The sequence below is a fragment of the Vigna unguiculata genome, chromosome 9 (genome assembly GCF_037176805.1).
Source record: "Vigna unguiculata cultivar grain cowpea cultivar isolate G323 ecotype 2 chromosome 9, ASM3717680v1, whole genome shotgun sequence".
NCBI classification, from domain to species: Eukaryota; Viridiplantae; Streptophyta; class Magnoliopsida; order Fabales; family Fabaceae; genus Vigna; species Vigna unguiculata.
Window position 1 is genome coordinate 23,734,892 of NC_140800.1, and position 72,089 is coordinate 23,806,980.

The 72,089-nt window shown below is 33.4% G+C and overlaps 2 protein-coding genes and 1 pseudogene across 2 annotated transcripts; 1 reads left to right on the forward strand and 2 right to left on the reverse strand.

Annotated features, from left to right (window-relative positions):
- Positions 1-20,992: 20,992 nt before the first annotated feature.
- Positions 20,993-22,481, reverse strand: LOC114163550 (uncharacterized). Its single transcript, XM_028047854.2, has 3 exons — positions 22,109-22,481; positions 21,805-21,906; positions 20,993-21,728 (listed from the first exon to the last, which is right to left on the reverse strand). Exons 1-3 carry the CDS (start codon positions 22,364-22,366, stop codon positions 21,147-21,149), a joined length of 942 nt encoding a protein of 313 aa, XP_027903655.1. The 5' UTR covers positions 22,367-22,481; the 3' UTR covers positions 20,993-21,146.
- A 3,094-nt stretch (positions 22,482-25,575) lies between these two features.
- On the reverse strand, positions 25,576-27,306 carry LOC146883693 (uncharacterized; annotated as a pseudogene).
- A 12,661-nt stretch (positions 27,307-39,967) lies between these two features.
- Positions 39,968-41,200, forward strand: LOC114163549 (uncharacterized). The gene has a single exon (XM_028047853.1). The coding sequence runs from the start codon at positions 39,968-39,970 to the stop codon at positions 41,198-41,200; it is 1,233 nt and encodes a 410-aa protein (XP_027903654.1).
- Positions 41,201-72,089: the final 30,889 nt, after the last annotated feature.

The following is a 72,089-nucleotide window of genomic DNA, read 5'->3' on the forward strand; positions in this document are numbered from 1 at the left end:
AATATTACTAAGAACAAAGCTAGGCTTGTGGCAAAGGGATATCGACAAGAAGAAGGTATAGATTATGACGAAACATACGCCCCTGTTGCAAGGTTAGAAGCTATACGCTTACTTCTTGCTTATGCCTCTATTATGAAATTTAAATTATATCAAATGGATGTCAAAAGTGCTTTCCTAAATGGTTTTATCAAAGAAGATGTGTACGTTGAACAACCACCTGGTTTTGAGCATTACAAATTTCCAAATCATATTTATAAATTGAAAAAGGCACTTTACGGATTGAAACAAGCACCTAGATCTTGGTATGAACGCTTAAGCACATTTTTGCTCGAAAATGATTTTGAAAGAGGTAAAATAGACTCAACTTTGTTTATTAAAAGAGTAGATAAACACATTTTATTGGTTCAAGTGTATGTTGACGATATAATTTTTGGATCAACTGATAAATCTCTATGTGAAGGTTTTGCAAGCATAATGCAGGGTGAGTTTGAAATGTCAATGATGGGAGAATTAAACTTCTTCCTTGGTTTACAAATTAAACAAATGGATGAAGGGACATTCATATCTCAATCTAAATATTGTAAGGAATTACTTAAAAAATTTGAAATGGATAGTGCTAAAGCAGCAAGTACTCCTATGGCAACTTCCTGCTATTTGGATAAAGATGAATCAGGTATTGAGGTAAATCAAACCATGTTTAGAGGTATGATAGGATCTCTTTTATATCTTACTGCAAGTAGACCTGATATTATGCAATCTGTATGCGTTTGTGCTAGATATCAAGCTAATCCTAAGGAATCACATCTTATAGCAGTAAAAAGAATCTTAAAATATCTTAAAGGAACTATATCTTTTGGACTTTGGTATCCTTCTGGGGCATCACTTAGTTTAATAGGGTACTCTGATGCTGATTATGGTGGCTGTAAAATAGATAGAAAAAGTACCAGTGGTACTTGTCATCTCTTAGGAAGCTCATTAGTTTCTTGGCACTCCAAAAAACAAGCCTGTGTGGCTTTGTCAACTACAGAGGCTGAATACATTGCTGCTGGCAATTGTTGTGCTCAAATCCTATGGATGAAGCAACAATTAGAGGATTACAGTATCTATCTAAATCATATACCTCTAAAATGCGACAATACTAGTGCCATAAACTTAACTAAGAATCCCATAATGCATTCTAGGACAAAACACATAGAAATTAGACACCACTTCTTAAGGGATCACATAAGTAAAGGAAATTGTGTGATAGACTACGTAGACACCAAGCATCAATTGGCAGACATCTTCACAAAGCCTTTAGCCAAAGACAGATTTTATGAGCTTAGGAGAGATTTAGGGATATTAGAAGTCTCTTGAAAGAGCAATAATCTTCATTTTTTCATAAATCAACACTCAATAATCGATTATTACTCATGATAATCGATTATCTTCTCCCAAAATAAATTCTAAATTCCTGGAATAATCGATTATCAAGCAGAATAATCGATTATCATGACCCTGATCAAAATACTCAAAATCGTTCTGGAATAATCGATTATTACATACAATAATCGATTATCTGCTCATACCAATCACTTTTGGAATTCATATTATGAAACAATAATCAATTATCACTCAGGATAATCGATTATTGCACGACATTATGTCAAAATTTTCGAAAAAATAGCCGTTGTAACGGCTAGATTTGCTTTGATTTTCGCATTTTAGCCGTTGGGAGCCTACTCTTTATAAATTCTGAGTCCAAATTTCAACTATTCACGCAGAAACGAACTCCTCTCATCATTTACCCCCTTTTTCTTCAAACAAAACCCTAAACGTGTCATCCTTTGCTCTTGCAATCAGCACCATGGCAGAATCATCTCGCAGAAAGATCCCAACACGTAGACGAACTGCTCCACGACCAACTCAACCTTCCATCAGATTAGCATCCATTGAAGGTTGGATCTCTGATGAAGATCGAAGAGATGAATTCGTTCAGATTTGGAAAAACAAAGCACTCATCTCTCCAAAGTACATTACTCTTCGAAAATTCACAGCTGCAGGTTTTGAGTTTCCTGCTCTCTTTAATTTTCAAGGCATCAGACCATTTGTGGAAATGCATGGAAACAACTATCCTGATCTTGTACGAGTGTTCTACTATAATCTCAAGATCAGAGATGAAGTTGCTTTATCAAAGGTGAAGGGAGTGGACATCATCATCGACAATGATATTTGGGAAAATGTGGCTAAATTTCCCATCAATGATGCTGCAGAATCAATTCTCCATAGGATTGATGGCTTCAATCGAATCTTGGCCTATCAATCCTTCTTACGCAACCCAGCACAGGATGTTGGGAGACAATTATTGGCTGGAGGACTAAAAATGGATGAAAGACTCATCCATTACTTAATTGTCTGGATTTTGTGTCCTAGAGGAACCAATCATGCTCAGTGCTCAGAGGCTGACCTTCTCATCATGTATGCGATTCTAAATCGCGTTCCGATAAAATGGTCTAGTTTAATCCTAGACACTATGCTTAAAGCAAAGAGGTATCCACAATATCCTCTCCCATATTCCCTCTTAATCTCAAGGATTTGCGAATACAAAGGAGTTGATACCACCGGGGAGCTTTGTCAAAGTACCTTACGTGCCAATGAAATTGCTGAAAGTTCTCTCAAACAGCTAAAACTTGTTCCTCTTGGTGATACTTATGTCCATCGGGATGTGATGAGTGCGTATTTTTGCCCTCATTTAATGTCTAATTATAGGTATTTAATTGAATTTGTGTGCTTAAAGATTGATTTAATTGGGATTTCCTATAATTGGGTTTATTGAGCTTGAGATACAAAAACATGTTAAAAATAGCTTTTTAGTTGCATAAATGTTCGTTGGATATTTTGAGGTGTGTTAGTGCAGCTGCAGCTAAGTTGAGCTCATGGAGGTGTGGAAATATATTGATTAAAGCTTTATGACACCTTAAAGATAAATCCAAGAATAAGGAATTATCAAAAGCACAAAAATTCAAGCCAAGCATTGCATGAAGACGGTAAGAAAAACTTGAAAAAGTGAAGAAGTTTGGCTAAACCAAGAAGAGAGGAACAAAAAAATTGGACCTTGCGGTTTTCTTTATCTTTATGATAGAGATAATTTGGGAAAAAGATATCTTTAGATATTTTATTTGATATTTTTAAATAATTATCTTATTTAATTATATCATAAAATATTAAAAGATATTAACTACCAAATCTTTTTAAATATGACAAGATCTTCTGGAATCTTTTTAGATCCACAACAAACAAATATATCTTGAAGATATTGGATTATTTAGAAGATAATTTGAGGAGATTGCAAAGGGTTGATTTGGAAAATTAATTCAAATATTAATTGGTGATAATTTATCATATATCTTTAAGTAATTAATTAATTTAATTATATTAGATATTGATATTATCAACCAACTATATTTGTCAAATAGTATATATCTCTCTAAATATTTTTAAATATTTATATTTATCTTTATTTTAAAAGATATTTGAGAGATTTTAGCACCAGAAAAGCCCAGTCCAATTCCTATATAAAGAGACCAAGGGAGAAGCAGAAAACAAGCTCGGCACTTCGGAATTTAGGAACCCTTAAGGGGACCTAATTTATTTCTCTCTCTTTTCTTCTCTCTATTCTTCCTTTATTCTTCTTTTGTATTCCATGGATTGCTAAACTTCTTGGGTTGATTCCATTGTAATTTCATTATGGATTCTGAGGTTAGAATGAAATAATTTCTTTGTTCTTTTTATTATTGTTGAGGTTTTAATTCATCTATGTCTTTTATCTTTGAATCACATAACAAGTAATGATTTTAAATCTATATGCATGTTGATCATATGAGTTCAAGGGTTTTTAAATTAAATTGAGACTTTACTTTGATTTTATTTAGAAACTTTCACATGATTAAATGAGTTTTTACCAATAATTGAGACTTTACTTTGGTTAAAGGTATTTACTCTAATGAAAATTAATCGAGACTTTACTTTGATTAATTAAGCTTTTTATTTGGTGAGGAGATAAAAGAATAGACATGATTAGGCATAGTAAAATTTGATTGAGACTGTACTTTGATTGAATTTACTATGGATAATCTAAAAGTTCTCACTTTTAATTGAGACTGTACTTTGGTTAAAAGTGAGAACGCCAACAAATTAATTGAGACTTTACATTGATTAATTTGCAAATCTACAACAATAATTAATTGAGCAATAATCTTTAGATAACCGATGATGAATCTATTTTGAAAAAGCAATGGAATCAATCTATTTTCTTTACTATTGTTTATATCTTATTTTATCTTCTTATCTTTATCCTTCATATTTTTATAATTTTATTTGACTAACTCTTGTATAGTTTTATAAGAACTAACTTGTTAAAAATCAATTCTGTGTTCGTTGGGAGACGACTTTGGGTTACTTTACCCTTACTATTTTGTTGACTACTTTCTTAACAATACTGAAGTTGTTATAGATAAGTAGTATTAATTTGATCGCGTCAACGACAGCGTTATCAAATTTGGCGCTGTTGCCTGGGAACACGGTTAGAATTTTTGTCATTTTAGTTCTTATTTTCATTTTTATTCTTTTGATTTTATTTTTTATTTTTATTTTTATTTTTATTTTGTTTATCACTAACATTTTTTTCTCAATTTTGGTTCTAACATTTTTTTTTATTTTCTTTAGTTATTTTATTTAGTTATTTTTTTCGGCATAATTTTTGTTTGAGGATTTTTGTTGGGAAATTTATGAAACTAGTTGGGAAACACTTTGGCTAAGGAAAGACAAGGTACTTAAGTTGTCCATTGTGACACACCTCTCTTTCCTGGAAGTCTACTCAACAAGCTTTCAATTTATTTCTTTTCAGAAAACCTCTTTCAAAAATGCAAAATAATTTTTCATACGAAAGTAATCAACATTGTAGTTTTCAAATGGATTACAATTGCTATCCACAGCAACCACGTGATTTTCAGCAACAAATTGTCACACCTACTTCTGCACCTGATATAAGTGGGTTAACTTTACGACAATTTAATGATCTATATCCTAGATCATCTTTTTTGGGACATGAGCAACAACCATATTCTGAGTGTCCACCTCAGCAATCATATGTTCCAAATAGTTTTCAGCAACAATATGTACCACCACAGCAATTTGAAGCAACGAATGGACCATCCTATAAAGAAGTTATGATACTAATGGGTGAAGTTATAGAGAAATTAGAGTCCATGGATGAAAGGTTGCGAGTTGATCAAAGATGCAGAAATATTGAGCAAGAGTGGTACGAAAATAAGCAAATATTGTCTGATATGTTGAGGGATGCAAGTAAGAACAACTTCATAGAATTACTTGTAACTGTTAATACGACCCCTCAACCCCATCAAAGATTTCCTAAAAATCCAGATTTTAATGCACTTCGTCATGAAATCCAAGATGTGCTTCTGAAGTTGGCCATCAGAGCTGAACAAATGTCTAAAGATTTGAGTCTGCTAATGAATGATACAGTTAGAAAGGTAACTTTGGAAGATATGATGAATATGATGACTGAAATGATGAAGATGAATCAAACAGATCAGAAAGAGATGATGAATGCCGCCACACAAAGCTTGCAGAATCAGTCTGAAAAATTGATAGCGGAATCACATCACACTGATATATCTACTGATAGATATAATGATGCTCATAGTAATATGTCTACTGATGGACATATCAATTTTGCTAAAGATGTTGTTGATGAAGAAATTAAAGATTCTCACATAAACATATCTACTGATGGATATGTTGATGATGCTCAATGTGAATATAAAGTTGTACCCGTTGATGAGGATATGAGTACAAATGATCATTTTCAAGAGCAAAGTTGTGAGAACAATACAATGGAGGAACCAAGTGCAGTTGAAGAGCCAACAGTATTAGAAGATGCAGCTGAAGCATCTACTATTGCAACTGACTTGGTTAATGATGAAGCAACAGAGTCAACAACACCAGGTGAAAATTTTTGCTCACAAGGTGAGATTATGAGGATTAATGATGATCCTGTTAACAATCTAAATGCACTTGATGATGCTCAAGTTGAGTTGAAGCCACACAATCCACACATCAAGTGTTTTGATGTGAATAATGCAAATAAGTTTTCAGTGGTTATCTTTGTTGACATGGCTGCAGAAAAAGAAGAAAGGTTGCTGCAACAAGAAAACAGGTTAGATTCAAATTCTTTTGAAAGCATTGTTGATAAAAAATTTAAATTGCATGCATATTTGTTTTTTGTTTTTGATTTTAATAAAAAATATAAAAAAATTTCAAAAATATGTTTTTTTGTTTTTAGTTTTCATAAACTTCAAAAAGTAAAAATTAAAAAAATGGTACAAGCTGACTTGTACTTTATAAAATTAAAGAAAATAAATTTTGACATATGGCCAGATTGAGCCAGAAATCAAAAAAATTTTCGTTTCCTCCCCAAAATAAGTCCATCAAGGACATTTTTTTTGAAATAAGTGTGGGGGAGACAAACTGTAGGTAGGATTTTCCTTTTTATGTTTTATGTTTTTTGTTTTTTGTGTTTTTTATTTTTTGTGTTTTTTTTCATTTAAAAAAAATTGTGATTTCTTTTTGAGAAAATTGTGAAAGAATTAACTTTTTACTAAGTGAAACTTTTAAACAATATGTCTCATAAGAAATCCACCAAAAATATTTCCCTGCTTTCAATAAAATATATTGACATTGGATTTTGGGATTTGATTCAATAATTGGGATGATCATAATTCTAGAAAAATAAAAGTCATGTTGGTATGAGTGGACTGTTTCTATGATTTGCTAATTGAGTTGATTTGAGAATTTCTTGATTAAATCTTTTGTGAAAGAATTTGACCTTGTGAGTCTTGAGCCTTAATGTAAAGGATGAATTGCCATATGTCATTCCTATTTTTTTCTTGAGTGACTTGCTCATGTTTGTTTATACTCAAATGTTTAGCTTGATTCTTTTGTTTTGCATCTTAGGTGAATATGCATGATTTGATATGACTGAGGCATTTCTTGTTTTTAGCTACTTGGCCAAATAAGCCCACCTTGATATTAATCCATTGGTAGCCCCTTTGAGCTTTAAACCTCTTTTTCTTGTTTTAAGCCTATTGCATAACCTTGAAAAGAAAAAGACTATATTCTACCTTAGGAAGAAAGAAGGAGCTAATGGATTCTGTTCAGGAATGGTTGAGGAATAAAGTGTGTGGGTGAGTACCTCACCCACAAATTAATAAAAATGGCAAAAGGAAAAATTGTTGATGAAAAAGTGTTGAAATGAAAACAATAATTGCTTTCTAAAAAAAAAAGAGAGAGCAACAAAGAGCAATAAACGAAAAAGAGTTGTTTTTGAAATTATGCTCCATTATTCTTTCTATATTTTAATTTCAAAAACCCAAAAATCCTAAAATTTTTCCTACCTTTGCCTTGGCCCCATTATAACCTATGAAAAGTCCTCATGATCTTTGAATGCATATTTTTCTAAAAGTTTGTGAATATTAGAGTCTTGTTAAGTATTATGAGTGTTTGCTTACATGAGTATTTTGAGTGAAAACACAAGCCAAAACACTTGAGAGAATTTTGGTGATAAAATATACATTTAACTTGAGTGCTTTCTTTCATAATTGATTGTATTGTGAATTCAAAAGATTAACTCATGTGTGAAAAATAGAACCTTTCCGTTTGTATATACATAATAATTTGATTTCTAGAAGATTGATTTGTTTCCAATGATGTTCATTCCTTTGATCCAGTGTTGATGTCAAATAAAAATCAAATAAAAGATAAAAAGAAATAAAAACAATAGTAAAGAAAATAGATTGATTCCATTGCTTTTTCAAAATAGATTCATCATTGGTTATCTAAAGATCATTGCTTTTATCTGCACTTGCATTTAAAGTAACTATTACTTTAAGTTAATTAATTAAATTTTTGAGAAAAATTTTAAAACCTGTCAAGAATTTTAAAAATCCAATTCACCCCCCCTCTTGATTTTTGACCATTGTTTAGTCATTCCGCTGCGCGATACCAACAAAAATTCCCTCCTACTACCTATTGGCCCTTCCATATAAAGTTGCTCATAAAATATGGGCACCAATATCTTGTAATTTTCTATTATAATTGCCATCATATTTTCTTGAAAATAATATGTATATTTTAAATAATATGACGTACTTATTTATAATAGGCTCAACCATGGGGTCTATTTAGGTAGTTTATTTTCTCCAAGCATCTGATCATTAAAATATCTATATTGCCACCATATTTGATTCAAGAACTATAGCTATAAGCCTTGGCTATACAGATTCCAAGTCCTGGTGGCTGTGACTTCTCAACAAGTACAATTTATTACTTTATTAGCCACCTAAAGAATTCAATTCATAATGTTTATCTTCATCTTTTTATATTCATCTTTGAATCCAGGTTTGGAACAATTTTTCAAAATATCTACATGAGATATTTAACATTTTTTTATCAATCTAGATTTTCTAAAATTTCTTGCTTCGTGCGTTAACTTAAAAAGAGAATTTCTTAAAATTCCTAATCCATGAATGGATAATAATATGAGGTCTTAGCCACCAACAAACAACTATCTTTTAATTCTTCATATTTCAGTTTATAATAGTATAATTCTAGAGTGATAATAATTGGTAGTAAGTAATAATTACATAATATGAATTATTGTTACCTTAATTTTACAAAGTGTATTATCAATCATTTATATGTTCATGTTGTTACGATTACCATGTCTCTCAAGTGCTAGGCCTCCTAAGACTTTATCGTGTTCACACCTGTAATTTTATTACTTAAACTTAATTTCCTTGATTGTGTTGCTATAGAACAGTATAATAGGACTTATATTGGTGCTTTTGCATCAACCAGATTATGTGATACCTATTCTCTTGTGGTAATGGTTGTTTGTCAATTATTATTAAGTGAAGAGTTTTGCTTGTAGATTAGTCGGAGGAACTTTTATTCAAGTTAAATGATTCAAGATGATATAGAGGAACAATGGATCAGCAATTTAATGCCCGTTTGTAAAGGAGATTTCTTCACACGTCGTTTTGGAAACTTCTGATCACATCCCCATTTCATAAAGAGTCATGTTCCAAAGATGAAAGTATTCGTTTGCAACTACCTTATAGAAGCAATTCCATGAATTCAGAGGTTTCATTCGCTGAGACAAGCAATCTCAAGGTTCAGATTAAAGAAGTTTAGTGATTTGGTTGTGGGGATAGCTTGTAGCAGTGTTGTTGGACTTCGGGATGCTTCTCAATTCCCTCCACGAACTTGCATCTTCTGATCCTGATCTTGTATGGATTCTCTTAGCTAACAAATATTACACTAAATATAAAGCAAATTTGCTTTATATTTAGCTGGATATTGCTTTCACATGATTTACTCTCAGCATCAAATGTATAGCTAAGATCTGAATTAACATGTAAACATTATTTCTGGCTTTTCTATCCCATTGATTCATCATCCTTTCTATCCTATCTTATTATGTTTGGTGTTGATTTGGATTAATTTATAAATGTTTTTTTTTTTGCATAGAAATTAACATTTTGGAATTATTTCGGAAGAGAATTGTTTGTAACACTCTTTTTGACACATTTTTTGTAATTCCTTTACATTCAATTTAGTAAAAATTTACAAAATTTTATTTTCTTGCATGTTCGTAACAAATGTGGCATCTTTTCAATCTTCTATGGTTGTTCAAGCCTCGACTTTAAGTAATATGGTTAAGACATTTCCTCTTTTTAACAATTAACTTACAAATTGGCTTGCATAGTTTTCCATGAATTAGTTTAGAGATAAAAATCTTCTTCGGTTCCTCCATTGCAACAAGCAAGAATTTGCTATAACCACTATGCTAGGGATGAGTTAGGGATTTGCTACAACTAGTTTGTTAGAGATTAGCTAGGGATTTGCTACAACTAGTTTGTTAGAGATTAGCTAGGGATTTGCAACAAACATTTTGCTAGAGATTAGCTAGGGATTTGCTACAAACATTTTACTAGGGATTAGCTAAGGATTTGCTACAAACAATTTGCTAGGGATTAACTAAGGATTTGCTACAAACATTTTGTTAGGGATTAACTAGGGATTTGCTACAAACATTTTGCTAGGGATTAGCTAGGGATTTGCTAAAACTAGTTTGTTAGGGATTAGCTAGGGATTTGCTACAACTAGTTTGCTAGGGATTGGCTAGGGATTTGCTACAAACATTTTGCTAGGGATTAGCTAGGGGATTTGCTACAAACACTATGCTAGGGATTAGCTAGGGATTTGCTACAACTAGTTTGCTAGGGATTGGCTAGGGATTTGCTACAATCTTTTTGCTAGGGATTAGTTAGGGATTTGCTACAACCATTTAGTTAGGGATTAGCTAGGGATTAGCTAGAGATTAGTTACGGAGTAGTTCCCTAGCGACTTAGCTACCTATAATTTAGCTATGATTTAGCATTCTCGCTATTTCCTCGCTATTCCCTCGCCGAATGATTTAGCGAGGGATTAGCGATGGCTTAGCTTGGGATTATTCCCTCGCTAATCTTTGAATTTGTTGTAGTGAGAATGAGCGTTTTTAAATGGTTTTTCGGCTCTCGGAGTATTATTAATAATCTAAATAGTAATGTAGTCTTTTTAAATGGTTTTTGACTTGTTTTTAGAAACATAGTAATGTAGTCTTTTTAATTTCAAATTGACGAAAACGACATTAAAACTAATACTTTATAATTAAATTTAAAGTTATATTTTTTTATATTATGCTTGAATTCTTTTATGTTATTGCTGGATTTTTTTTCTCTTATGGTCAACAATCTAATGTTAAATTTTTAATTTTTGTTATTATTTGATTTCTAAATTCTGAAAATATTTATGAAAAAAGCCTTGATAGTTATTCGAATCATAAACAATATCATTAAACATCGATACTTATATTCATTATTATTTTTAATTAGAAATTCTATTTATTAGCTTTGGATTAGCAACAATATCATTAATCATAAGTAATTAGCTACAACTTAGTTATCATATTATGTTGTATCTAATCCCTAATTAATTAACTACAACTTAGTTACTATATTATGTTGTGTTTAATCCTTAACTAATTAGCTATAACTTAACTACCATATTATGTTGTGTATAATCCCTAACTAATTAGCTACAACTTAGCTACCATACCATGTTGTGTATAATCCTTAACTAATTAGCTACAACTTTGCTACAATATTTATGTTATGTTTAATCCCTAACTAATTAGCTACAATTTAGCTACTATATTATGTTGTGTCTAATCCCTAACTAATTAGTTACAACTTAGCTACCATATTTGTGTTGTGTTTAATCCCTAACTAATTAGTTACAACTTAGCTACCATATTATGTTGTGTCTAGTCCCTCGCTAATTAGCTACAACTTAGCTACAATTTTAGTTTGTCGCTAATCCTTCGCTAATTAGCGACAAATTAGCGACCAAAATTTTTCCTTGCTAATTTCCCTCGCAAATTAGCAATTTTCTTGTAGTGTAGCCACAAGAACAAGCAAGACAGAATGCAACATCTGCAACAATTTTTAATGGCCATCATCTGTGGAAACACAAACTGCACATCTATGGAGCAAAGCAACACAAGAATAAACCCAGTTGCAACAATAATAGCCTGCTTTCAACAAACATACGCACAAGGCAAAATCAACATATGCAGATAGGTAGAAACATGAGCAACTAAACCCACATTGGATAAGCAAAGTCAGGTTAGAAAACGACTGCACTCAAGAGACACAAGAAATCTCAAAAACACTAGACACTGAGCTAATCACAGATACAAAAATAGTGATATAGCAAACACACGAAAAACATATGCAGTTTCAAACTTAGAGCAAGTAGTAGAGACTGTGAAAATATTTGCAAAACTGCACCAACACCAACTAACTGGCTAGGCACTAATTCAAGAAGCCAAAATGCACAAAAATTAAGGTGCTGAAACAGCCTATGCAATCCTAGATCAAAGCATGAGTTTCCACTTATATATGCTGATACAAATCAGAGAACACAGTGGTGGCTTACTCAATAGGTGCTTCGATCAGGAGCAATCCTTGGCCAACAGATTCAAAGTGCATCACAACAACGCAAATCAAAAGCACAGATAGCCATTGAACATAAAAAATTATTGCGAAATCCACAAGCAATGACAACTCGGACAAATACAAACTCAGCATGAGTGAAACACGAAACAGTGAAAACTGAAACACTGCAAAATATTACTATTGATCTAGTAGCAATATATGAACTCCACAATACACCAGAACAAAAACGAAGCATGTGATAAACCAAACAAGGACTGAAACCGAGATAAAACAGTGACAATACGCAAATTAGACAACATCTATGGAATCATTGACATAGAAAACAAACTAACAAAGCCTAAGACAAAAACACGAGATTATAAAATTTAAAGCTAGGTAATCAAAACTGAAATTAAAACTTAACAGACATGCATTAAGCGGCAGATTCAGAGAGCTAAACATGAAATCATCATGGTATTGATTCAGAAAAATGAGAACAAGCATTGTGAATCAATTTCAACAGTAAACACATCAGTAACACTGATTCAAACAGAGAAGCAAGGAAAACTTCGAAAATCAGAAAAGACGCAACAGAATAGGAACAATACGAATCAAACAGATAAGAAAAAAAATCCAAAGATAAAGAAGAGGCTTATCTCATTGCGGTCCTGCAGGAGTGGCTCTGAATACCACTTGAGGCTCCTCCGTCGCGGTAGTCGTCGAAAAACCTCTCCCAATCGGTGTTCTACCGAAAGAATCTCACAGAGACCGGGGGAAACGCAACGAAATGAATATGATGCTCGGTTAGCTATGGTTTCTCACTGGTTTGGGGGAACCCGAGTAGGTAATGACCTAACCTAGGGTTTATGGTGAGCTGATGAACAGCAAGAGTGTTCTCTACCGAATATCTCATTCATCAAAAGCTGGGTTTACAATAGCTGGCTAGCCTTTTATAGTGAGAAGACCACCATGAGAGTTTTAACAGAACCAGGAGAAGAGAACGTCGTTCTAACAATCCTAATGGCGAGATCCTAATCTAAGGCTATGAAGTAGCAGGTGCCGTGAAGAAGTGATGGCACACGTGACAGAATTCGTGACTGGAATCCTAACGTGGCTGCCAAATAATGGAAGTGGATGTTGGGTCGGCACCATAGAGCAATCTTCAAATTAGGCTGCTGGATGGTGAAGGTGCAGATGGAAAAGCAAGCGGCAGCTGTCACGAAACCCTAGTGGTGCTCCCTTCCCTTTCTTACGCAGAAGCTGGGTTGGAAGAAATGGGCTCGGGTTGAAACGCTGCGCCTTTGTTGGTCCCGCGGAAGAAATGTAGAATTGATGGGGATCCAGAAACCCTAACGGCACTCCAACAGAAGGAATGTTGGTTTAGCAGCATTGGTGAACTGGAGCGTGAAATTGGGCTAGTAGCCCAACACGTGTTGGCATGATAGCAGCACCCGTGAATGGTTTGGAGGCATGGGTCGCAATCGTGCTTTCAGTAGAAATGCACGCATAGCTTCAATTCGGAGAGGAGGAAAATGGGCTTCAACTTTGTTGACGCGTTGAGGTGTGCAAGCAGAAGAAATTATGGTGCAGGTGTTGTTGTAATGATAGGTGTGGTAATGGGCTTCGGAAAGATATGACAAGCTTTAAGGCCCAAATGACTCCACGTGCTGAAAACAAATGTTGATTATGAAGAAATGTGCTTTGAATACGTTGTTGATCCATACCAGGAGTTAAAGTAGGCTTCGCGACCCACATCTGTATGCACGTTGGTTAGAAGTGTTGTGAAGGCCCAATACCAATTGGTAGCTTACAAAAGTGGGCTGCATTTAGTAAACAAACCTAATTAGAACACATTTATTTAATTAAAATAAAATAAAATAAAAAGAAATTAAAAAGAATGGGCCTAGGCATTGGCCCAATGTTATAAGCCTTATTGGGGTCGCATCAAGAGGAGTGCTCTCGCTCAAGCTGTAGACTCTCGCTTAGGCGAGACTGCAACAGTGCCCCTGGAAGGTTTCGCGAACTCTCGCTTAGGCGAGGCGGTCTCGCCAGGGTGAGACAGTTCGTCACTAAAAAATACAGCCCTTCGCCTAGGCGAGCGCTCGAGCAGGAACCTAGACGAGTTCCCGCTATTCTCGCCTAGGCAAGATGAGCTCGCCTGGGCGAGTATATCAGTTCTCACCACTGTTCCACGCATGTTTAATCAAGGACTCACTCATGACAACACCCAAAGCATTTTCACATCATCATAAGCAACATATTATCACCAGAATCACGAAACAGAACCAAAGCATACAAAAAATGAATAAAAAATATGAAGCCTAGCTTCCCTTACCTGGAAGAGCTAAGCGGAAAACCCCCAATACGCACACATCGAGCAAGACTGTCCTAAGGGTGGCCAAAGAGCTGGAAACAATCGGTAAGACAGAAATAAGCACAAGTTAATACCAAACCCTAATGGTAAAAGTTTGCCCAGAGATGACGTAAGAGTTCGAGGTTGACTTACGTGGGTGGAACCTGGCTTGAGCTAGCTTGAAGAAGGTTGTCGACAAAACCCTAGCAGAGCGTAGTAGCTGCTCAAGGAGGCAAGGAGGCACTGTTTCTGAAAGTGAGGGAAGTGGAAACGTTAGGGCAAATTAGGGTCTGTTTTTACTGCTTGGGCCAGCCCTTAGGCCCATTAGGTTAATGGCAGCCCTTAAAACATTAAGGCAGAAAACTGGGCCTTACAATTAATATTTTTTCTTATCTTCTTTCTATATCACAAGATTTCAATTAAAAAGATTTAAATTTTTATCCAATAAAATAAAAAAAAGTAACTTTATTCTGAATAAGTTTTACATATTATGATTACCACAACCATTATTCTATAATATTTTCTTAATTATCAAAAAAATTACAAATTATTTTCAAGTAATAAAAAATAAAAACTTAAATGAAACGATACACCACTTTGTTCTTCTTTTTTAACAATTGAAAAGAATGTGTTATAATCTAACTTACCACAAATGAAGTACAATTAGGTTAAAAAATTATTGATGTAGCTTAACAATGAACAAATCAAATATAGAATTTTAAAAACTAATATATATGCTTAACCACCTCTATAGTAATTTCTTTTAAATAATTGGTCAGTTATAAGTAATTAGGACTTTCTTATAGTACAATATTTCAATTAGAAAACTTAAAATGTTATCAAATTTAATAAAAAATAATAATCTTTTCTATTTTTAATTTAAAATGCTTTTTTAAATATGTATTTATGGTTGAATATTTCTCAATGTTTTTATATATTTTTATTTTTTATTTTTTAGACAATGATAATTTTATTAATATTTCATTATCTTACTTTTTTTATTATATAATATTTCAATTATGAAACTAAAAAAATTTATCAAAAAAATTAAAAAAGATACTTTTTCTTTATTTTAAATTTAAAATACTTTGAAAATGCTTATGTATTTTTTAATTTTTTCTCATTTTTTAATATAACTCTATTATAAGATTTTTAAATTTTCTATTTTTTTAACATTTCTCCCTTAATATTTTTCGAAAACTTAATGTTATTAATATTTTTTTTATCTTCTTTCAATATCACAATATTTCAATTAAAAGAATTTAAATTTTTATCCAATAAAATAAAAAAAGTAACTTTTTTATTTTTATTTTTTAGTTTAAAATATTTTTAAAATATTTATCTATTTTTAAATATTTCTCGTTTTTGAAATATAATTATACTATAAGCTTTTTAGTTAATTCTACTTTTTAAATTTTAGAAAATGATACTTTAGTAATATTTTATTAACTTTTTTTTTTCTATAGCACAAGATTTCAATTAAAAATCATTTAAAACTTATCAAATTATGTTTTTAAGATAAAAGATTTTCTTTTTCTTTCAAGATATAACAAGTTATTCTTTTAAAGATGTAAAAAGATAAAAGACATAACTAGAACATAAAATTCAATCAATGTAATGCAATAACGTCAAGTAATAAACATTGAACAAATAAATTAAATGATACATCCAATTTGGTATTTTTTATTTTATTTTATGAATAAGTTTTATATATGATGATTACCACAACCATTATTATAATAATATTTTATTCTATAATATTTTCTTAATTATCAATAAAATTACAAATTATTTTCAAGTAATAAAAAATTAAAACTTAAATGAAACGATACACCACTTTGTTCTTCTTTTTTAACAATTGAAAAGAATGTGTTATAATCTAACTTACCACAATTGAAGTACAATTAGGTTAAAAAATTATTGACTTAGCCTAACAATGAACAAATCAAATATAGCATTTTAAAAACTAATATATACGCTTAACCACCTCTACAATAATTTCTTTTAAATAATTGGTCAGTCATAAGTAATTAGGACTTTCTTGTAGTACCATATTTCAATTAGAAAACTTAAAATGTTATCAAATTTAATAAAAAATAATAATCTTTTCTATTTTTAATTTAAGATGCTTTTTTAAATATGTATTTATGCTTGAATATTTCTCAATGTTTCTATATATTTATATTTTTTATTTTTTAGACAATGATAATTTTACTAATATTTCATTATCTTATATTTTTTTTATTATATTATATTTCAATTATGAAACTAAAAATATTTATCAAAACAATTAAAAAAGATACTTTATCTTTATTGTGAATTTAAAATACTTTGAAAATGCTTCTGTATTTTTTAATTTTTTCTCATTTTTTAATATAATTCTATTATAAGATTTTTAAATTTTCTATTTTTTTAATATTTCTCCCTTAAGATTTTTAGAAAACTTGATGTTATTAATATTTTTTCTTATCTTCTTTCTATATCACAAGATTTCAATTAAAACAATTTAAATTTTTATCCAATAAAATAAAAAAAGTAACTGTTTTATTTTTATTTTTTAGTTTAAAATATTTTTAAAATATTTATCTATTTTTAAATATTTCTCGTTTTTGAAATATAATTATAATATAAGCTTTTTACTTAATTCTATTTTTAAATTTTAGAAGCTTAAGACTAATAAAAATAGGGAGTTTCATCATAGTTCCAAAACAGGTAATTCAGTGTACACAATATATTAATACAGTCTTACAAAAGATGTGACTATAAAAATATATCACTTATACACTTACACTAAACTGATAAAAATATACCTAAACTGACCACCACTTAAGCTCCCACCTAAAACGATGACTCCTCATTCTCCAGAAGTGCCTCTGACATTGGAACCACATCTGCTGCCACCATTAAGGTGATCGTCGCAAAAGGAAACATACAACACGAGACAAAAACACAAAAAGCAAGGGTAAGCTAATAATGATTTAAAGAAGGTTACATTAGAGTAAGAGCATAATAACAATCAATTATCACAAATTCACACAGGAACATTCCAATACTCACATGCCATTCAACTCTAGACTCAATTTTCCGGATATATGCAATTAACATCGGACCTCTTGGTGGCTTGCACCGTGTATGATTCCCAAACTCTGCAGAGTTTGGCCTCAAGGGGTTATCACCCAATCATCACACCAGGTAAGTCTCATTCGCGCCAAAGACTTGATCTAGTCTAGTGGCTAAGACCTCCTACTACTCCTCACGACATAACTCATTATACTCTATATGAGCCTTAATGGTTATTGGAGCGTCAGGATACCAACCAAAACCGAGTCCTTATGTCTTTGCATACCCTACCTTATCCACACTTAGAATTTCTCCATGAAATTCCTCCATAATTCACATACAACATGTCCATATTCACCCAATCTTACTCAAAGTATACCAAAACAGTCAAAATAATCCATTTCAGATCAATTAATTCAATGAAACATATCAAAAAAGCAAACACATGAAATCTGGCAGCCAACGCTCAGCCTCAGATTCCAACGCTCAGCCTCAGCATTAAAATTTTGTTCCAGACCTACAGGGTCCCAACGCTGGGGCACCGCTCGGCTGGCGCTCAACCTCATTCTTCTCACATTTTTCAACGCCAGGCACTGCTGGGCTACGCTCAGCGCTGATCCTCTCGCATTTTTCAAGGCTCAACCTCACACCAGAAAAAAACACATATTCTGGTTTTCGTTGGGAGATGTTTCACTTGATTTCATGACCCAAATTGGCACCTCCATGGCAGTGTTGTCTAGTTTTCAAAATGGTTTTTAAGCAAATTGAGATGATACCAATTAGAGCCATGATTCAAGTGTTCATTTTCAAATTCAACCTCAATTCACACAATGCAATCACAATTTCAGTTATACCAAACATCAAACAATTCATAATCTCACAGCAATCAAACAGGCAAGCCTAATTACATATAATTACATCCACTAAATTTAAGTACAATCAATTATTAGCTTCTCTTACTTGACAAAGCGACTCTGTAGACCCAAACTGCTCAAAGAGCACCAAAACGCATCTAACTCCACAAGATGCTCTATCTACATATAGAAACATCATAAGAACGATCAGGACCTACCATTATGATCACTGATCAGCAAAGACTCATATTGATGATTAAAACGTCGCATGCAAGCGGAAGAGAGCTCGCATGCAACAAAAAACAGAAAAAGACTAAAAAGAGAGCAGAAACTCAACTTACGCAAACAGAGAAACTGATCGGTCCAATTTAAAGAGCTCACCGAGAGGATCAATTCTAGGGTCTCGGTTCTTCAATCAGACGACTAGAGAGACAGAACCTCTAAAGAGAAGTCAGAGAACTCTAGAAAAGTGATTTCTAGAGAGATAGTGTGTTTTAAAATAATCAAACTCGTTTATAATGATTCTATTTATACTAATATCTTTTAATATTAAAATAATTGAGTCTCACTATTTTAAAATCACTATCACTTTTAAAACGCCATGTTCAAGGGTCTTACATATTTTATTAACTTTTTTTTTCTATAGCACAAGATTTCAATTAAAAATCATTTAAAACTTATCAAATTATGTTTTTAAGATAAAAGATTTTCTTTTTCTTTCAAGATATAACAAGTTATTCTTTTAAAGATGTAAAAAGATAAAAGATACAACTAGAACATAAAATTCAATCAATGTAATGCAATAACGTCAAGTAATAAACATTGAAAAAATAAATTAAATGATACATCCAATTTGGTATTTTTTATTTTATTTTATGAATAAGTTTTATATATTATGATTACCACAACCATTATTATAATAATATTTTGTTCTATAATATTTTCTTAATTATCAATAAAATTACAAATTATTTTCAAGTAATAAAAAATAAAAACTTAAATGAAACGATACACCACTTTGTTCTTCTTTTTTAACAATTGAAAAGAATGTGTTATAATCTAACTTACCACAATTGAAGTACAATGAGGTTAAAAAATTATTGACGTACCCTAACAATGAACAAATCAAATATAGCATTTTAAAAACTAATATATATGCTTAACAACCTCTATAGTAATTTCTTTTAAATAATTGGTCAGTCATAAGTAATTAGGACTTTCTTCTAGTACAATATTTCAATTAGAAAACTTAAAATGTTATCAAATTTAATAAAAAATAATAATCTTTTCTATTTTTAATTTAAAATGATTTTTTAAATATGTATTTATGGTTGAATAATTCTCAATGTTTCTATATATTTATATTTTTTATTTTTTAGACAATAATAATTTTACTAATATTTCATTCTCTTTTTTTTTATTATATTATATTTCAATTATGAAACCAAAAAAAATTTATCAAAACAATTAAAAAAGATACTTTTTCTTTATTTTGAATTTAAAATACTTTGAAAATGCTTCTGTATTTTTTAATTTTTTCTCATTTTTTAATATAATTCTATTATAAGATTTTTAAATTTTCTATTTTTTAAATATTTCTCCCTTAAGATTTTTAGAAAACTTGATGTTATTAATATTTTTCCTTATCTTCTTTCTATATCACAAGATTTCAATTAAAACAATTTAAATTTTTATCCAATAAAATAAAAAAGTAACTTTTTTATTTTTATTTTTTAGTTTAAAAGATTTATCTATTTTGAAATATTTTTCATTTTTGAAATATAATTCTACTATAAGCTTTTTACTTAATTCTATTTTTTAAATTTTAGAGAATGATACTTTTGTAATATTTTATTAACTTTATTTTCTATAGCACAAGACACTACAAGAAAGTTACGTATTAGCGAGGGAATAATCCCTAGCGAATCCCTCACTAATCCCTCGCAAAACGATTTAGCGAAGGATTAGCGAGAAATTAGCGAAGACATTATGACGTAGCTAAAATATTGGTAGCTAAGTAGCTAGAGAACCACTTTGTCGCTAATCCCTAGCTAATCCTTAGCTAATCCCTAGCAAACTAGTTGTACTAATCACAAGCAAAATAATTGTAGTTAATCCCTAGTTAATCCCTAGCAAAGGTATTGCGGGTAATCCCTAGTTAATCCCTAGCAAAGTGGTTGTAGCTAATCCCTAGCTAATCCCAAGCAAATCGGTTGTAGTTAATCCCTAGCAAAAAAGTTGTAGCTAATCCTTAGCTAATCCCTAGCAAATAGGTTGTAGCTAATCCCTAGCAAAAATGTTGTAGCTAATCCTTAGCTAATCCTTAGCAAATCGGTTGTAGCTAATCCCTATCTAATCCCTAGCAAATAGGTTGTAGCTAATCCCTAGCTAATCCCTAGCTAATCCCTAGCAAATAGGTTGTAGCTAATCCCTAGCTATTCCCTAGCAAAAAAGTTGTAGCTAATCCTTAGCTAAGCCCTAGCAAACTGCTTGTAGCTAATCCCTCGCGAATTGAATAATTTATCTCTAGCTAATCTTAGCAAAATCATAGCAAATTGCATCATTCCAAAGTATTCCATACTTTTTTACCTGTACCTTATGAAATGCATTTTAACATAAATATAAAATAAAGTAATAAATCTTGCCAAACATTTTATATGAAACATGTCAAATGTTATCACATTCAAAATACTAAAAGTAATGAGCATAATAAAAGTAGTCTTTACAATTGTCAACATACATCATTAAGTTTAAAAACAAAACAAAACATCATCATCATCTTCATATTTTGTTCTCGCCATGTTTCTTGACAGACGGTGGTGATGATATCTTTAAAGCAGGAAATATTTGTGTCTTGAAAAACTCCATCTGTGTTTGCATTTGTGTATGCATTTGTTGCTGTAAAAGTTTTTGCATTTCTACTTGTGCTTGCATTTGTGCTTGTATTTGTGCTTGGAATTGTGCTTGAAATTGTGCATGCATATTTGCTTGTGCTTTCAACTGAGCTTGCACCTGTTGTGCATGTGCCTCTATTTGTGCTTGTAACTCTATCTGTAGTTGCTTTTGAGATTCAGTTTGTAAATCTAACTGTGTCTGCATCTGTTGTTGCATTTGAGACATTTGTGTAGCTATTGCAGTGATTTCTTCAGTTGGAGATGCATGACTTGGATTTGTGGAAGGACCTACAACTGATGAAGATGAACCATTCACATTGATGATGGCAAGTTCCAAGCTACGACCGATACCGTGAATTCTACCTTTCTTATTTTCACCTCCCATTTTCATCCATACTTCAGAATCAACTTTAGGATGCTTTGATACATCTTCTCCATATTTTTCTACCATAGCACTTTCATATGATTCCTATATAGTAAATCAGTCATTTTGTAATATAAGATTAAATAAGTGAATAAATTCTTACACATGTAATAATACTTACAATGAAATTTTTTTCTTTATTGGAAACATATTGACCGTCTTTTTTTTTATGAACTTTGTTGTATAGTTCACCATAAGAAACAGACCCATTACGCTCCGCCTCCTGTAAAATAATATGTAATTCTAAATAATGAATACTATCAAAATTCAAATGTATATCAAAATTTATAATAAGTATGTTTATATATATATATATATATATATATATATATATATATATGATTGATGCATTAATGATATCCACCAAATGTATAAAATATATAAGTATTATTATAAAGTCATAGATATTACTAGAAAATGAATACCATCTTTTTCAAGTGTTGTCCAAAGCTTATTGACCCTCTAGTGCGCACCATAGCCTCTGGCTTGGCAGCCCTATTGTTTTTACCAGCAATAAATTTCTTTTTCCAGTATTGTGTCATCCATATGTCAATTAAAGCGTCCCACATCTCAGTCCTTATTCCTCTTGGCCCAAAACCTTTTAAGTCTTCTATATTATCTGAGTTTGCTCTTTCTCTTGCCTTTTTTCTTGCCTTAGCTAAAGAGTCAGAATAGCGATCCATTCATGTTAAATTCCAAACCTTTCTTGCCATGCTACGATCATAATCTGATGCAAATCGGTACTTATTCTACACCAATACAAATTTATCAAAATTAATGATAAGTAAATGTAATATAAAGATAAAAGATTATAGTAACTTGCCTTAAAATCATTGAATAATATTTCTTTCATATCAGCATAATAAGTTTTCCATTTCTCAGCTGGATTAGGCATTCTCATCAATACTTCAGATATGATATCTCGAGTCACAGAATCAGGAACAAACCTTCTTCTGCATGTTCAAATAATCATTTTACAAACCAAAAATTAGCAACATTGAATTGAATATTTGATTGGATGTACTTACGGTTTGCTAACTTTTTGTACAAATATGACAAGTCTCCTATCAACTTCATTATGAGAATATACACTTGAAGGATCTTGAGTAGGTACGTCATTAGATGTTGAATTGACATTTGATTGACCACCATCAAACACTGAGGTGGTACGTGGTGATTGATTACCATCAATTGAAGTAGCACCTAAAAAAAACATTCAAACTATAAATTGTTGACAAAGCTAATTTATTTCCTTTTTTCTTCTTTTTTTCTCTTAATCTAAACAAAATGAATTGTCATTTGTCTTTCATGAAGATAAATGTTGTTAAATACATACAAAAATTTAGAGTGCTTTCAACAATTATACCTGGTGATTGCAAAATAGGATCTAGTTCTGAAGGACCAACATGACATTGAATAGGCCTAAGTTGACTTAGAATGTGACTACCTTGACCTCTACCTCTTCCTCAAATAGTCATTTCAGTTCCTGTCATGGAAATATAATTGTGACATTATTTATAGCTAAAGAATTGATCCACCTAGCCTGAAAACTTATCTACTTCTTATTGAATATATAAAATAAATTTTTATTGTCAACTTAATGATTAAATAAAATCACCATGAGTTCATTACCAACTTGCCTTCTTAAGTCTATATACATATTCATACACATAAAAGCAATCATTGAAGAACAACTTGCAAAATGCTGAACCGGTTAACTTGGTTCCTAATCTGTTTTCATGATTTAATTTGTGTTTCCATTGCATAATTCACATTTCAATTCAAAGTTCTCATTTGTTCATCATGGTGGGTAATATAGTTATGGTAGTTAATATAGTTTTCCCCATTTTAGAAATCTAATTTTGTACTTGTTCTTAGTATCAATTCTCGGTTTTAGTTTTCAATTAGTATGATTTTAGAATAAATTGCATGTTGTGTTCATGATTCAAACCATTTTATTGCATCTTAATTCAGTTTTGCATATCAATCTTCACAATGTCTATTTTTCAGTCACATACACTACTCACTAGTTTCATTTTAGTTTGCTGTCTAACTTTGTTTACTGGTTTCAGTTTGTTGTTTTAGTTTAGATTTCTGAAGAACCAAATTTTTTTGATTTTAAAAATAAAAGGACTATCTGAAAAAATACTTCAGGAAACAAAATTGCACATAATCTAAACTAAAGGAATTAAAAATGCAATTAAGCCCAATACAAGAAGAGCCTAAACAATTGTAATGCGGACTAGATTATACATCGGTAAAGTAAATCATATTTTAAGTGAAACTTGACACCTATATAATGACTTGCTCCTTTGAAATGCATTTATCTGTCAGAATAACAAAATCATATCTACTTAATGCTTGTGAAAAAATGAGCAGACATTAAGCAATAATTATGAAACTACTTCATCTCCAAAAAAACATACATTGGTATTTAAAGGAAAAACGAAATCCTAATAAAAGGAAATAATTCTTTAGACATAAAGACTCTCTGGAGCAAATCTACTAAACAAACTCATAATCAAATCCCTTAATTTTAGGGATTTCTTACAAACAAATCTATATTTATTGTACAATAAATTTACAATATTTACACCCATATTTCAACACTAGTATCATGAGAGGATGAAGATCAGCAAAGCATGTACTTGAAGTAGGCATGCAACACAAGAATACCAACAAATCTGAGTTTTTAGACTTTTCTTCCATTTTTAAAGTTTGTAATTGGATATGTGGAATTGACAAAACTAAGTAAATGAAGATGAGAGAGGAGAGGAATTTTGAATGACAAAAATTAGCACACTTAGGATAGTCCCCTGACTCTATGCTGTATTTATAATTCGTGTTGGTTACATTTACAGACACATTCCCCGAGTAATACTGTCAATGTGGAGACAAAGCCTAAAGCTTGTTTATACATCATTTCTGAGGTCCTCCCAAAAACTACTCCTGCCTTTTTTTTATTTCCAGTGGGACTAGCAGCTACTTCACTAGGATACAGTTGCTTTCCTACAAAGTAGTTAATTTGTGACCCGCAAAGAGAACTGGATATGTCTTGGTGCTTATTAATTAATGATTATATGTTTCATTCATATAAAATTTTTGACAAGAATCAAAGTGGCAATTTTATTGGTTCTTCTGTAATTTTATAGTAATAATGTACAGTTTATCGGTTCATCTGCAACATGAAGAATTCAAAAAAAAAAAAGTTCCACATTAATAAAAAAAAGGCAAACCTCACAAACTGATTTTTTAAGGTCAAGCTATGAGATGACGTTCTGATCAGATTGGTCTAAAAGAGTTTCTAATTCTGACATGTAGACAAACTCAGCAGCCTTGCTCATTTATTTTGGGTTAGAAAAGTCTTTTAAACCTTCAAAATTGACCCACATTAAAATTGATACCTCCAAACACTTTTAAATGTTTTTTATACCCAACATATAACAAAATTAGGTGCAGAATAACATGAATGAAAATAAATAAAGAATAGAGTAAACAAATGTGCAAGAGAATTGGAAATTCTTTCGTACCTCTTTCAAATCCAAGCTTACCATTCCTAAATAAATCATAACAGAATATATATCCTAAACATGTCTTAGTTTATCTATTTCACTTTTCTCATTACTCAAGATGAAGCTTTAAATTTAGGTAACTAACAAATGTTTCAAATTCGGGTTAAAATTATGAATGGAAAAAAGAGAGGATAAAAGCAATCCATAATCAAAGTCAAGTGTAACGTAACAAAATAAATGTCGAAATTGACAATGACTAATGAAAGAGTATAATTCCACAATCTTCTTACAAGGCTTGAAAAATATAAAGGAAATAGAGCAGGTTCCAGAATCTAAATTACTAGGAAGAATATTAAGGTAATGAAATGGAAAAGAATGAATCATAACCATTCTTCATCAGATTCATCTAACTCCATATTTTAATCATCTAAATCATCTAACTTCTCATCTTCATCCATCATCCTCATTATGTTCATTGTTGACCTCATCATGATTTACATTTTCAATTGAACTTTGTATATCATCCATATTTACTTCTTCCATTGGAGCATGTGCGTCAAATAGTTGTATGATCTCATTGTCAATAAGAATAGTACTCATTCCCGTGGACTCTTGATCTTGAAAATAATCAATAGCAATTTGCTCATTTGAAAAATCTTCTTCATTATTCAGTGTCTCAACTATAAACAATTTTGCTCTAACCTTGCAAGCTGCCTACCAATCACTAGTATTTTTAGTCCCACTTTGAGGATATTTTGTATAATAGACTTGTTGAGCTTGTCCAGCTAATACAAATGGCTCATTTGTTTGAAGCTTTGATTTATGATTGATATCAACCAACCCATAGACATTATCAACTTTAACACCATTGACAGGGTCAAACCAGTGACAATGTAGAATAACCACTTTGTTTTCAAATCCAACATATGATAATTCTAGTATATCCTCAACAATACCATAATAGTCCAAATCATTTTCACCATATATGTTTCCTCGAACACATATCCCACTATTCATGGTGGACTTATTATGTCCATAATCCTTTGTATGGAATCTATATCCATTAACAATAAAACCATTATAAGAAATCACAACCTTCAATGGGCCATAACTAATCTCTCGAATCTTTTGATCTTGGACATGACCTGTACTAACCTATGAATTATTGGAAAAGTGAAAACACATAATTATATTATTATTATAATTAATAAATATTAAATTGTACATTATAAAGAGTATGGGAGAGACTGCTTACTTGTTGTTTCAACCATCTACTAAAATCTCTATCTCGAGCTATGAGTATTTCATCCTCAGATATATTAAGATTTCTTTCCTTTAGTGAATCCTCGAATTGTCTAACAATACGATAATTAATAACATAAGTAATATAATTATAAAATGCATAAACATATAAACTAAAAAGAAAACTTAAGGAAGATAAGATTCTGATTCTTTACAATTCACCAAGATATATGTCTCGGCAATATGAAGTTCTTCATCTGTTAAGAATCTATGTTGACCTTTGCCAATAGGGCGACATGGATGTTTAAAAATAGACAATTTATCATCCAGTTTTTGTTCACCACCATCATCATTACGAGGAACATTAGTGTACCTTGTTTGAATGCTTGGATCAAAATATAAAGAAGCAAAGTTAGAAATTTCTTCCAAAATATATGCTTCACAAATACATCCTTCAACTTTTGCCTTATTTCGAACCTTCCTTTTCAAGTACAACATACATCTCTCAAATGGATACATCCATCTATATTGCACAGGTCCTCCAACCTTAACTTCATATGGGAGATGTATTACCAAATGTTCCATTGAGTCAAAAAATGTTGGTGGAAAAATCTTCTCAAGCTTGCAAATTGTTTCAATGATGGAAAGTATGACATTGTCCATGACAGAAACACGTCTTCCAATTGCACAAATCTCTTTGAAGAACAAACTCAGTTCAGTTAAAACTTTCCATATTGGCCTTGGCAACATGTCACGAAATGCCAAAGGAATAAGTCTTTGCATAAAAACATGACAATCGTGACTCTTCATTCCGTATATTTTTCCTTCATCTAGATTAATGCAACGTGATAGGTTAGATGAGTACCCATCTGGAAACTTCAGTTGTTTTATCCATTCACACACCTTCTTTCTTTGATCCAAATTCAAGGCATATGTTGCCTTTGGTTTTTCATACTTTTCATTCTCAACTCTAACCTAGTACGTTTGCATATCAACTTCAAATCTTGTCTTGCATTTGCATTGTCTTTTGTCTTGTCCTTTATGTCCATAACAGTGTTGAACACATTGTCAAACACATTCTTTTCAACATGCATAACATCCAAATTATGTCGAATTAGATTGGTGGACCAATAAGGTAATTCCCAAAATATGCTTTTCTTTACCCAGTTATGAGTTCTACCAAAGTCAGGCTACTTTATCTTGGTTGATTTCAAGCCAAAGTTGACTTCTTGAAGTTGATTCACTCTATTTAAGATATCTATACCACTCAAGTGTTCTGGAGGTAAAGAGTTTTCTACTACAGACTTCTTAAAAGAGTATCGATCATGACGAAAAGGATGATCAATAGGCAAATGTTGACGATAACAATCAAACCAACAAGGCTTCCTACCATACTTCAAACCAAATGATTTACTATTCTCCATACAATATGGACAAGCAAGTCTCCCATGAGTGCTCCACCCGAACAACATTCCATATGTTGGAAAATCACTTATTGTCCACAACAATGCTGCTTTCATAATGAAATTTTGTTTTTTCCATGTATCAAAAGTGTTTACCCTAATATCCCATAACATCTTTAATTCATCAACTAGAGGTCGGAGATACACATCTAAACTTTTACCAGGTGATTTTGGTCCAGGAATCATAAGTGTAAGAAATATGTATTCCTTTTTCATACACATACTTGGTGGAAGATTATACGGTGTGACAAAAACAGGCCAACATGAATATGGGGTACCTGTATTGCTAAATGGATTAAAACCATCTGTGCAAAGCCCAAGCCTAACATTCCGAGAATCTTGTGAGAATGTAGGATGTGTATGATTAAATTGCTTCCAAGCCTTTGCATCAGATGGATGTGTCATCACTGATTCATCTTGACGTACTCCATCTGCATGCCAACGCATGTATTTTGAAGTATTCTTAGACATGTATAGGCGTTGAAGTCTTGGAACAAGGGGAAAATATCTCAATATCGAACAAGGAACATCCTTCTTATTTGTAGATGTCTTCGGCTTAAATCGTGGTTCTTTACAGACCGAACAAACATTCTTGTCACTATTTTCTTGTAATACAACATGCAATGATTAGGACATTCATCTATCTTCTCATATCCTAATCCCAACTCACTAACCATTTTCTTCGATCTATACAAATTTTCAGGCAACCTTTCTGACTCTAGAAGCATGCTTTTAATTATGGAAATCATTCGATCATAACAATTTACACTCATGCTAAACTCTGACTTCAAGTTTAGGAGTTGTGTTGTAGCTGACAATTTTGAATGTTTTTTGCAACCATCCCATAAAGGTTCATCAACATCCCTTAATAAGTTGTAAAACTTTGCAGCTAAAGGATTTGGATCTTCTTCCACTTCAGAATTGATTCTACCCAAAGAAGCATCAATAATCATATCTACATATGGCATTTTGCTCTCATCAATAGAATCTTGGATGACAGATGTTGATGAATTATCTTCCCATTTCTTCTCACCATGAAGAGTCCAATTTACATAACCATCAACAAATCCATGATGATATAAATGTTTCTCCACATTAAATGACGTCTCCCAATAACGATTTCTACACCTTGTACAAGGACAAGGAATGCGTCCTGTTACATCTGGAATTGTTGGGTCTCTTGTAGCTATTCGAATGAAATCATCAACTCCATCTCTAAATTCTCCACTTATCATGCCAGATTGATCTTTTCTTTGTAACATCCATGTTCTATTAGGTCTCATGACTTGTCACTGGTGTGATACATTAAAACAATAATTATTTCAATTAAGCTAGCAATTAAAACAAATTGAATACATAACCCCTCCCATGTTTAACTCTTACACGAAAATGGTACCACATTCTAGAAAAGATAAAGAAGAAGTGAAACTAACTACAGATGGAATACCATCAACCAAATCAGAAATATATAAATGTAGAGTATGCAATTTTATATTTAACAAAGATAGAACTAAATTAGAAGGATTATTTTTCAATTTTCTAAATAACCAAGCTGAGAAGAATAGGTTCGCTAACCTTGTACTTCAATCTTCCCCTAAATGAACAAGTACATGTGGCCTCATATCAACAACCAATAGAAACAGCAAGTCTCGAAACCTCTGTTGCAACAATATAACAAAGAAATAGAGAATAAGAAACTATAAAATTTAAATATGATTCGTATCACACAAAAAAAAAAGAAAAAGGTGATGAAAAAGAAAAAGAAAAAGAAAAAGAAAAAACATCTTATAAACAATTATGAGGTTAACAACCACAAATATACCAATAACAATATTGGTGTCTTCGTAAAACATAGGCACCCCTACGCATGCATATTAGTTTCAAAGTATTGCCATACAATCCACCATAGTTATGTTTCGGACTTTAAGAATAGTTGAACCGAAATTGCAACTTTCTTGATGCAAAAATAAAAATTAAAAACTTCAAAAGTTGAGTCTAAAATTTTCGGTAAAGTGCCAATGCATATGCTCAAGTCTTTTGTTGGATTAGTACAATGTCCTTCTAAATTAGCAAGCATTCACATAACACAGAACAGATGCTATCATATTTTCCTCTGTGGGGATACGAATTATTCCTTATGCTTTTTAAACGTATATGCTGCTTGGAGGAAAACGATTGTTGGGTTTTACTATGGGTTTTAAATTGTTGGGTTCTTTCAAAGGGAATAGTGGGAAATGCTATAATATCCTTTGGTATTTTTTTTCCCGTGTTAAGGAAAAAACATAGCATTTGCAGTTTTGCTAAATGGCTAGTGTTGTTTAAATCCCTTCTGTCTTCTTGAGTTGACAGATGATGAGAAAAGAAAACAACTTGATTGGAAAGGAAGATTAAGCATTATCAATGGAATAGCAAGAGGTCTTCTATACCTTCATAAGAACTCTCGACTCACATCAACAAGTGACAATATTAGGAAATCGTTAGTTATGCATGTTCTCTTGACGTTTGTTTGAAAAATATTTTCTATTTTCAATTTTAAACAAAAAATTTACAGAATAGTGAAATTAAGAAACAGTGAAACCACAAAAAAAAATGTTTTCATCATTTGTTATATAAAGATTTGAAATCAGAGAACAAAGAAAACAATATGATAGCTTTACTGATGGAAAGAATCAGAGCAATTAACATAGAGCATATTATATTAACACTCTGTATTAGTTCTTCCAAATTCACACAATACCTAAGCCTTGTTTCCCTACACTAACAATCTATTAATTTCTAGAAATACACTATACATACTGATACTCTATAATCTCAGAAATACATTACACCATACACTTCCTTAATTGTTTGAAATATATCACGCTGATACTCAATTACTTAATCTTATAATTTGGGTTTGGATCTAACTTAACTCTATCAAGTTTGTAAAGTGAAGTTTTTACCTACTTGTATATTCCTTTTTAACCATATCACTGCTTGACGTGGGACTAAAGAAACCATCACTCTTGAAGTTGCAGTTTCGGCAACTCCAAAGAGAGTCACAACTTAGCCGGGCTACTGCTTTTCCAACACTTAAAAAGAATACATTGCACCATATACTCCTCCAGTAAGAATAATTACTGATGAGAACCAACATGAATGTTAGGGTTAACGAATTGAGTGAAAGTTAGAGAAAAATGAAGAAGTAACGGGAATTGCTTACTGGCTACGATGGGGAGAGGTGCGGGGAAGGAGGGAGAAGCGGTGAGGGGCGGTGTGGGGAATTTGGGGCAGCAGATTCAGAAACAAACACAGAGTAATTCATAGAGATCTCAAAGCTAGCAATGTTCTATTAGACCATGATATATATATATATATATATATATATATATATATATATATCATTCAATTTTTCTTCTTTTAATTTCTTTAATCATGTCTAATCAACTTTCATCTAGAAGATCATGGCAGAAGAAGCTATGTTATAAGATCAACTTGGAAACTCAAAGCAAAAGTCTTGAGGTGGAACCATAAAGGAAAACAAAAAGGATAACTTCCAACCCAGTAGTTTTCCGTGTACTAAGTCTGATTGCATATATTTTATGCATATAGTGTTAATGTACTTTCATTCATTAATACTCCCTCTGTTACTTTCTAAATATTAAAATTTAAAGATTTTTGTTTTCGTTTAACTACTATTTCTAAATTTCTACTGAATAATCTTACTTCTTTTTTCACTTGTATCAATATTTTTATTTATTTGTACTTAATATATGCACGTATGTGTATTTGGTGATATGTAAAAATGGGAAATAAAAAAATCTCTTGAATTATTTCACTTAAATAAAAAATTATTGTATTTGTTGGTTCCTATATAATTTTTTAAAAAAGAAGATAAAAACAGCAGAGGAGGTGACATTTTAGATGAATAGGAACAAAAGTTTGAACTTATAATTGCATATTTAAAAACTCTAAATTCCATTGATAAAAAATATCAGAGCATAACTGAGTCGTCTTTGACGCACAATGACTTCCAAGTCAATGTGAGTGGCAGTATTAGGAATGAAACGTAATGGATAGTGTACAAATTTCATACTATTTGTTTGACATAATAATTAAGATACAAAAACTCTAAATTTCTCAGACCATTCATGTGCTTATCAGAATGTTATATTTACTCAGTTGGTTAATAAATCATGACAAGATGGTGTAGCCAGTTGTTCTACCATTACAACGAATGTGATGTGAAATAAATTTGGATTTCATGAAGCGCAATAGAAACCCAAGTCATGCATCTTTGTTTGTATATGTGGAAGACTTCTAATTAGGTGAAGAGAAGGGTTAGAAATGTGATTACAATAGAATTGTTCCTGACGAATTTACTAGGATGAATGGCTTACATGAAGATATGGCTTACACTCTCAAAGCTATAGCATAAAATAAAATTTTACTTCACTTAAGGTAAAGGTTTACAAGCTAGGAGTCTAGGACCACAATCAAAGTTTAATTTTAGCGACAAAATCCTTGTCTCAACTTTTTAATTTGGCTATAAATATACATCTTTAATTTCTTATCTTTTCAAGTATATTTCCTTCATACTAAGTTTGTGTGACCACTGTATCGTGCATAGAAGTTAGAATGAAATCATCCATGGGAATGGGGTGGTTGCTTCCTGTGTTGCATGTACCTATATTAAACATATAGGTACATTAAACATATATTTTATAACTATATCTTTCATCGTACATTAAACATATATTTTATAACTATATCTCACGATTGTCATTTATAGCAATAAATCAAGCATGTTTTTCCTGGTGAATATCGATGTCAATCACCGCTGTCGCTGTTTATATCTATTTACTTCTCAAAATTGAACCTTAAAACAGAATTTCACTACCTAGACCAAGACTAATAAATAAAACAGTTAGGATAAGTAAAATTTGAACCATACTAACCTACTATCGCTGCAATCTGAACTATCTATAAAACTGAACTTGAACTTGATAATATTGCTGCAACTTCCCAAACTTGGTTCTCTTCAAAATAGTTAATAGATTAGAAAACTTTGTTCTCCAAACCAATTTTGAAGAAGATGAACGAGAAATGACAGAGGCCGAGATAATTAACCTGATTTAGGAACCGAACTCGACGTCACTGGAACCTCTTCAAGTTCTCTTTCACGCTGAAATCAAAACCCTAATGTTCGCACTTCTTCACTATACGAAATCCGATAGTCTTCGATGCCTTCGGTGCGAGCTTCCGAAATTTGACAGCCTTCGATGCCTTCGGTGCGAACTTCTAGTGTCTGCGAGCTTCCGACTATTCAACCAAAAGCAAAGTGATATGGAAGTAAAGGGTTTTGTTCGAACAGTGACATAATGTCTCCGACAGACAACTCTGAAGTTTCATATGAATAGAATTAAGTTTTAACTTTTATGTTTTATGTTTTTATTTCGTTTTTAAAATTTCATACGAATAGGATTAGGTTATAAGTTTTATGTTTTTAATTGGTTGACTTTAATTTTATATTTTGTATCATTTCCATTTATTTATAGTATTTATATTATATATATATATATATATATAATTATTATTATTATATACTGATATCAATGATTATTTTTAAAATAATTAATTCTTTAAATTTTAATATTTAAATATTAAATGAATTTTAAGTGCTTAATTAAATTAAATTAAATATTCATATTTTATAAATAAAATACATACATACAATTTATTTTTATTTATAATATATCATAAATAATTTATTTCATATTTAAAAATTTTTAAAAATAAAACAAAATGTACCATAAATATAATAATATATAATATGTGACAATATAAATTTATTATTAATTTAATAATTCTTTTATTCCAATAAATTAATATAAAATATAAAAAAATAGCGTCAAAGATAATAAATAGTTATCAAAATAATAACTAATCATTTCATTTTCAATATAATTAATATAAATTGTTTGAATACCTTTTGTAATAATATTTAAATGGAAAAAATATTGTGTTATTTAAATGGTAGTTATTATTTTAAGAAAATATATATAATAAAAATAATTTACAAATAAGGGATTAATTTATATAATAATAAAATATATTTTTGATGATTTTTTAATATATTGATAGTTTTTTAAAATCTTTAATAAATTCATTTTTTATAGAATAATGTATATTATTATTTTTAATTAGAAATTCTATTTATTAGTTTTGGATTAGCAATAAAATCATTTTATAGTTAAAATCATAATTAATTAGCTTCAACTTAGCTATCATATTATGTTGTATCTAATCTCTAACTAATTAGCTACAATTTAACTACTATATTATGTTGTGTCTAATTCCTAACTAATTAGCTTTAATTTAGCTACCATATTATGTTGTGTCTATCCCTAACTAATTAGCTACAACTTAGCTATAATATCTATGTTGCGTATAATCTCTAACTAATTAGTTACAACTTAGCTACCATATTTATGTTGTATTTAATCCCTAACTAGTTAGCTACAACTTAGCTACCATATTTATGTTGTGTTTAATCCCTAACTAATTGGCTACAACTTAGTTACCATATCTATCATATCTATGTTATGTCTAATCCCTAACTAATTAGCTACAACTTAGCTACCATATTTATGTTGTGTTTAATCCCTAACTAATTAGTTACAACTTAGCTATCATATTATGTTATATATAGTCTCTCGCTAATTAGCTACAACTTTGCTACAATATTTGTTTGTCGCCAATTTGTCTCTAATTAGCGAGGGATTAGTGAGTAAAATTTTCCCTCGCTAATTTCCCTTGCAAATCAGCAAATTTCTTGTAGTGAGATTTTAATTAAAAATCATTTAAAACTTATCAAATTATGTTTTTAAGATAAAAGATTTTCTTTTTCTTTTTCTTTCAAGATATAACAAGTTATTCTTTTAAAGATGTAAAAAAATAAAAGATATAACTAAAACATAAAATTCAATCAATGTAATGCAATAACGTCAAGTAATAAACATTAAAAAATTAAATTAAATGATACATCCAATTTGGTATTTTTTAGTTTATTTTATGAATAAGTTTTATAGATTATGATTACCACAACCATTATTATAATAATATTTTGTTCTATAATAGTTTCTTAATTATCAATAAAATTAATAATTAATTTCAAGTAATAAAAAATAAAAATTTAAACAAAATGGTACACCACTTTGTTATTCCTTTTTAACAATTGAAAAGAATGTGTTATAATCTAATTTAGCACAATTGAAGTACAATTAGGTTAAAAAATTATTGACGTAACCTAACAATGAACAAATCAAATATAGCATTTTAAAAACTATTATATACGCTTAACCACCTCTATAGTAATTTCTTCCAAATAATTGGTCAATCATAAGTAATTAGGACTTTCTTGTAGTACAATATTTCAATTAGAAAACTTAAAATGTTATCAAATTTAATAAAAAATAATAATCTTTTCTATTCTTAATTTAAAATGCTTTTTTAAATATGTATTTATGGGTCAATATTTCTCAATGTTTTTATATATTTATATTTTTTAATTTTTAGACAATGATAATTTTACTAATATTTCATTATCTTATTTTTTTAATTCTATTATATTTCAATTATGAAACTAAAAAAATTTATCAAAACAATTAAAACAGATACTTTTTCTTTATTTTTAATTTAAAATACTTTAAAAATGCTTCTGTATTTTTTAATTTTTTCTCATTTTTTAATATAATTCTATCACAAGATTTTTAAATTTTCTATTTTTTAAATATTTCTCCCTTAAGATTTTTAGAAAACTTGATGTTATTAATATTTTTTCTTATCTTCTTTCTATATCACAAGATTTCAATTAAAAATATTTAAATTTTTATCCAATAAAAGAAAAAAAGTAAATTTTTTATTTTTATTGTTTAGTTTAAAATATTTTGAAAATATTTATCTATTATAAACATTTCTCATTTTTGAAATATAATTATACTATAAGCTTTTTTAGTTAATTTTCTTTTTTAAATTTTAGAAAATGATACTTTAGTAATATTTTATTAACTTTTTTTTTTCTATAGCACAAGATTTCAATTAAAAATCATTTAAAACTTATCAAATTAGGTTTTCAAGATAAAAGACTTTTTTTTTCTTTCAAGATATAACAAGTTATTCTTTTAAAGATGTAAAAAAATAAAAGATATAACTAGAACATAAAATTCAATCAATGTAATGCAATAACGTCAAGTAATAAACATTGAAAAATTAAATTAAATGATACATCCAATTTGGTATTTTTTTAGTTTATTTTATGAATAAATTTTATAGATTATGATAAACACAACCATTATTATAATAATATTTATTCTATAATAATTTCTTAATTATCAATAAAATTACAATTATTTTCAAGTAATAAAAAAAAAAATTTAAACGAAATGATACACCACTTTGTTATTCTTTTTTAACAATTGAAAAGAATGTGTTATAATCTAACTTACCACAATTGAAGTACAATTAGGTTAAAAAATTGTTGACGTAATGAACAAATCAAATATAACATTTTAAAAACTAATATTATCTAATATATACGCTTAACCACCTCTATAGTAATTTCTTTCAAATAATTGGTCAATCATAAGTCATTAGGACTTTCTTGTAGTACAATATTTCAATTAGAAAACTTAAAATGTTATCAAATTTAATAAAAAATAATAATCTTTTCTATTCTTAATTTAAAATGCTTTTTTAAATATCTATTTATAGGTCAATATTTCTCAATGTTTCTATATATTTATATTTTTTATTTTTTAGACAATGATAATTTTACTAATATTTCATTATCTTATTTTTTTATTATATTATATTTCAATTATGAAACTAAAAAAATTTATCAAAACAACTAAAACAAATACTTTTTCTTTATTTTTAATTTAAAATACTTTGAAAATGCTTCTATATTTTTCAATTTTTTCTCATTTTTTAATATAATTCTATTATAAGATTTTTAAATTTTCAATTTTTTAAATATTTCTCCCTTAAGATTTTTAGAAAACTTGATGTTATTAATATTTGTTCTTATCTTCTTTCTATATCACAAGATTTCAATTAAAACAATTTAAATTTTTATCCAATAAAAGAAACGAAGTAAATTTTTTATTTTGATTTTTTAGTTTAAAATATTTTTAAAATATTTATCTATTTTTAAATATTTCTCATTTTTGAAATATAATTATACTATAATCTTTTTTAGTTAATTTTATTTTTTAAATTTTAGAAAATGATACTTTAGTAATATTTTATTAACTTTTTTTTTCTATAGCACAAGATTTCAATTAAAAATCATTTAAAACTTATCAAATTAGGTGTTTAAGATAAAAGATTTTCTTTTTCTTTCAAGATATAACAAGTTATTCTTTTAAAGATGTTAAAAAATAAAAGATATAACTAGAACATAAAATTCAATCAATGTAATGCAATAACGTCAAGTTATAAACATTGAAAAATTAAATTAAATGATACATCCAATTTGTTATTTTTTAGTTTATTTTATGAATAAGTTTTATAGATTATGATTACCACAACCATTATTATAATAATATTTTATTCTATAATAATTTCTTAATTATCAATAAAATTACAATTATTTTCAAGTAATAAAAAATAAAAATTTAAACGAAATGATACACCACTTTGTTATTCTTTTTTAACAATTGAAAAGAATGTATTATAATCTAACTTACCACAATTGAAGTACAATTAGGTTAAAAAGTTATTGACGTAATGAACAAATCAAATATAGCATTTTAAAAACTAATATATACGCTAACCACCTCTATAGTTATTTCTTTTAAATAATTGGTTAGTCATAAGTGATTACGACTTTCTTGTAGTACAATATTTCTATTAGAAAACTTAAAATGTTATCAAATTTAATAAAAAATAATAATCTTTTCTATTCTTAATTTAAAATGTTTTTTTAAATATGTATTTATGTGTCAATATTTCTCAATGTTTATATATTTTTATATTTTTTATTTTTTAGACAATGATAATTTTACTAATATTTCATTATCTTATTTTTTTTTATTATATTATATTTCAATTATGAAACTAAAAAAATTATCAAAACAATTAAAACAAATACTTTTTCTTTATTTTGAATTTAAAATACTTTGAAAATGCTTTTGTATTTTTTTATTTTTTCTCAGTTTTTGATATAATTCTATTATAAGATTTTTAAATTTTCTATTTTTTAAATATTTCTCCCTTGGTGGCTTGCACCTGTAACGGTTCCCAGACTCTATAGAGTCTAGACACAAGGAGTTATCACCCAACCGTTCCAAGGGTAAGTCCCCTTTGCGTCTAGGACTGGATCAAGTCCAAAGACTAGGACCTCCTGTTACTCCTCACGACATAATCCATTCTACTCTATCTGAGCGTGAATGATTATTGGAGTTTCAGGATACCAACCCATATGGATTCCACACGTCCTTACACACACTAACAATTCACATGAATTTCCCTTGAAATTCCATTCCAGCCACCACTCTTATTCATCTAGTTTCATCACACAATACATTAATAATGACATTTCAAGCATATAAGAACTTCCTTGCACAAAACCACATTAAAACATATCATTTTACTCTCTAAAACAGAAGTTGAGGTGCCCCACTGCAGTGACTCTCGCTTAAGCTAGACATTCTAGCCCAGGCGAGAAGCCATCTCGCTTAGGCGAGTCAGTCTTGCCTAGACGAGGCTCGAACAGTGGCAAAGGTTAAAAACTGGGCGAACTCTCGCTCAGGCTAAACTGGCTCTCTTAGACGAGAGTATCTCTCGCTTAAGCGACTCCAGCTCGCCTAGGCGAGACTTCACGCAGTAACAGGGACAAGCTTTCTGGTAGTTTCGCTTAGGCGAGAACCACCCGCCTAGGCGAAAATACCAGGTCACTCCTGTTGGAAGGGGGAGCTACTTCACCTATGAATGAAGAATGATTTTGATGATGTCTACTGGTCTAGAATAAAACATAGCTTGGTCCAATTAGGTTATGCATTAGGCTAATAGCTTTGTTTTATCAATGTATTTTAGGCCTGCTGTGTGCTGCTTTGGACCATTACACTTATGCTGTGTAATCTTGCATGGTTAGTTTTTTAACTAATGGATTAGCTGTGAGTATGGCACAAAGGAAGTGAAAATATACTCACGATAATCGATTAGGTAAATTGCTAATCAAATTAGTGACAGCAGAAATCTTTGTATAAAAGTTGTTTTTAGAATCTGTTTTGGGTCTGGAGAAATTTGATAGATCACGCAGTTTTTCATCTGAAAGAGAACCATCTGAGAGTCACAGAGTTTCTGAATATTCTGGAAGATCACTCATGTGCAGATCCAAGAAGATTGATAGTTGATTCTACTATGATGGGTCTTGCTTGAATCAAGGAGCATCTTGTCAAATCTGCACAGTATAGGTGTATTCGTTTCTTGTTTTTGTTTACTGTATTTCTGATTATAGTTGCTTCAGTGTGTGAAGTGTAGGCCTAGGTGCAATTGTGTGGATGCATTGCTCTTAGGGGGAGTTCTTGATTGGTAAATCAAGTTCTTGGGTTTTGGGGGTTTAGAATTACATAGGTGTGCTTGTAATTCTTGGATCCTATCTGTTTAGTGGAATCCTCCTAAGTGTGTTACTTAGGAGAAGACTGGATGTAGATTCGCCTTGAATCGAACCAGTATAAATTGTGTGTCTTGCTTCTTTCTTCTCTCTCATAATCTTTCTTGATTGATTTAAACAGTCCATTAACCCACAACTATGAAATTGATTAATTGAGCTTTAAAACCTAAAGATTTATTCAAGATTCATCTTAAACCAGATAAAAGCCTATTAATCAATTCAGATCCCTTTGTGGTTAAGATAATTAGACAGATCTATTTTTAACAATTGGCACCAGAGCTGGTTAATCGCACGCTAATCGATTAGAAAGATCCTGTTAAGTCTAATACATCTCAAACCTTTGCTGAAGGGGCATCCATCAACAGGCCCCCTCTGTTTGCTGGGGAAAACTATCCCTTCTAGAAAATTTGAATGAAAATCTTTCTTGAATCAATAGACAAAGGGGTGTGGGATGCAGTGGTAAATGGACCTTTTAAACCAATTAAAATAGTGGATAGAGAGACTTTTCCCAAAGAATTCTCACAATGGACCCCTGATGAGAATAAGAGGGCATATTATGATGTTAGAGCCAAGAATATTATATCTTATGCACTAATATTGGATGAATTTTATAGGGTCTCTGTGTGTGAATCAGCCAAAGAGATATGGGACGTTTTGGAAGTCACCCATGAGGGCACAGATGAAGTTAAAAGAGCTAGGAAAAATACTCTTATTCAAGAGTATGAAATGTTCAGAATGAAGACTGGGGAAAGCATATGTGATGTACAGAAGAGATTTACACATATAGTAAATCACCTCCTAGCTCTTGGCAAGATCTTTGATAAGAAAGAGCTAAACATCAAGATCTTGAAGAGTTTAAACAGGACATGGCAACCTAAAGTCACTGCTATTTCAGAATCCAAAGACCTCACTAGCATGAACATAGCCACACTCTTTGGGAAGCTGAGAGAACATGAACTAGAACTTGGAAGACTCAAGGCAGAAGTGGATGGAGAAAAAAGGCACACAATAGCCTTAAAGAGTGCAGTAAAATCTGCAGTAAAACAGAAGAAAGCAGACTTTGCAGATGACTCCAATGATGGAAACTCTGGTAGTGAAGCCTTGAGCTTAATGGTGAAAAAGTTCTCAAAATTTCTGAAGTATAAGAATAAAACTAACAACAGTTATGCAGGAAACAAGAGGCAGTCCAGATCTGGAACTCAAACCTGCTATGAGTGTGGCAAGACAGGATACATCAAAGCTGATTGTCCAGTGCTGAAGATGAAGCAGAAACTGGATGAGAAAAATGAGGCAGAGAAGCACCTGAAGAAAAAGAAAGCCTACATTGCCTGGGAAGAAAATGACTCTAGCACATCCAGTGAATCTGATGACAGCACTGAAGAGGAAAATAATCTGTGTCTGATGGCTAAAGCTGAAACATCCATTAAAGCAGAATCATCCAAAAATAGTGTAAGTAGTTTCACATCTGAACATGAGGAAAATGACTACTATGAACTGCTTGATGCCTTTAATGAACTGCATAAGGAAGCTACAAAACTACAAAAGTCAAATAGCAAACGTAAAGGAGAGATTACGTGGCTGGAGGGTAGAATAAAACAGTTAGAAGAGGAAAATGAGAATCTAACAACTTGCTTGGAAAAATAAGAACAATCTGAAAAACACTCCAGGTCTAGATGTATGTACTATCCAGGACAGCTAGAGAAGATAGAGTACTTAATGAAAACCCTATCAAAATTCACTCTAGGAAGATCCAACCTAGATGCTATTTTAGGATCCCAAAGGAGTGTGCTGAATAAAGAGGGAATTGGTTATAGTGGCAACCCTAATCGATTATCGTGCAGAAATTTTCTCAACATCAATAAACCATCCTCCATTATATGCACCTATTTTTCTGAACTTGGTCACTTTTCTACTTCCTGCTACTTTAAAAACAGTGGGGTTCCTAGAGGAAAATTCAAATGGGTGCCTAAAAGAACTGCAACACAGTCTAACACAAGAGGACCCAAGTTTGTTTGGGTACCTGCTTCATCAAAATAATTTGTTTTGCAAGACAATGCTGAAGCTAAGGAGTCAATGTGGTATCTGGATAGTGGCTGCTCTAGACACATGACAGGTGACAGCTCGAAATTCAGCAAAATTTCATACAAAGTAAGTGGACATGTCACTTATGGTGACAACAACAAAGGTAAGATTCTTGGATCTGGTAAGGTAAGGTCATCATCAGTTGTGGAAATTGAGGATGTTTTGTTGGTGGATGGACTCAAGCACAATTTACTTAGCATTAGCCAACTCTGTGATAAGAATCTGAAAGTAACCTTTGAAGCCCATCATTGTTTAATCTGTCATGCATCCACAAATGAACTGGTTTTTGTAGGAAAAAGGATTCAGAACATATACATGGTGGACTTTGAAAACACTTCTTTTGATTCAATTGCTTGCCTTTTTGCTAAAAATGATGAACCTTGGATTTGGCATAAAAGACTTGCACACATACATATGGGTCACCTAAATAAGCTTGTGTCAAAGAAGTTAGTCACTGGGTTGCCTGATATAAAGTTGAAGTCAGACAAGTTGTGTGATGCATGCCAAAAAGGTAAACAAGTAAAAACATCCTTTAAGTCAAAACAGCATATATCCACCTCTAATCCATTAGAACTGTTACATATGGACATGTTTGGACCTTCTAGAACCAAAAGCTTAGGAGGAAATTTTTATGCACTTGTTCTTGTGGATGACTATTCTCGCTTTACTTGGACCTTCTTTATCTCATCTAAAAGTGACACCTTCTCAGTTTTTAGGAAATTTGCCAAAATTGTTGAAAATGAGAAAGACTTGAAAATCAAATCCATTCGAAGTGACCATGGGGTGAGTTTCAAAATGAATCTTTTGAAAAGTTTTATGAAAATCATGGTATCTCACATAATTTCTCAGCCCCCTAGAACGCCACAACAAAATGGTGTGATTGAGAGAAAAAATCGATCTTTGGAAGAGTTGGCAAGGACAATGCTCAATGATAACTCTTTACCAAAATACTTTTGGGCAGATGTTGTAAGTACAGCTTGCCACGTGCTAAACAGGGTGTTAATCAGACCTGTTTTGAAACTTACACCCTATGAGATCTACAAAGGTAGAAAACCAAATATACCTTACTTCAAAGCTTTTGGTTGCAAGTGTTTTATACTAAATAATGGAAAATCAAATCTTGGCAAGTTTGATCCTAAGGCTGATGAAGGCATCTTCTTAGGTTACTCCTCCACTAGTAAAGCCTATCGAGTCTATAACAAACGAACATTAACCATAGAGGAATCCATTCATGTTGCATTTGATGAGAATATTGATAATCATGCTGCTAATTCCTCTAGTTCAAGAAATAGTGCAGAATTAAATGACACAAGTGCAGATTTGATGAGAATATTGATAATCATGCTGCTAATTCCTCTGGTTCAAGAAATAGTGCAGAATTAAATGACACAAGTGCAGATTTGACACAACTTGAGCCTGTGGCAGCAGCAGATTCATCACCTGGAGCAGCTAAGACTTCAACCTCTACAGCAGATTTACCCGCTGACTGGATAGTTCCTAAAAATATGTCTCTTGACAACATCATAGGGGATATCTCTAAAGGTGTTTCCACACGCAGACAGCTAGGCCAGTTTTGTCTAAATGTAGCCTTTGTCTCTCAACTTGAGCCAAAATCAGTGAATGATGCTCTCAAGGATGAACACTGGTTTATAGCAATGTAGGACGAATTGGATCAATTCAAGAGAAATGATGTTTGGGATATTGTTCCAAGAACTCAATCTCAGCAAATCATAGGCACTAAGTGGGTCTTTCGCAACAAGCTGGATGATTCTGGTGTGATTATCAAGAATAAGGCTAGATTGGTAGCCAAAGGGTACTGTCAAGAAGAAGGGATTGATTATGATGAGACCTATGCTCCTATAGCACACCTTGAGGCCTTCCGAATCCTCCTTGCCATTTCATCCTTACTACAATTCAAGCTCTTCCAAATGGATGTGAAAAGCGCTTTCCTAAATGGCTTTATTAAGGAAGAAGTCTATGTGGCACAGCCCCCTGGATTCACAGACTACGAGTTTCCAGATCATGTGTATAAGTTGAAAAAGGCTCTCTATGGACTTAAGCAAGCCCCTCGCTCATGGTATGAAAGGCTAAGTGAAGTCTTGATTCAAAACAGGTTTCAAAGAGGGCAGGTGGATTGTAAGACCCGTGAAATTTAATTAATTAAATAATTAATTAATTAATAAATGCGGGTCGTGGAAACTTTTATGGCATTTATTAGTGGTTGATGTGTCGTGGAGAAGTACTAGCTCAAATGGTTGAGAGTACTCAAAGGTGTGAGAGGACTTGGGTTCGCGGTGAGGCTTGAGTGAGTTTTGGGGGCTAAATTGAGAAGAGGCTAAGGAGGCATTTGGTGTAGGAAAAACTTCTATCGTAGCAAAGCGAAGGAAAAACCAGGTTAGGGGAGCTGACCTCGTCTTCTTTTCTACTCTTATGCGTGATGTATGAGAACCAAAGTGGGATGGATGGGTATTTTTTCGGGACTCTATGGTGTTTTCTTGTATCCATTGATTGTTTATGCAGTGCAAGTTTTTGTTCGTCTGTTGTTGTCTAAATTGTAGTGGCTGCCAAAAGCATGATAACTGTGTTGCTATACTGGTTTATTTTTGTTTCCCTTTCTCCATGTTGATGCCTGTTTGATTTCTGTATGGTGGTGTTCTTCCTGGTATAATTTGCAGGCCACTTTCGGTGGCTGCGGTACAACCCCGTGTTTGCTGCAAGCGCTATTAGTTATTTTGAACCCATGGTTTGTATGAAAACTTACTAGTATGTGGAGTTGCTAGATGAGTGGTTCTACGAGAGCATAAATTTGGTAGTGATTTTAGGCATCACGCAGGAGAGAGACGATTTTCGTCCCTTTGTTAGTGATATATGCGCGGGGTGCTATATCTCAGAGTGGTGCACTTTGGATTCGCTCCAAAGTTTAGATTGCCAGGTTTTGTTGTGTGTTTTGGTGGGTTTTTTTTTGTAAAGGAGGTATTGCGGCGAGAGATCTAGAGGCAAAGTGGCGGCGATTCCTATTCCACACTACCAACATATATACATATCATACTTAAATCCTTCGTGGATAGTAAAACATTGAATTGGATATAGCTTTGTACTTTGAATGATGGGACACAACCTTAGTTTCTATTCTCTTTCCACTAATACCTCATTAGTAACTTTTGTGGACCCAGGGATAAAGCTTTTTATCAATTACGTTGCAGTAGATTGATATTTAGGGGTTAGCTTTTATTTATTTATTTTTTTTATTAGTTTCATTTCTCAAGGTTATTAATGTGGTAGCATAGCCATGGCCCACATGTGAACAATTTATTATTCTTTTCCTACGTCAACTACATGTAAAGGTGGATTAGCCTTTTCCAATTCCTTTTCTTTAAAGCTTTTTAGCTGCAGCTTTGCATACGTATGTTAGGTCCTTTTAGTTGAAAAGCAAATAATTGAAATTTAAGCTTATGGGTGGAGGTATAATTCTCCTATGATTGCGGTGCAGCCCACTTTGGGAAAAAAAGGCCAAGATTCCTTCTCTTTTAGGTGTAATTACAAGCGGCGATAATAATACATATATATAGGAATATTTATGTTATTATTTATTACGATGATAATTAAATACTTATAAAGTAGGAAAGAACTTTATCTTATGGTGACCAATATTTTCTTAATTTTCGTATAAGCCGTGTTTATTAAATTGGGAAGTGCAGCGTAGCTTCACGAATCTATTGCTAATTAGTTTTTTTTTTCTTTTATTATTAATTATAATAATATAAGCCGTGTTTATTAAATTGGGAAGTGCAGCGTAGTTTCCGTATTATTATTAATTATAATAATATAAAGGTTCATGTTTAACAAAATTAATTAATGGTAGATTGTAATATATTTTCGTGTTTTATTTTAAAGCTAAATAAAATAGTATTGAGAGATTTAATAAAATGCAATATCGTATGTAATGTCAGGTACGTATATTATTTATATGAGTTTATAAAATATCAGACTGTATGATCCTAAGACCGGCTGTATGTAGAATGTATGGGGCATGTTTAAAGGGGTAAGTGAAGGAGAGTATGGGTACATGACAATACTTGATTTGATGGCATGTTTGAATGGGTGTGATGCAATCTTATTATAGTTGTATGATTGGAAAACCAGGCTGTGCTGTAAATTGTTGTGTTGTATGATTGAGATCCCTTGGGGATCTGTTTAAGTGCCAAGAAACCAGTAACAGAGCACTACTGGTATGGCGCCTGGCGGTGCAAGCGAGCCGCCAGGCGGACGGAACGCAAATCAGTGATAGTGGTCACAACACGAGCAGGCGCCTGGCGGTAGGGAGGGTTCCGCCAGGCAGAATGGTGCAGTAGAAACCCTGACGATGCGGTGGCACCTGGTGGTGCGGGAAGGGTGCGCCAGGCGGTGGCGACGAGTGGTGCCTGGCAGCATGGTGAAGTCCGCCCGGCGGTGACAGTGCAGTGATGATGCTGTAGGCGCGTGGCGCTTGGCGGTGTGTGATGCCCGCTAGGTGGTCTGGACCCAGTGTTTGCCTGGCGACGTGAGATGCGCGCCAAGCGGTTTTGGTTCAGTGATGGTGCGCTAGGAAAGGTTTCTACACAGCTTTAGGTGATGTTCATGATGCGAGACTTTAGCTGGGGGTCCAGTTACGAGTGTAACCCGTATTGGAGTAACACGTGACCACTCTAGGTTGTAGCCTGGTGGTTTAGGAAGTCCAGTGGAGTGTGTGAGTTGTGGCTCGTACGGCGAGGTTCAGTTGATTGCCCTCTTCAGAGTATTCTGATAGAGTTTTGGTAGTCTGGAACAGCTACAAACTTTATGTTTGTTTCGGGGAGCTCCACTTGGTGTCACAGTGAGATGTTGTGGCAAGGTTATTCCCACGTGTGGACTATCAGGTGGTGGCCTGTAGTCGGAGGGGCGAGTAGACACTCGTGCAGCAAAGATCGATCATTGTTCTCACCTAAAGGGTATAGAAATGATAGACGTCTAATGCAAGTGCTGGAAGTGGAGAAGTAAGGAAAAAAAAAAGAAGAATACTAACCCGGGGGTTAACTTTGAGTTGATGTATTTATTTACGATATTTTGTTGTTGTTATTTACATGAGCTCACCCTATCTGTGTGTGTGTGGCGATGATCATGTAACTTGTTACATAGGAGCAGATGTTGGTGCAGGTGAGCAGGCTGATGCATAGATTCGGAGCGGGGATAGCATGGGAGCCTTCTTATTTAGTTCGTTTAGGAAAAATAAATTTGTAAACTCTCATGAGATACTTTGATATTATTTCCGTTTTATAAACTCTGGATTATTGCTTTTATTGTACATTAATAAAAGTTTTAAATATTTTCGCGTTTTTTTGGAAATTGTTGGATAATAAATGAGGTTGCTTTATTATAAATTTATTTTGTTTATTTTAAATAGTAATTTACGGCTAGGACGTTACATGGACTCTACTCTCTTCATTAAGTAACTTTTTTATTTTTATTTTTTAGTTTAAAATATTTTTAAAATATTTATCTATTTTTAAATATTTCTCATTTTTGAAATATAATTATACTATAAGCTTTTTACTTAATTCTATTTTTTAGATTTTAGAAAATGATACTTTAGTAATATTCTATTAACTTTTTTTTTCTATAGCACAAGATTTCAATTAAAAGTCATTTAAAACTTATCAAATTATATTTTTAAGATAAAAGATTTTCTTTTTCTTTCAAGATATAACAAGTTATTTTTTTAAGGATGTAACAAGATAAAAGATATAAATAGAACATAAAATTCAATCAATGTATTGCAATAACGTCAGGTAATAAACATTGAAAAATTAAATTAAATGATACATCCAATTTGGTAATTTTTATTTTATTTTATGAATTAGTTTTATTTATTATGATTACCACAACCGTTATTATAATAATATTTTATTCTATAATATTTTCTTAATTATCAATAAAATTACAAATTATTTTCAAGTAATAAAAAATAAAAAATTAAATGAAATGATACACCACTTTGTTCTTCTTTTTTAACAATTGAAAAGAATGTGTTATAATCTAACTTACCACAATTGAAGTACAATTAGGTTAAAAAATTATTGACGTAGCCTAACAATGAACAAATCAAATATAGCATTTTAAAAACTAATACATACGCTTAACCACCTCTACAATAATTTTTTTTAAATAATTGGTTAGTCATAAGTAATTAGGACTTTCTTGTAGTACAATATTTCAATTAGAAAACTTAAAATGTTATAAAATTTAATAAAAAATAATAATCTTTTCTATTTTTAATTTAAAATGCTTTTTTAAATATGTATTTATGGTTGAATAATTCTCAATGTTTCTATATATTTATATTTTTTATTTTTTAGACAATGATAATTTTACTAATATTTGATTACCTTTTTTTTTATATTATATTTCAATTATGAAACTAAAAAAATTTATCCAAATAATTAAAAAAGATACTTTTTCTTTATTTTGAATTTAAAATACTTTGAAAATGCTTCTGTATTTTTTAATTTTTTCTCATTTTTAATATAATTCTATTACAAGATTTTTAAATTTTTTATTTTTTTAATATTTCTCCCTTTAGATTTTTAGAAAACTTGATGTTATTAATATTTTTTCTTATCTTCTTTCTATATCACATCATTTCAATTAAAACAATTTAAATTGTTATCCAATAAAATAAAAAAAGTAACTTTTATATTTTTATTTTTTAGTTTAAAATATTTATCTATTTTTAAATATTTCTCACTTTTGAAATATCATTATACTACAAGCTTTTTAGTTAATTCTATTTTTTTGAATTTTAGAGAATGATCTGTTAGTAACATTTTATTAACTTTTTTTTTTCTATAGCACAAGATTTCAATTAAAAGTCATTTAAAACTTATCAAATTATGTTTTTAAGATAAAAGATTTTCTTTTTCTTTCAAGATATTAGAAGTTATTTTTTTAAAGATGTAAAAAGATAAAAGATATAACTAGAACATAAAATTCAATCAATGTAATGCAATAACGTCAGGTAATAAAAATTGAAAAATTAAATTAAATGATATATCCAATTTGGTATTTTTTATTTTATTTTATGAATTAGTTTTATTTATTATGATTACCACAAGCGTTATTATAATAATATTTTATTTTATAATATTTTCTTAATTATCAATAAAATTACAAATTATTTTCAAGTAATAAAAAGTAAAAATTTAAATGAAATGATACACCACTTTGTTCTTCTTTTTTAACAATTGAAAAGAATGTGTTATAATCTAACTTACCACAATTGAAGTACAATTAGGTTAAAAAATTATTGACGTAGCCTAACAATGAACAAATCAAATATAGCATTTTAAAAACTAATATATACGCTTAACCACCTCTACAGTAATTTCTTTTAAATAATTGGTCAGTCATAAGTAATTAGGACTTTCTTGTAGTACAATATTTCAATTAGAAAACTTAAAATGTTATGAAATTTAATAAAAAATAATAATCTTTTCTATTTTTAATTTAAAATGCTTTTGTAAATATGTATTTATGGTTGAATATTGTTAAAAAACAGATCTGTCTAATAGCTCAACCCAGAAAGGGATTTGAATTGATTAATGAGTCTTTCAGTTGTTTAAGTTGAATCTTGAAAGAGTCTTTAAGTTTTATGACGCAATTAATCAATGTCGCAGTTCGGTGTTAATGGACTGTTTAAGGCAATTAAGAAAGATTGTAAGAGAAGAGAAAAACCAAGACACAACAGTTTATACTAGTTCGATTCAAAAAGAATCTACGTCCAGTCTTCTCCTAAGTAAACCCAGTTAGGAGGATTCCACTAATACAATTAGGATCCAAGAATTACAAGAACACCTATATAATTCTAGAACCTGAAACCCAAGAACTTGATCTACCAATCAAGAACTCCCCCTAGGAGAAATGCATCAACGTAATTGCACCTAGGCCTACACTTCACACAATGAAGCAATTGTAATCAAAGATACAATCAAAATAAACAAGAAACGAATACACCTATGTTGTGCAGATTTGTCAATTTGCTTCTAGATTCAAGCTAGACCCATCAAGGTAGAATCAACCATCAATCTCCTTGAATCTTCACTTGAATGATCTTCCAGAATGCTCAAGAACTCTGTGTCTTTCAGAGGGCTGTTTCTCAGAATGAATTTTAGTGATTTGTAAATTTTCTCCCTTACTAAAACAGATTTTAGAAAACAACTTTTATACAGAGTTCTCTGCTGTCATTAATGGATTAGGAATTTACCTAATCGATTATCGTGAGTGTATTTTCACTGCCTTAGTGCAGTACTCACAGCTAATCCATTAGTTAAACAACTAATCAATTTATGATTGCACAAGCAAGAGTATGATGGCTAATTACAACTTAATGCAGGCTTGATTTACATATGATAATTTCATACAAACATCCTAATGCACAGCCTAACTAAAATAGGACTAATTCTAAACTGGTAATGCACATGAAGTGTAGTCTTGGACATCATCAAAACCATCTTCATATGAGTTGAAGTAGCTCCCCCTTTCAACAATCTCCCCCTTTTTGATGATGGCCAAAATATGTCCTGTAACATAGCAGCATTATGTGTCCTGCAGTACATAAACAAATAGCTTTCTCCCCCTTTGGACATTAGCAAAAAGAGCATAGGGGTGTAACACAACCAAACCAGCACATACCATGAACATCACATAGTAACAATACAAAGTATGACAATACTAACAACGCAACAGGTGAAATCAATAGCACAGGTTAACATCAGAGTGCAGACAACCATAAATCAAATCAACAATTAAGTATTACAATATCAATTTAAATTAATAGTGCGGAAATTTATGGATGTATAGAGCAAATAGAAACCAAGACCAATGGGATAGATAAACAAATCCAACAGTAGGAATATCAGAGTGCATACAAGCAGTTAAGGATTACAGTACTAGCAGATGACTAATCTAATGAATTATGTAGTGTTCAGAAGCAACAAATTAGCCATAACAGGAAAACGATAATCTATTAGAGAATTACCTAATGGATTAATTTATGCAGAAATATGAAAAAATGCTAATTTTACTTCCTTTTTAGTGAACAAACATGCAGTAAAATCAAAATATGGGAGTACTTGAACCAACAATTATACTTGATCACAATAGAAGAGGAAATTTTCACCTTGGCAATGCCTAAAATTTGACCTTTGTTATTATCACCTCATGTAACATGACCATTAATTGGCTTTGTAAGATATCCTGCAGAAGTTCTTCACATCTCTTTTCATGTGTCTTCAACATCCATTATATAGAAGTTACATTGTTTTCCTTGTTGGTATCGCGCAGCGGAATGTTTAGGCGTATGGACAAAAACCAAGAGGGGGTGAATTGGTTTTAAGTAATAAAATTAATACTTTAAAATTTTTCCAAAATTTATCAATTAAATCAGTGATTAATTTCTTTAAACACAATAATAGATGAAATAAAGAGATAGAGAAGAAGATTGAACACAAGTATTTATACTGGTTCGGATCAAAAGACCCTATGTCCAGTTGTTAATCTCTCCAAAACGAGATTAACTAAATCACTAACAAGTAACAGATTTACAATCAGATATTAAGAGTGTAAGGAAAGAAAACACCTCTCTTGAATCACACAAGAGATGAACACCTTTCTCTAAATCACACAGAGAACCTTGACCTTAGCTTTCCTAGCAACAACAGCAACACTCAATCTCCTAGAACACCTCTCAGGAAAAGTTATCGCTCTACCCACACTAGGTTTTTCAAAGCTTCTATTGAGAACACTCAGAGAACTCTCTTGCAATCACAGCCCTAGCACTCTAGCTTCTCAAAAAGGTAAGTGAGAAGTAACTCTAAGGTTCCTTAAATAGAGGTTCAAAAAATTAGGTCAAAAAGCTAAACAGTCGCGCCCAACTGACCAGGATAATCGATTATCACTAGTGATAATCGATTATTCCAGTGTGGTTTATGAAAAACAAATTTTTGAACAGATAATCGATTATCAGAGGTGATAATCGATTATTCCAGTGCTTTCTTGAAAAAATTGGATCAACTCAGGATAATCGATTATTCTAAGTGATAATCGATTATCACTTTGATTTTTCGAGAGATACCAGAATTTTCTTGTACAATACTGATTCTAACTAATCTAATTACATTTTACAAGATAGCTTTAAACACAACAACACATGGTCTACATATTGGCTTCCAGATGGCTTTCAGACTTCTTTTATCATCATCAAAATCTTGCTTCAGCATTTAGACTTGTATTGCTTTTGCCAACAATCTCCCTCTTTTTGATGATGATCAAAACAATAGGTTTAAAGTATCTGCAATCAAAATATCTTACAAGTACATTTGTTAGTAGCACTATTTGGTTTAAACTTTTAAACTTTTTTCTCCCCCTGTTTTGATCATAGGAAAAAAGTTTTAATAGAGAAACTCCCCATCAATTTGACAATGGTAAAGAATAACAAAAAATAGACTTTTATTAATAACAACTGGAAAACATATTACAATAGTAATAAAAGATAACTATGATGTAGACCTTTAAAAGTCTTGACTCATGTCATCACCGTCATCATACTTATCAAATTTACGTTCTTAGTTAGAAATCCTAGAATCTAATCCTCTAATTAAGCCAGTGACTTCTTCATGTCTGTGAGTGGAGAGAAGAAAGAATTCTTCAAGTCTCTGGTTGAGATTTAAAATGTGATCCTCTAAAGAAGAGGATGAGCCACCTCTAAACAATGGAAGCAGTCCTAGGTGTAGTTGAGGGTTGAGAAGCACGAGATGTAGTCCTTTTGCGGGTAGGAATCGTTCTACGAGAGGGTTCAGCCATGGTTGAGGTAAAGGAGAGGGAAGCTTTTGAGAGTTTTTGAGAAAATGAGAAAATGAGAAAATGAGAGGTTCTTGAGTGTTGATGGAGAGAAAAGAGTGTTCTGGTGACAAAAATGGCTAAGATTTATAGAGAAGAGTCACCAACGGCCATATACATGTGTTTTGATGCAAATCTAGTCGTTGCAACGGCTAGTTTTTAAATTTATTTGGTCCAATGACGTGTAATAATCGATTATCCTAAGGTGATAATCGATTATTGGTTCATGAACTGGGCAAAATATGAAGTCTAACAAGCTGATAATCGATTATCCTAAGTGATAATCGATTATTCCAGTGAGTTTTTTATTTTTGGCTCAAAATGAAGGATAATTGATTATTGCCCCAAATAATCGATTATTACAGATTTTTTTTGAATTTTAAGGCTGAGAATTTTAAGGATAATCGATAATGGCCCAAATAATCGATTATTCCAGAATGTTTTGAGATTTTTTAAGAGTAGCTGATAATCGATTATTGACACTGATAATCGATTATTAACGCTATTTTTCAGATTTTTTAAGGAATTTAAGTTTTTGACAAATTTAAGAGATCTCTAATATGCCTAAGTCTCTTCTTAGTTCATAAAATCTATCTTTAGCTAAAGGTTTGGTAAAGATATCAGCTAATTGATGCTTTGTATCTACATATTCTATCTCACAATTTCCTTTATTTATGTGATCTCTTAGGAAATGATGCCTTATTTCAATGTGCTTTGTCCTAGAGTGCATTATCGGATTTTTGGTTAAGTTAATAGCACTGGTATTATCACATTTCAGAGGTATATGGTTTAGAAAGATATTATAGTCTTCTAATTGTTGTTTCATCCAAAGAATTTGAGCACAACAATTTCCAGCTGCTATGTATTCAGCCTATGTAGTTGACAAAGCTACACAAGCTTGTTTCTTAGAGTGCCAAGAGACTAATGAACTTCCTAAGAGGTGACAAGTACCACTGGTACTTTTTCTATCTATTTTACAACCACCATAATCAGCATCTGAATAGCCTATCAAATTTGGAGATGCTCCTGAAGGATACCAAAGTCCAAAACATGTAGTTCCTTTTAAATATTTTAAAATTCTTTTTACTGCAGTAAGATGTGATTCTTTTGGATTGGCTTGAAAACAAGCACACACACATACATATTGCATAATGTCAGGCCTACTTGCAGTAAGATACAACAAAGAACCTATCATGCCTCTAAACATAGTTTGATTTACCTCTATTCCTGATTCATCTTTGTCTAAGTAGCAGGAGGTTCCCATAGGAGTACTTGCTTCCTTAGCAGTATCCATTCCAAATTTCTTAAGTACTTCTTTACAGTACTTAGATTGAGAAATGAAAGTTCCATTTTCCATTTGCTTAATTTGAAGACCTAAAAAGAATGTCAATTCTCCCATCATTAACATTTCAAATTCTCCTTACATTATGCTTGCAAAGCCTTTACATAGTGAACTATCAGTAGACCCAAATATTATGTCATTTACATAAATCTGAACTAGCAAAATGTGCTCATTTACTCTTTTAATAAACAGAGTGAAATCAATTTTACCTCTTTCAAAATTATTTTCTAACAAAAATGTACTTAATCTTTCATACCAAGATCTAGGTGCTTGTTTTAATCCATACAATGCTTTCTTTAATTTATAAATGTGATTAGGAAACTTATAGTCTTCAAATCCAGGTGGTTGTTCAACATACACATTTGCTTTTATAAATCCATTTAGGAAAGCACTTTTGACATCCATCTGATATAGTTTAAATTTCATGAGAGAAGCATAGGCAAGAAGTAAACGTATAGCTTTTAACCTGGCAACTGGAGCATAAGTCTCATCATAGTCTATACCTTCTTCTTGTCTGTACCCCTTTGCTACAAGTCTGGCTTTGTTTTTAATGATGTTTCCATCTTCATCCAGTTTGTTTCTGAACACCCATTTTGTTCCTATGACTTGGTGTGAATCATCCTTAGGAATGAGTTCCCAAACTTCATTCCTTTCAAATTGATTCAGCTCTTCTTGCATTGCTATACACCATTGATCATCTTGAAGAGCTTCTTCTACATTTTTGGGTTCTATCTGTGAAACAAAAGCAACAGTCATACAGAAATTTGACATATTTCTAGTAGTTACTCCCTTTGATATATCTCCAATGACATTTTCTAGAGACAATCCTCTAGGTGATTTCCAACTTTTGGCAAGATCTTCAGGTTTAGTCAGTGGATTTTCATTTAGATACATCTCATCAAAGGCTTCTTTGAAATATTCTTCATCACCTCCATTTGTTTTATTTGACTCAAGAGGGTTCTCCTCAAGGTCCACAATTTCATCAAAAACAACATGCACAGATTCTTCCACATTCAAAGTTCTTCTATTGAAAATTCTATAGGCTTTACTAGTTAATGAATATCCTAAGAGAATAGCTTCATCAGCTTTAGAATCAAATTTACTCAAATTTTCTTTTCCGTTATTTAGAACAAAGCATTTGCATCCAAATATTTTTAAATGTGCTACATTAGGCTTTCTTCCTTTAAACAATTCATAAGGGGTAATTTTTAAAATTGGTCTAATGAGCATTCTATTTAATACATAACAAGTTGTGCTCACAACATCAGCCCAAAAATATTTAGGCACATCATATTCGTTCAACATTGTGCGAGCTAATTCTTCTAAAGATCTATTTTTCCTTTCTACAACTCCATTTTGTTGAGGAGTTCTAGGTGTGAAAAATTATGCATAATTCTGTTTTCTTCACAAAAGTTTTCAAACAATTCATTTTGAAATTCTCCACCATGATCACTTCTTAGAACTTTAATTTTCAAATCTTTTTCATTTTGAACTGCTTTTGCAAACTTCTTAAAAGCTTTAAATGCCTCACTTTTTAGTGTGAGAAAGAAAGTTCATGTATATCTTGAGTAATCATCAACAATAACAAGAGCATAATAATTTCCTCCAAAGCTTTTTGTCCTTGAAGGACCAAATAAATCCATATGCAAGAGTTCTAAAGGTTTTGATGTAGAAATCACATTTTTTGAATGAAATGAAGATTTTACTTGTTTTCCTTTTTGACATGCATCACATAGTTTATCTTTTTCAAACTTTATTTTTGGCAATCCAATTACTAATTCTTTAGAAATCAGTTTGTTTAATTGTTGCATGTTAATATGAGCAGCTCGTTTATGCCATAACCAAGGATTTTATTCTTTAACCAAACAAGTTATATCACTAGATGATGCAGTATCAAGATCAATCAAGTAAATGTTATTGTGTCTCATACCTTTTAAGGTTACTTCTTTGGAGTCCTTTTGATGAATAGTACAGTAGTCACTCTCAAATATTACTTTGAGTCCTTTATCACATAATTAGCTTATACTGAGAAGATTGTGCTTTAGTCCTTCCACATACAGTACATCCTTGATCTCCAAAGTATTTCCTCCACCTACATCACCTGTTCCAAGTATTTTTCCTTTGTTGTTATCCCCATAAGTGACAGATCATTGTTCCTTTCTTTTAAAGTTCTTAAACTTCTTTTTGTCTCCAGTCATGTGTCTTGAACAACCACTGTCAAGATACCACATTGACCTTCTGGATTTAGAAGTCATCTGCAAAATAAGGAAACAATTCATTTAGGTCCCCAACAACTTGTTTGGGTCCTTGGGGTTAGAATAAAAATATCTACGTATGAACAGGCACCCAATGATACTTCCCATTTGGAACACCAAAATGTTTAATATTGCATTTGTTTGAAGTATGATCCTTTTTCATGCAATAAAAACATGTAGCAGTACATGCATATGTATTCATAAAATGAGATGTTCCTTTTTCTACCCAATCTCTATGAGTTCTTTTAGTTTTATTTTTAAAACTATGATTATGAGCATGCTTGGTCTTATTTGGGTTTTTCTTGAGATCAAACTTTTCACAATTTTTATTTTCTAAGGCATCTTCAAGATGTTTTTCCAAAATACATATATCAAACATGTAACTTTTACATGAAGCACATTCAACAACTTCTTTTTCTTTGTTTTCTAAAATTGAAATTTTACTTTTCAAAAATTCTTCTTCAAGAGAGATTTTTCGAATTTACTTTGTAAATCTTTAAAATCAGATTTTAACTTTTTATAAACAGTATCCAATTTACTAGATTTAATAAGTAATTGTTGAAAAGCATCATACAAATCATCATAGTCATTTTCATGGCAAGTAGAATTTACCTCACTGTCAGAATTATCATGATTAGCCATCAAACATAGATTTGCTTCTTCATTTTCAGAATCGCTAGAATTTGATGTGCTTGAGGCATTGTCTTCCCATGCTATTAATGCTTTCTTTTTAAAGAATTTTTTGCCCTTCTTTTCTTCACTTTTCTTTGAATTTGGGCAATCAGCTTTGACGTGTCCAGATTCTCCACATCCGTAGCATTTGAAATTTGAGGATGATCCTTGATTATCCTTCTTTATGCTCTTGAATTGATTTTTACCTTTGGCCTTCATGAATTTTGTAAATTTCTTAATCATAAGACTAAGATTTTCATCGTTATCCGAATCTTCTTCTTCCTTTTGCTTTTTACCTTTAACCACTTCAGTTTTAAAGGCTATGTTCTTCTTTCTTCCAATATCTTCTTCTTCATTTAGTCTGCCCAATACAAGCTCATGTTCTCTCAGCTTTCCAAATAGAGCCGCCATCGTCATTGTCGCAAGATTTTGCGACTCCGTGATGGCTGTCACCTTCGGCTGCCAAGTCCTGTTCAAGGATTTAAGAATTTTTATATTTAATTCATCAGTGTCAAAAGTTTTACCTAGACCTGTGAGATGATTGATGATATGTGTGAATCGTTTCTGTATAGTTTCTCCTTGTTGCATCCGAAACATTTCGTATTCTTGGATCAAGGAGTTCTTGCGTGCTCTTTTCACATCGTCTGTTCCTTCATGGGTTACACGCAATATTTCCCACATTTCTTGTGCACTGGTGCAGACTGAGATCCTATAAAACTCATCAAGGGTTAAGGCAGATGAAATTATATTTCTGGCTTTTACATCATACTAGGCTCTTCTATTTTCGTCTGCTGTCCATTGCGAGAATGGCTTTGGTTCCTGCACATCATTTACAAAATTAACAGGAACAAATGGACCATTTACAATAGCATCCCAAATACCTCTATCAACAGATTCCAGAAAAATTTGCATTCTAACTTTCCAGAAGGGATAATTTTCACCAGTAAATAGAGGAGGTCTGTTGATAGACGCACCCTCAGCAAAGGTTTGATTTTGTCCAACCATTTTCGAAAAATTTGAATAACTATCTAACCAAGCTCTGATACCAATTGTTGGTATCGCGCAGCGGAATGTTTAGGCGTATGGACAAAAACCAAGAGGGGGGTGAATTGGTTTTAAGTAATAAAATTAATACTTTAAAATTTTTCCAAAATTTATCAATTAAATCAGTGATTAATTTCTTTAAACACAATAATAGATGAAATAAAGAGATAGAGAAGAAGATTGAACACAAGTATTTATACTGGTTCGGATCAAAAGACCCTACGTCCAGTTGTTAATCTCTCAAAAACGAGATTAACTAAATCACTAACAAGTAACAGATTTACAATCAGATATTAAGAGTGTAAGGAAAGAAAACACCTCTCTTGAATCACACAAGAGATGAACACCTTTCTCTGAATCACACAGAGAACCTTGACCTTAGCTTTCCTAGCAACAGCAACAACACTCAATCTCCTAGAACACCTCTCAGGAAAAGTTATCGCTCTACCCACACTAGGTTTTTCAAAGCTTCTATTGAGAACACTCAGAGAACTCTCTTACAATCACAACACTAGCACTCTAGCTTCTCAAAAAGGTAAGTGAGAAGTAACTCTAAGGTTCTTTAAATAGAGGTTCAAAAAATTAGGTCAAAAAGCTGAACAGTCGCGCCCAACTGACCAGGATAATCGATTATCACTAGTGATAATCGATTATTCCAGTGTGGCTAATGGAAAACAAATTTTTGAGCAGATAATCGATTATCAGAGGTGATAATCGATTATTCTAGTGCTTTCTTGAAAAAATTGGATCAGCTCAGGATAATCGATTATTCTAAGTGATAATCGATTATCACTTTGATTTTTCGAGAGATACCAGAATTTTCTTGTACAATACTGATTCTAACTAATCTAATTACATTTTACAAGATAACTTTAAACACAACAACACATGGTCTACATATTGACTTCCAAATGGCTTTCAGGCTTCTTTTATCATCATCAAAATCTTGCTTTAGCATTTAGACTTGTGTTGCTTTTGCCAATATTCCTTGCATCAAGACACACTTGAAACAAAGATTAAAGAGAAGATACAGGTACCCAATTGAACTTGGGTCCTTTCATGTTAGTGGTTTGAGGTGTTCCTTTAGATACCCATTTGTACTCTCCTTTAGGAACCCCACAATTTTTAGAATAGTAGAAATTTGATGCATGACCATGTTCAGAACAGTAGGAGCAAATGACAAATGTTGGTTTACTCATATTTAGAAAATTTCTGGTGCCTAATGGATTAGATTTGCCACTGTAACCTATTCCCTCTTTATTAAGCACACTCCTTTGAGATCCTAACACTTGATGAAGGATTGACCCCAACCAAGGATGGAGGCACATGCTTAAGACGACTAAGCATGTTTAGAAAGGAAGTTCACTAATCCTTCATCCCTTTCATTTGTGTTTGTTATTTTTGATTCCCTAAGTTGACTTAGTTGAATCAACTTTAGTTGACTTGTTGACCTTTGACTAGGTTGGACTTGTTGACTATAGTTGACTTGACTTAAGCCAACATGCTAATCTATGTTTATTTGCTTTGTAGGTTAATTAGGAGTAAGAAAGCAATGCTAGGTGGCGCATGGTGATTGAGGAGCATAAATGATGTGGAGGAGAGAGTAAAGCAAAGGGCATAAAACATAAAGTAAAAGGCATGAAGCAAATGTACCTATGTACCTTTGATCTCCTTTGTTTTTAGCACACTTTGGCCACTTTTTGGAGACACATGAGACACATTCTTTGTCTCCTTTTGTGCTAGAACGAAATTAGCCTTGCACACACCATAGTTAGGTCTTTTGTCTCTCATTTTTTGTAACCTTATTTGACCTAGTTTCTAAAAGCTAGGGTTAGGTTTTTGTAGAGACATCCTTAGGTATCTTTTATTTGCTTAAAGGCCCCTAAACTCTTGTATATAAGGGGTGCTCCTAGACATGTAAAAGGATTGAACATTTTGAAGTAAAAACACTCTTGTGTCTCAATCATTTGTGAGAGTTTCCTCCCTTGGGAGTGAATACTTTTAAGCCTTATCTTACATAGCAAGTGGCGACACACATCCACTCATCTTCAAGGTTGTCATGGCTTCTAGCCTAGCCTTACAGTAGCGTGCTTCTCACATTTTTTACCATTTCTTTCCTTTCCATTTTATGTTTTCTTCTATGTTTTCTTCTTCCTTTAATTGTTCTTAGTTTTCTATGGTTTATGTGCCTTCCATTTCCTTTTTGTTTTCAATCAATCCATCATCTTCTTCTCTTGAGCTTTGTGAAAGGAACCTTCACATCTAGATAGCATGCTATCTTAAAGTCCAGTGGGGATTTCACTTAGCTTTCTTAATCAACTCACACCATATTCAATAATCATCTTAAAAGAAAACAAGTTAATCCTTCATCAACACTGCATCAAGGTTTGATCTTCCCAAAGTGAATTTTGAGAGAGTTTTCATTAGGTAATCTATCTTTTCTAGCTGTCCTAGGCATTTTTCACATTAGGGAGAGCTTGTGTCATCTTTGGACCTAGAGTGTTTCTTAGATTTCTCTAGTTTTTCAAGACTTGTTATCAGATTTTCATTTTCCTCTTCTAGTTGCTTTACTATACCTTCAAGCCATTTAATTTCTCCCCTATGCTTATTATTTGACTTTTGCAATTTTGTGGCTTCCTTATGCAATTCATTAAAAGCATCAAGTAATTCATAGTAGTTATTTTCATCATCATTGGAGTTGAAACTACTCACACTGCTCTTAGAAGAGCTTGTTCCAGCCATAAGACAAAGGTTGGTCTCTTCCTCAATGCTTCCATCAGATTCACTAGATGAGCTGGAGTCACTGTTGTAAGCTTTCCTTTTCTTCTTGTGCTTGTCTGCCTCAACTTTCTCTTCTAGTTTTTGCTTCAGCTTGAGGATAGGACATTCAGGTTTGATGTGTCCCATTTTTCCACACTCATAGCAGGTTGGAACATGTTTTTCTTGCTTCCTAGAAGATCTTTTAATTTTTGCAGAATTACTGTTAGATTTGTTCTTGTACTTTAGAAATTTTGAGAACCCCTTTACCATTAGTCTCAAAGCTTCACTGTTAAAGTTATAATCATCATTAGAGTCATCTACAGATTCTGCTTTCTTCAATTTTGCTGCAGATTTTACAACACTCTTCAAGGCTATTGTGTGCCTCTTTTCTCCATCCTCTTCTTCCTTGAGTCTTCCAAGCTCTAGTTCATGTTCCCTTAGTTTCCCAAAGAGTGTGGCTATGTTCATGCTAGTAAGATCTCTGGATTTTGAAATTGCAGTGACTTTGGGCTGCCATGTCCTATTTAAGCTCTTCAAAATTTTGATATTGAGTTCCTCGTCAAAAGTCTTGCCGAGAGCTAGGAGATGATTTACTATATGTGTAAATCTTTTATGCACATCACAAATGCTTTCTCCAGACTATCCTGAACATCTCATACTCTTGAATGAAAGTGTTCTTCCTTGCCCTTTTAACTTCATTCGTGCCCTCATGGGTTACTTCCTAGACATCTCACATTTCTTTGGCTGATTCACACACAGATACCCTGTAAAATTCATCCAAAGTTAGTGCAGAAAATATAATATTTTTGGCTCTAACATCATAGTGTGCCCTCTTATTTTCATCAAGAGTCCACTGTGAGAACTCTTGAGGAACAATTTTTCCTTCCACTATCTTAATTGGTTTAAAAGGTCCATTCACCATAGCATCCCATACCCATTTGTCCACTGATTCAAGAAAAATTTTCATTCTAATTTTCCAAAAAGGGTAGTTTTCACCAGCAAACAGAGGTGGCATGTTGATGGATGCCCCTTCAATAAAGGTTTGAGATGTATTAGACATATCAGGATCTTTCTAATCGATTATCGTGCGATTAACCAGCTCTGGTGCCAATTTTTAAAAAACATATCTGTCTAATAGCTCAACCCAGAAAGGGATCTGAATTGATTAATGAGTCTTTCACTTGTTTAAGTTGAATCTTGAAAGATTCTTTAAGTTGAATTGATTAATGAGTCTTTAATTTCGCAGTTCTGTGTTAATGGACTGTTTAAGGCAATTAAGAAAGATTGTAAGAGAAGAGAAAAACCAAGACACAACAGTTTATACTGGTTCGATTCAGAAAGAATCTACGTCCAGTCTTCTCCTAAGTAAACCTACTAAGGAGGATTCCACTAATACAATTAGGATCCAAGAATTACAAGAACACCTATATAATTCTAGAACCTGAAACCCAAGAACTTGATCTACCAATCAAGAACTCCCCCTAGGAGCAAGGCATCCACGCAATTGCACCTAGGCCTACACTTCACACAATGAAGCAACTGTAATCAGAGATATAATCAAAATAAACAAGAAACGAATACACCTATGTTGTGCAAATTTGTCAATTTGCTCCTAGATTCAAGCTAGACCCATCAAGGTAGAATCAACCATCAATCTCCTTGAATCTTCACTTGAATGATCTTCCAGAATGCTCAAGAACTCTGTGTCTCTCAGGGGGCTGTTTCTCATAATGAATTTCAGTGATTTGTAAATTTTCTCTCTTACTAAAACCGATTTCAGAAAACAACTTTTATACCGAGTTCCAGAAGTAGCCAGCTAGACCCATGAAACTTCGAATCTTCGTCACTGACTTGGGACACTCCCACTGTACCACAACCTCCACCTTAGCTGGATCCACAATTATACCCTGAGCTGATATTACGTGCCCCATGAACTGCACCTCTCTCATCCAGAAGTCACACTTCGACAACTTGGCAAACAACTGCTTCTCCCTCAAAATACCAAGCACTATCGTCAGATGCTCGGCATGCTCCTCATGCGTCCTGGAGTAAATGATTATGTCGTCTATAAAGACCACGACAAACTTATCTAGAATCGGGGGGAAGATCCTGTTCATATAATCCATGAACAAGGCTGAAGCATTGGTCACAGCAAACGGCATAACCATATACTCGTAGTGCCCATACCTGGATCTAAAAGTAGTCTTCTCCACATCCTCTGCTTTCACCAGAATCTGGTGATAACCCGACTAGAGGTCAATCTTGGAGAACACCGACGCCCCATGTAGTTGATCCATCAAATCATCTATTCTTGGCAAGGAATACTTTTTTTGATAGTCAGCTTATTTAGTTGCCTATAATCCACACACAATCTCGAGCCGCCATCTTTCTTCTTTACCAACAAAACTGGCGCTCCCTACGGCGACGCACTTGGCCATATAAACTACTTCTCAAGCAATTCCTCTATTTGCTTCTTTAGCTCCGCCAACTCCGCAAGAGCCATCCGATAAGGGGCTATCGACACGGGGCCCGCTCCTGGTACCAAGTTTATGGAGAACTCGACCTCTCTCTTTGGAGATAAACCTGGTACCTCTTCAGGGAACACATCTTCAAATTCCCTGACCACCGGTATCACTGTTATCCTTTCTTCCTTCTCAACCTCTATCCTGTCAAAGATCATATAGCACTGCGCACCGTCCTGGATTTCTTTCATAACCCCATGGGAAAAGAACAACTTAGGCTCCTCTGAGTTGGAGAACAACAACTTCTTCTCTCTGTAGTCGTTGAGAACGTGATTGGCGGAGAGCCAATCCATCCCCAAGATCACATCTAGCCCTTACAGAGGAAGGCATATAAGATTGACTTTGTATACGCGTCCCTCTACCTCAACTGGACATCTAGCACACACAGTAGAAGTCCTAACCAACTCAAATGTCAGAGTATATACCACGAGATCAAACTGTAGTTCACACACCGGCAGACCCAACTCCCGCACACACGACTCTGACACAAAAGAGTGTGTCGCTCCAGAATAAAAAAGAACACAACAAGCCTTGCCATAAATCACACAACAACCAATGACGAGGTTACCTGCACCCGCTGCCTCTAACCCAGTCATCGCATAAACCTTGCTTGTAGCTTGAGGCCTGCCGCCTCCCCTCCTCTGCTGAGTCTGGCTCGGAGTTTGTGATGAAGGTCGTGCCATTGCCCTCCTCAAAGTAGGACAATCCCTGCCAAAGTGGCCCTCCCTGCCACAATGGTTGCACCTGCGGAACCCGGATAGCTGCGGGCAAAAACTCTTTACATGCGGTCCTGCACAATGATGGCACTAGATCCTGCTACGCGGGGAAGAAAAGCCTCTAGACCCCCATGGTTGTGGATGAGGCCTGGCATAAGGCTTCTTCTTCTCTTTAACTCTCGGCCTCAACTCAGATGGTCCGCTAACCCTCTGTTGTGGCTGATGTTGGACCTCAACCTCCATTTTCATTCTCTCCATAACCTGGCCTTTTCCATCAAGGCAGCGAAGTCCTTGATGGAAAGTGGGGCTACCATCAAGCGAAAGTCTCCTCGGAGACCATTCTCAAACTTCCTGCAGCCCCATTCCTCATCGAGCGGCATGGTATAGAAGCGTCCCAGATGCTGGAACCTCTCTGCATACTCTGCTACAGACTTGTTTCCCTACGTCAGCTGGAAGAATTCCACCTCCTTTGCGTATCTCACGCTGTCTGGGAAGTACTCAGATAAAAGCCTCCTCTTGAAGGCCTCCTAGGTGATTTCCTCCTGCCTTTCTTCCATAACCAGCCTCATGCTGGCCCACCAATGCTCAACCTCTCCTGTGAGCATGTAGACAGTGAAAGCAAACCTGCTCTCATTGGGGCATCTCTTGGCATCGAGGATGCGCTCCATATCCTTCATTCATTGGTCTGCCTGGTCGGGCATCTCTTCCAAACTCCATTCAGGGGGTGGAGGTTGGGGATGAGGACCATACGTCGGGGCACCGACAACATTCTCCCCTAACTGGCGGAGAGCATCCATATGCTGCCTTTGGGCAACCTCAACAGCCTGTCTTGCAGCCTCCATCGGCTATATCACCAGGCGTTGTTGTCCAAGAGAGGCCTCTTGGCGTTGCATAGCCGCCTCATTCTGTTGCAACATGGCATTGCTCTGTTGCGTCAAGGCTACAGCCATAGCCTCGATCGCCCTAGCCAGATCTTGCCCATCGCCTTGTGGGGGTGGAGGAGGAGCTATACAAGGGGGTGCCATAACACTGGACACACAGAAAGAACCATTAGAAACTTGGTTAAGCTAGAAACTCATCTAAACACGACAAGAAGGGCACAACGAAAGCTAAGCAAACACATAACCCACAAAAACTAAGGAACGAAGGCTTTGATACCATAAAAATGAGACATCCCATTTAAATAGATTAATCTGCTAAGTAAAACATCTCATATTTATAATAACGAAGAGCAAAGCTAATAGATGAAAAACCATAATCAAGGAATGCGCTTTTACAGTCATCCATAGGAGTACTTGAAAGGAATCCTAGGCATACAACCATGCCAGAACCAAAACAGAATCTAAAGATTCAACAATTATGCAAAACAAAGGCTCCTAAAGCAAGGAATTACAAAGGCACTAGGGCCATAAAATTGCTTCCGAGGGCCACAACAACAGACCCACTAAGCTACACCGCTACCACCATCAGGCCTACCTCCAGAAGTATTTCCATCTGCTCCTACCATAAGTTGATAATCGTAAAAGAGAAATCAAAACAAGGGCACCCACAAAAATGAAAGGGTGAGCTTATTATGAAATAACTTCGACATACTACAACAGGCAATAATTTAAAACAATCCCAAACAGGCAACACAGAAGGTACAAATCATGTTATAGTAAGCAAACAAGACACTATTACTCAATTATCCGGATACATATACTAAGATCGGATTCACTGGACGCTTGCACTTGTGGTGGCCTCTACTGCTCTGCAGAGCCATTGCCAATGGGTTTCACCCTACCACACACAAGGTTAGCCTTTAAGCGTCTAAGGCCATTATCTTGCTACACACTAGGGCCTCCCGCTACTCTCACCACTTGGGTCAGTTTGCTTTACATGAGACTCACTGACCCTTTAGAGTTTCGGGATGCGGTCCTTACTTAAATCCATATCTTAATATATACACTACACACCACCATGAGATCTCCCCACGAGACTCATGGAATTACGCCTATCACATACAAATTTCATGTCTCTTATACCATAACCACCAGCTTTATTTCATACATCTAATTCTCATGCCACATTTACACCATCCAATAGTTTCAAGCCATACCTTAATCCAATCATGCCACTTTCATTTCATACAACTTCAATAACACATGCATACTCATAATAACATTCAACCACAACAATAACAGGGAATAAAAGTGAAATTTCGCATTGTTCTCGCTTAGGCTAAATGCCTTCGCCTAGGCGACCTCAATGATCCCGCCTAAGCTAGGCATTCTCGCCTGAGCGAGACTTGAAACAGAAGCACTGTGAGCACTCTATGCATCCTTGCCTAAGCGGACCCATCTCGCCTGGGCGAGACTGCCCTTCGCCAAAAATGCAGGTCCCTCGCTTGGACGAGAACGCGAGCACAGTACATCAGGTTTTCCTCGACAACTCGCTTGGGCGAGTCACTCTCGCCTGAGCGAGACGATGCGTCGCTCAAAGCAGGAGCCCTCCGCTTGAGCAAGACACTCGAGTAGAACCTGGGCGAGTCTCAAACACTCTCGCCTAGGCGAGACGAGCTCGCTTAGGCGAGAATGACAGTACTCGCAACTGTTTCACGCATGCAGCAGGAACACACACTCAAGAGACATACAAAATGCAAGCAAGACAATTTTCATTCCATCCAAAACATCATTTAGCATCCAAAAGCATTCAACAAACCAAAAACAAGGAGAAATACTTTAAATAGTTAAAATACTAGCTTCCCTTACCTTTTTAGGCGCAAGAGAATGGAGCAGTAACACAGAGAATGTAACCCAGGCACAACAGCTCCATGAGCTAAGATAGTGAGCTGAAACAGAAATCCCAGGACCCAAAACGAGTATAAGAAGATGAACTCTAACGCAACTAAAGCACCCAACTAGAAAGGGAAAGGAAGGCTATGGCAGCCTTGAGGAGTAACCTACTCGGAGACAGAACCGCTGTATCTAGCTCGAAGATGAAACAATCTATGTGCCCTAGCAGAGCTCTATCTGGAGTCTTGGAGGTTTGAGAGAGGGAGACAACTTCTGAAAAAGGAGACAAGTGGAACTGTGAGTAGCTGGAAGGGGTATTGGGGTCCCTTTTTGGGCTGGCCTTGGGCCTATGAAAAGACCAGGCCCAATAAAAAATATAAGTGGGAAAAAGGGGCCTCACAAATTCTATTATAAGATTTTTAAATTTTCTATTTTTTTAATATTTCTCCCTTGAGATTTTTAGAAAACTTGATGTTATTAATATTTTTTCTTATCTTCTTTCTATATCACAATATTTCAATTAAAATAATTTAAATTTTTATCCAATAAAATAAAAAAAGTAACTTTTTTATTTTTATTTTTTAGTTTAAAATATTTTTAAAATATTTATCTATTTTTAAATATTTCTCATTTTTGAAATATAATTATACTATAAGCTTTTTAGTTAATTCTATTTTTTAAATTTTAGAAAATGATACTTTAGTAATATTTTATTAACTTTTTTTTTCTATAGCACAAGATTTCAATTAAAAATCAATTAAAAGTTATCAAATTGTGATTTTAAGATAAAAGATTTTCTTTTTCTTTCAAGATATAACAAGTTATTCTTTTAAAGATGTAAAAAGATAAAAGATATAACTAGAACATAAAATTCAATCAATGTAATGCAATAACGTCAAGTAATAAACATTGAAAAATTAAATTAAATGATACATCCAATTTGGTATATTTTATTTTATTTTATGAATAAGTTTTATATATTATGATTACCACAACCATTATTATAATAACATTTTATTCTATAATAGTTTCTTAATTATTAATAAAATTACAAATTATTTTGAAGTAATAAAAAATAAAAATTTAAATGAAATGATACACCATTTTGTTCTTTTTTAACAATTGAAAAGAATGTGTTATAATCTAACTTACCACAATTGAAGTACAATTAGGTTAAAAAATTATTGACGTAGCCTAACAATGAACAAATCAAATATAGCATTTTAAAAACTAATATATACGCTTAACCACCTCTACAGTAATTTCTTTTAAATAAGTAATTAGGACTTTCTTGTAGTACAATATTTCAATTAGAAAACTTAAAATGTTTTCAATTAAATAACTTTGAAAATGCTTATGTATTTTTTAATTTTTTCTCATTTTTTAATATAATTCTATTATAAGATTTTTAAATTTTCTATCTTTTTAATGTTTCTTTCTTAAGATTTTTAGAAAACTTGATGTTATTAATATTTTTTCTTATCTTGTTTCTATATCACAAGATTTCAATTAAAACAATAAAATAAAAAAAGTAACTTTTTTATTTTTATTTTTTAGTTTAAAATATTTTTGTCCCAACCATACCTAGGTACACGGCACCAGACACACCCGCTGACCGCCTACCTTAAAAGAGTCCCCCCTGGTTCATATGCCATCCAGCAAACCTAATGACCACCCACATTACCTCCCGCTCTGAAGGATCCCACCCCCTAGTATACAGCCTCTAGCAAAGCCTCAAAGCCGCTTACTCTACAATGGTCTCAATAGCCGCATACATCATACCAAACACCCTCCCTAAAGAACACGACCCTCAGCAAAACCTGTGGCCGCACACATTACAACAGACAACCCCCCGAAGTACGCGGCCTTTAACGACCCTCCTGATAGCCGCCTACCCAGCACTAAGGGTATCCCTCCCAAAGACAGTCCAGATTTGTGGCGTAGCCACTCCGACTAACAAGATGAGATCATCCACCCATAGAGACCCTCATGACCGAGTACCGAATACCGCCAACCCCTGAAGGACCTCTTGGTAATTTCTCCCCTCAGCATTGGATCCAAGAATAGCCAAAAAGGGGATATTGGGCCCAAAGGCCCATCCCAGGTAGGACCCACAGGTAAAAAAGGTATAAATAGCACATTGTTCCATGCATTGATTACGCATTAATTATTCTGATACTCTGACATCACATCACCAGTGCTGACTTAGGCATTGGAGTGTCTTTTGCAGGTCCCATGCTCCGCCCTCGGATTCTCTTGGAAGCAATAGAAGAACAGTCCGAGATCAGCCGTCCGAAGCCCTCAAGTGATTTGTCGATTACAACCTTCGGTCCCGTAAGAACATTTGGCGCCCACCGTGGGGCCGAAGAGTACTTCACAGATCCAAAACAACATCCCCTAGAGACAAGATGGTTTCCACGAGAAGCAGGACAGCGGATGTCCCTCCCGTGGTTCCCACTGCTGAAGTTGGGGACCCCGGACCAGCATCAGAGATTTCCCGCATTTTGGAGGCCTAAGCCAGGATGCAACAAGAGTTCGCAGAATACAAGAAGAGGAACGCAGACGAGATGGAAGCATTGAGAGAGGAAAACTCCCGCCTTAGGCAGAAGATAGAAGCGGACCAAGCAGTTGGGGAACCCTACCAACCCCGATCGAGGGCTGATGTTCCCCCTCACTCAAGGGTCGATGCTCGTCCCCATTCAAGAGCTGATATCCACCCGACTGAGGACGAAAGCGAATACAAACCCACCGGGCCTACGACGGGCGGTAACTACAGCTCCTTCGCCTCGAGGAGGAACCGTCGCCACCCCTTCATAGACGGAATCACAGAAACCCCTCTGCCCCATAAATGGAAGGCACCCACTGTCACATACGATGGCACAACGGATCCAGACGAGTTTGTATCTATCTATACCAGCAGGTAGGACTATATTCCACGGACGACGCCGTGTTATGTAAGTCGTTCTCAGTGGCCCTCAGAGGATTAGCTCTGGAATGGTTCATGAGCCTCCCCCCATACACCATCGACTCCTTCACTACACTCACCACTACCTTCACCACCCAATTCGACACAAGTCGTCACCATGACCTCACCACAATCGCTCTCCTCAACCTCAAACAAGAAGAGGGAGAACCCCTCCGGGTTTTCATCGACAGATTTTGCGCCATCGCCATGAAAATCAAGGACCTTACCCCCAATCTCATCTTAATGTATATGATGACCTCCCTCAAGCCAGGGCCCTTCGCTGATGAGTTGGCAATGCGCCCCCTGAGCATGCAAGAGCTTAGGAGAAGAGAGGCCATGTTTATCAGAGTCAAACACATGAGACGATACCAAAGCAACGCTCAGACCCCCCCGGCGCGAGCTGACACCAGGAGGCCTAACAAAGAACCTCCCCCGCTCGAACAGAACCGTCCTGTGGAGCGAAGGCCCGTTAAGTTCTCCAACTACGCTCCCTTGAATGCACCCAGATCTCGCATACTGGACGAGGTCCTGCAGGCAGAACTCATCCCCCCACCCTGAAAGTACCAAAACCCACCTAACGCGGACCTGAGCAAGTATTGCCATTACCATCGCAACAATGGCCATACAACTGATGAATGCGATACCCTGCGGGACAATATAGAAGAGCTCGTGCGAGCCGGGCATCTCAAACATTACGTAAGACCACCCTTGCGCGGAACAATCAACACAATATCTGGAGAGTTCGCAGGAGGAGGGAGGTCGTCCTCCTCCAGAAAGAAGCACCTAAGAGCTGTCCAATTAGTACACGCTATATCCAACAGAACGATAAGAAGAATGTCGCCCATCACATTCTCAGACTCAGACTTTCAAGGCACAGACCCCAACCAGGACGACCCTATGGTCATAACTATAGAAGTAGAAAACTTTGCAGTCAAAAAGTACTCATTTTATCAAGGGAGCTCCGTAGATATCGTATACTGGAAAACCTTCAACAAGTTACAGATACCCCTAGCTGACCTCACCCCCCATGACGAACCCATATACGGATTCTCCGACGAAAGGGTTCCAACCAAAGGCTACATCGACCTCCACACAACTTTCGGAGAAGGTAAGCAAACGAAGACCATACCCATCCGCTACCTAGTCGTTGATGTCCACACATCCTACAACATACTTCTGGGGAGACCATCCATCAACACCTTGGGAGCCATCGTATGCACTCCACACCTCGCCATGAAATTCCCATCCCTGCAAGGCGACATAATCACAGTGCACGGCGACCAGCGCGCCGCCAGGGAATGCTACATGGCAAGCCTGAAACTTCCCCACCCGCCCTTGACAACCCACAACATCGAGCAATCCCGAGCAGGAACAGCCTTAGCAGGAGACGATCTCGATCCCAGAATAAACTCCGAAGCCCGAGTCGAGCCCGTTAGGGACATAAGGCAACTCTCGCTAGCACAGCAGAATCGATTCCTTCAGATTGGAACCACCTTTCCCGATGGAGAGGAGCGCCACATTGAACAAGTTCTTAAACGGAACGCCAACCTTTTCGCCTGGTCCGCAGCAGACCTCCCCGGTGTACACCCAAGGTGGCCTCCCACAAGTTATCTGTTTTCCCCAACGCAAAACCTGTCTCCCAGAAGAAGAGGAAACTCGGCGAAAGTAGAAGACAAGCAGCCATAGCAGAAGCCAACAAGCTAAAACAGGTCGAATTCGTTGGTGAAGCCCAGTACATAACCTGGCTGGCAAACGTGGTACTAGTAAAGAAATCCAGCGGCACGGGATGCCTACCCACTACCCAGCATCGACAGACTAGTCGATGGAGCTGCAAGACACGCGGTACTATGTTTCCTAGATGCATATTGATGCTATAATCAGATACCCATGGCCGATGAAGACAAGCTCAAAACCGCTTTTATCATAGAGGAGGCCAACCTTTTTGATGAGTTCAAATTTTTGCCCTCATTTAATATTTAAATTTGGGGATTTAATTGAATTTTCTGTGCTTAAAGATTGATTTAATTAGGATTTGTGATTATTGGATTTATTGAGTAAGTTTGGTAAAAGTGGCGTAAAAATTGATTTTAGTTGCATAAAATATTATTGGATATTCTAACGTTTGTTAATGCAGCTGGAATTTATTTTTGGTCAATTAATAATGTGATTTTGAAATATTCAAAGTTACAAAATAAGTCCAAAATCAAGAAATTCTGAAAAAGAATAAATCAGGAGCTAAATGCACCCCCAGATTTTATTTGCACACTCCTCCCTCAAGTGGACCACAAAAACCTGTTCTGCACCCCCAGTTTTCACTAAGTTGCACCCCTCCTACCACTTAAACTCCACTCAACCAGATCATGCCATGTGGCAATCCCCACCTCTTAAAATTAGCCAACCAAAGCAAGCCACGTGGCAACAATCCTTGCACTAACAAGCTGTCCAATGGAAGGCTGCCACGTCATCATCTTCATCTCCCAAAACCCTAACCCT

Bases quoted from the DNA above. Each gene is read 5' to 3' on its own strand.
- LOC114163550 (XM_028047854.2), bottom strand. From the start codon at position 22,366: ATGGATCGCTATTCTGACTCTTTAGCTAAGGCAAGAAAAAAGGCAAGA. The intron at 21,907-22,108 runs GTATTCATTTTC...ATTATTTTACAG, and splicing joins GACAACACTTGAAAAAGATG to GAGGCGGAGCGTAATGGGTC. The intron at 21,729-21,804 runs GTAAGTATTATT...TTTACTATATAG, and splicing joins ATAAAGAAAAAAATTTCATT to GAATCATATGAAAGTGCTAT.
- LOC114163549 (XM_028047853.1), top strand. From the start codon at position 39,968: ATGAAAATCTTTCTTGAATCAATAGACAAAGGGGTGTGGGATGCAGTG.